Source organism: Aythya marila (assembly GCF_965140915.1).
Source record: "Aythya marila genome assembly, chromosome: 6".
NCBI classification, from domain to species: Eukaryota; Metazoa; Chordata; class Aves; order Anseriformes; family Anatidae; genus Aythya; species Aythya marila.
The window spans coordinates 27,923,456-27,995,544 of record NC_139047.1 but is presented as its reverse complement, the minus strand read 5'-3'; the positions used below and the strand labels follow the sequence as shown (position 1 = coordinate 27,995,544).

The window sequence follows — 72,089 nt, the reverse complement described above, 5'->3', positions numbered from 1 at the left end:
ATTGCCAGAAATAAGTGAGACCCCCTATTTTTACCAGATGAAAATATTTATTCTTCTACAGTAAAATGCTAAGCAATCTCCTGACTTGGGCCGTTAAGACGTAGCCTTTCCCCTCTTTGACAGAAGGAGTGGGATCTGGCAGAACCGTGCCCATCTGCTGGGTGCTATGAACACAAGCTCCCTGTAGTGCAGCCACATCTTCTGTGCTGGTGGCTGTGTGATAGGTTCTCTGCATCCAGGGGGACCTGGCAGGATAAAGGCTCAGCACCAGACCTGCTCCATCCCCATGAGGAGGTGGAGCTCCCAACCAAGGTTAGCATTTTAAGCCCTTATCTGAGCTGAGGCAGAGCAGGATTTTCTTCTAGACATTCCTATTGACAAAAGCTCCTGGATCCTACAGCCCAAAGTGATTCAACCCCAACCTGATCCATACTTGTTGGACTTTGGTCCCATGGGTGATGGGACTGAGATGTGCCCTTTTCTCTGAGTGCTGATCCCTGCCTTACAGAAGTGGGGTATTTTTGGAAGTCATTACAGAGCCACCATTCATTTTTTATTGCCTGTGTTTAAAGTGTTCATTGTATCTTGAGGGAACCTTAGCTTTGAAATTTTCACAGCTTGTACCAGAAGCTGACAAACAAGCCACCTGCACATATTTGTTGACTAGAGTATACATTTTGGTCCCAATTAATGTGAGCATCGCAGTTAGGATTTCTTTGTTTATTTATTTATTAGGGATGCTGAAAAAGATTGGATTGGTACAACCAGGGACAGGATATCAGTGTTGTGCTCCCACTGCCGCTACATTATTCAACAAGATTTTCTGCAAACAGCAGTAGCTGATTCTCAGAGCTGAAGACATTGTGAGCACAAAAACAATAGTATCTTGCCATGTAAATGACAAGTGCATTATAAATAGACATCAGTACCCAACTATTGTGTTTTACTATACGCCACTCCAAAACTCCAGATACTTTAAAAATACGGATAAAGAGTGTAATGCTTTTCAAAAATGTAGAAGTCTGAGGAGACAAGAGCATAGAAAAAACAGCACAACTTCCATTTCACAACCTGCTCCTCAGGCTCCACATTTCCTCAAGTAAGTAATCTGAAGACTGGATTTATTACCCAAAATAACCTCAAATTTAGCAGCCTTCTCACTGCAGGACAAGGAGAGGGAAGGACTTGCCCTGGTCACCTGGAAAATCTGTGGCAGGGTCAGGATAGACTCTGATCTGCTTAGATCTGCCCTTTACTGCACAAAAACTATTTGTGTACAAAAGGCATTTGCATCTTTTTTCTGTCCCTTCCAAGTCCTGCCAATATAATTATTTCAATTACACCTTCTTCCTTGCAGCTGAAAAAGAAACAAAACCAGAGCAAGCTCGTTCCCCTTAGAAATATTCCCCCTGCTTCCAGAAATGCTGACAAACAGCATTCAGTTCTAACAGCTTTGGAAATATACATACACAGGATGTCAGTCATTGAGCTGTGTGTGTTGGAGGCTGTGCTTGGTGTTTAACAAGACAGACCACAGCTTAACAAGTGTGGGTCTTTAGAGTTGCTGGTAACAATGAACACCAGGGTTACTCACTTCCTCTCAGTCTTTTTCTCTTTTCTTTCATCCCTTGAACCACCCATCTACCTATTTCTTGTTCAGCTGACTATTCGATATACCAGACTTTCTGTAATTGGCCCATATATAGGAAGCAAGGGATATTTCTCTTAGAGAATAAATTTGACTTGTAATTCCTTTTCATAATTAAAACCCCTAAAGAGCCCTAATGTGTAAGCAAAATGAATTTTCTCATAACTTCCTAGTGCCTTCTTGCATCACAGTCTCCATTCTGTCTCAACACCTGTCTGTAAAATAGAATGCTTCCATGAGCATTTATTCATTACCAAAATGATAGCTGAAAAGCAAAACCAGAGGTATCATTACAATCTTGATAGCAGAGTATGGGAGCTGTCTGCAGTCTAATGGCTCCTGCAATTGATTGAGTGCAATGACGACGTTGCAGCCCCTTTCTTGAGTACCATGTTGTGGGCACTTACTGATGACTATAGAAGTATTCATCAATACGCCATGATCCAGTCCTGATGAAGGATTAGAGTTTGCATAAGTGAGAAAGTGAAAGCATAAATGGAGGATTATCTGCTTAGATTTTGCTCCTAGTCTTCAGAAAGTGTCTTGTGTTGGACTTGCAGCCAGTCAGTAAGGAGTGAGAAAGTTATCCAACATTTTTCTTTAACCAAATATTACTATTATATGTTATTATCTGTGCTATAATGTTGCCTAGAAACCTCTAACGATGCTGTGTCCTGAGTAAAAAATACTTTCTATATTCCAAAGTCAGAAAAAGTTTTGGTCCTAAAAAGCTGCCAGCCTAAAGAGACCAGATACAAAATCATATTATGAAGGTTCTCTTTGTGGAGGAGAATTGAGGCCCAGGAGCCCAAATGTCACACATCAGATGCTGGGGCAGAGCTGAGAGCAGAACCCATTTCTTCACATTTTAGATGAAAGCTGAGTGCATATTTCAATGCAGCAGGGAGGACATATTTATGCATGTTGCCACCCACCAATGCTAGATCCTAACTCCATTTGCTATCTGTGGACTGGAGCTGCTTTGTTTAACCTTATTTTAGGTGTGTTAAAATTTCCTCTCTCCCATATCTGCAGATGCGGTCAAGTCCTCCCAATGCTAAACAGCATGCATACTAATCTTCTTACTGCCTTTCTTTAGATACCATAGCACAGTTCTTTTTTTGCCATAGGAGACAGTTTGAAAACAGCATGTGGCTACCAGAACCCCTTCCACCTCAGGCCTGAGCCAGAGCTGATGGAATTTACAGATATTTTTATGTTAATACTGATACTCTTTGGATTAAGAGTTTCCATTTCTGTGTTCTTTACTGTCAGCATTACTCTGTCAAACAGGAGGAAATATAGGGTTTTGAAAAATAGATAGTTCTTAGAGAAATAAATTGATGAAGAAAGCCCACTTTATCAGTTTGGAGAGTGGGAGGAAGTATTTAAAGATGTGAAGACATTGACTAACAAATCAGCCCTTCCCTCTGGGCTGGTGTCATTGAGGTCCAGATGGTACCTGAGCAGCTCAGATGCTGGAGCCACAGACTCTCAGTTCAGACAGACCATTCATCATGGTGCAGAGTGGGGACTGGCTGCACAGAGGAGGGTGTCTATAACCTTGTTGCTACAGCTGCTTCCTGATGAAGCCTGCTATGTGCCCGCTGCTTCAGTAAAGGTTAACTCCTGCTGGGGAGTTTTAATCATCTATTATCTACCCAGAGGGAACTAACTACCTTAAATAGACCAAGGCTAAAAGCTTCATTTTCTGGCCTTTTTTGGTGTGTTTTTGAGAGAAATTCATATGTTAGTCAAACTATGGATTAAAAAACAAACAAACAACCCCCCCCCCCAAAAAAAAAAACCACACAATATAATGTCAGCAATATGTTCACATGGGAAGGAGACCCTAGGTCATATGGATCCACCAGCAATGAATCTAAATAAAGTCAGGGAGAATATCACTGACTACTACACTTCAATTATTATTGCAGTGATTGATAATGTGGTCGGTCAGATAATGTGATGACATGTGTGGTCCAAAGGTCAGTGGCACAACTGGTGAGATGGAAAACCACGCTGTTGTGATGTGATGGGCTGATGCCTCATGGCCTGATATGCAGCTCTTGTAAATCAAGATTGATTTGGATTACAGTGCGTGGATCCTGGCCTGTTCTGCATGTGGCAGCTCTGCAGGATTTATCTGCAGGTTGTCCAACTTCAACCTTTTCAAGAAGGGTTGCTAAATTTTACTGACATGGAAACTTCAGTTGGTTCAGGTAACTTCATTTATGTTTAAGCCTTTCCCTTAGTTTTCAATGGAATTTTAATTTCAGAAACAAAACAGAATGGATTTACCTATTTATCTCAGTAAAATAGTAACATAAAACAACCTTTTGTAAGGATGTGACCAGCTTTACACACTTCAGAGGAATAAAACGTAATTTAATAAGTAATTTGGGGAGAGGGAGGGTGTACTGAGATTTCTTGTGGTTCACTTACTGGGGTGTCATGGGCAGAGCAGGAAGAGTTGGAGGACCTGAGTTGAATGTTGGATAGTCTGTAATGATGAAGGAAACAGTGCAGTGTATTAGAACATAACTGCTGCTAAAGACACCTTTCAGCACTGATGAACTTCTGTTTTATTCCAACAGTTAAGCACACTCACAATTACAGATTTAGTCAGTGACTGAGAAGCATAAATTTGGAGTAGTGAGCATAAAACTTAATGGAAGAACAGGAAAGAGGTATTACTATTGAAAGAAAATGCAGGAACTCTATTCCCTTCTATTCCCATAGGCATAGCTATCATATCCAAGTGTTACCCATGTGCTTGGGCTGCAGGAATGATTTTAGTCCTAACTGAGAAGAAAAGCAGAAGAGACTCAGGGTTTTCTTGAAACTGCTTAATGTAGTGCAGAGCAAAACACTTAGAAAAAAATGAAAGGCTGGAAACTTCTACCAAAGTAACAACTGTAATTAGCACCTTCTTCTTATTATATCATAGTCAGTAACAGGGATATAAAGTAAGATTTATCCCAGAATTTTGATCTGTCTTGGTAAAATGTCTGGATGTGCCACCTGCAGTTACACTACACAGCAAAGCCTTCTCTTTTGTTTCTCAAATTTCCCCTCCATATGTTTTGAGATCTCATATGTTTGGGGCAAGATTCTTATGGTACTAAATTATTCAGGCTGAAATCACATAAAAGTGGAAGATTAGGCAGTTTTAAAGGCAGCTAGAAATCTGAATTTCATCTTTATTTATTATCAAATAGGGAACAAATTTGAAGCTGCTTTACTGCTTTGTTCTATAAATATTGACTAAAGAATTGCTGTACAAGGAACCATGTAAATTATTACTCAGCCCTCTAATGACAGAAAGGAAGAATCTTTCATTCATTTCATTGTATTGCCAGTGTCTTAGAAGTCATCTGTTCTAGGAAGAAGAGACATCTTACAGGTAATTTACTGTATTTGTGCCTTCTGTCCTGTGGGCTATAAGTGTCAGCTACTACCCTCAGTCTTCATTTCTCTTAAATTATTCCATCCTCTTTCTTTGAGATGCTCTTCAGTGTAATCATTATATCAATTTGGCTCCCTGCAGAAAGCTTGAATGGTATCACTTGCAATAAAGGCCTTGGTTGTCTCCTTTGCCTGAGGGTCTTTTCTATTCCTGGAAGTGAAAGGAGAAGCCAGGAGGAGATTTTCTGCTGCTGTATCTCTCCACAGTGAACTAAGATCTATTTGTACTCTCAAGCAGGAAAGGGGCAGTGTGATGGGGGGCTTTGGTCATCATACACATTTGCTGGACATGGAAGTGGGCTGATGATAGAAAGACACAATTACTGAATTTGGGCTGTAGAGGATTCTCTTTCTGTCATGTTGAGTAGTACATCTTTGCACCATTCATACACTGGGTTCCCTGGGACTAAAAAGTCTAAAATCTGATATCAATGTCTGATCAGGAAAAAGCCTTCACTTCCTTGGTAAGATATTGTGAATGTCCTAGTTAATGTAGTATTCATTGATTGGGTAGTGACATCTGTTAAAAAAATGGACATAAAACCACATGCAAGCTTGTGACAGTAGATCGTCATGGACCTGTTCATTAAAAGCCAAAGAAGAATATTTTGGTGGAAACAAGAAAATGATATCCAACACCTGCTTAAGTGTCTGCCGCTTGCAGTGATTAATTGCTGTATATTGTACTAACATTCAGCATTTTAGGTATTGAAAATATAAAGGTCATGAAATGATGGTCCTCCATACCCTGAAACACAGACACCTTTGGGGGAAACCCGGCAGCCATTTGAAACAACATAGTGGTGCTGAATGAGAAGAGAGGGATAAAAGTTATCTCTCAATGAAAATTACAGGCAGGATTTTGAGCAGTTAGAAAATAGCAATGGATCTAGCTGGAATTGGTCATTCCATAGAAAAAATCAACACTTACAGGAAAAGAAGGCCAATGCCTTCCCAATGATAATAGACATGGGAGAATCTCTGTGCTATCTTCAATTAAAGCACTGAGAACCTGTGGCCCAAGGGACAAAAATCCTATTCATGGACAGATTCTCAAGTGAGTGTGTGAAACTCAGCTGAAAGGCCATGAATGTCTCCCCTCAGTGAACCTGTCAGCAGGACAGATGGTGCAAGTTCCCTTTAGGTTAAAAAAATAAAGAAAACTGACCCCTCAAGCTCTTTTCATGGACGGATGTTATTTCATGACTGAGTGCTCAAAAATGTGCTGTGTGTTTGCCCATAGATAAAGGTCTTTGTCTCTCAAAGCTGTGAATTCAGAAACAAAATGTGTGTGATGTTTCTGACAGAGTCCACGGCAAAGTGGGGATGTCTCCTTACTGGCCAGGCAGAGCCAGTATTGTGCTTTTCAGTAGTTAGAAGCCTGAGGGAAAAGATGCTGTTCAAGGTAGCCATTTGGTCCCCTGGGAGCTACCGTTTTGGCAGTGCTGGTCACTGACTACTATGGGAAAGATCCTGCCCCTCACGGAGTGCTGTCGGTTTTCTTCTCCCTTGAACAGGAAAGAAGCCACAACACTGCATTGTAAAGATCAGGCTGGGGGATCTTCTGCTCAAGGCTCTCACTTTAACTCTCCTGTGCCATGTTTTTCATGTAAAAAGAGGAGCTTATGGTCATATTATACAGAACAGCAATATGTTCTAAGGCTGAACAAGGATAAAATGCCAGGATAAAATTCCAGGACAGATTTGCATGCCAGTGCATCCCCTGTGCATAAGAGTCTAAGGTGATTGTGCATGATTGTTACCTAATCCCATGCTGTAACAAACCTATCCTTTATTTTGCATTAGAGTCCTCATAGTCAGAAAATATTGTTGACAAAAACCTTCTCGTGGAGTCTTTGCCCAAGGAGTCCTTCTCATCCTGCAAAACTGCATATAATGAAGGGATTCAGCTGGCTTGGAAGAAAGTCAGATCAAAAAGCATACAGAATGATCCCCTTCAGAAACTAGAGACCCTGGGGTCATGGTTTGGAGTGAGGAGATTCGGGCTCCTGCAGTGCAATTAACAGGCTTCTCCTCTCTTTCCTCTGCTGTGAGGAAAACAGAGAGCAAGGGAGCACAGGAGCAAAATACCTTGCATGTTCTTTCTGGATGGAGGGGTAGATGGTGAAGTGCTTTGTATTGAGAACAGACTTTGGTGGGTAGTGCATTTGGCTTAGGGGGCAGATGACATGCACCTTTTAGCTAAAGGCTTGTGTTCTCTTTTGCTCTGAAGGCCAAAGGGGATTGTTCCTGCTGACAAGGGAAAAGGGGAATGCTGACTTGGTGAAGACAAGAAAAAGGGGAAAACACACACAGAGAAACATCTGTGTTTATGTGTAACATGGGTGTAAGGTATTTGCCTCCTCTGTGCTTACTTGTTTATTTACTTATTGTAGTTTCCTTTTGGGAATACAATGATCTATGCTATTCTATTCTATTCTATTCTATTCTATTCTATTCTATTCTATTCTATTCTATTCTATTCTATTCTATTCTATTCTATTCTACTTTGCTCTGCTGTATCTCTTTATGCCATGGTTACCCCTGGAGTTGTTCTGCTCCATCCAGCATTAAATTTATTTCATGCTCTGTCTAAGCTCAGAGGCTGAATTTATACAGAGGGGTATGACACATATCCCACCCCAGCTCAGGGCACTCTTTGTTCCTCCCACTTAGCAGCTTCTCATTCTGTCCTTTCCTCCACAGAAAGGTGCAATATCTGTGTGTTTAATTGAACTCCATGGGTGTGGATCCCTGGAGCCTGAACTTACAGTTAAAGCAGTGCTTTGTTCTCAAGAGCTGTCAGTGTGAGATCAAGCCATGATGCAGAAGGAAGGTTCATGATGGCACCTTATCAGGAGAAAACAAGGTAGCCCTAAGCTGTGTTTCAGGGAATAAAAGGTCTGAAACAACCAGGGAAAAGTCTACCAAATAAGATGAAAGGGAGAAGATATTCTGCAGAACATTGCAAAGGAAAAAAAAAAAAAAAAAAAAGAAAAGAAAAAAAAAAAGAAAAGAAAAAGCTGTGATGTGCTAGGCTATAAAGCACAAAAATAACAATGAAAGTAGTAGGTTTGGAGAATGCTATTGGTGTCTCAGGCCTGTATTTGATCTTTGTTTTTGATTTCCAGTAGGACACTGCCACAGCCCTCCAGCCATGTAACAGCCAGGACAGACCACCCTTCCCATATCATCTACTTCTGCTATGGCATGTTTGCCTCATGTGGCCCCTGAGCTAGCTGCAGCCCCTGTAGCACATACAGAGTGCAGGTACTGGCTGAGCTTCAGAAAGGGGAGTTCTGCTCTTGACCAAAGATGAGGCAGTTTACAAATTGATCTCTCCTTCTCCTTCCAGTGCCTGCAGGGTGGCCTCAGTGTCTCTGTTCAGCATCCCCTGGCCTTCTTTTTCCAGGGCTAGATCATGTACGAGTAATGAAGACAAACATCTCTGTTTCTTTCCCTGCTCTCTGTGTTTCATTTATTGCATATTCCAGATTCATTTTTGTTCCCATAATTTCCATGGGATTTCAACGCTCCTGTCATTAGCTGAGCTGGCACCTGCCCAGATCTGACACTTTGAAATTTGCTCTCTGCTGTGATTGTACAGTGCAATTTTAAAAGACATTGTGCTTGTTCATGGTTTCTCTTTAAGGGTGGTGTCACATCTCACAGACATTGCCAAAAGGAAGCCTTTAACACAACAGCCAGCCTCTTTGGCTGAAGACCTAAACTCTGGTCATTCTTTTCATGGCATCCTCTGAATCCAGCCCACCAGCTATCTCAAAAACATCTGAGGTTGCTCACTGGCCTATCTATATCTAGGGCTTGTAGCACTGCCCCAAAAACTTCCTCCAGTAGGTAGCATATCTCAGCAAATAACAAATACCTCATCTTTTCTCATGCTGCCCTGTGTTGTCTTTTATATTCATTTAGCTCTCCTGAGCCATTTTGCCTGTTATTCATTTAACAGCCTGCCCTGTGTTGTCTTTTATATTCATTTAGCTCTCCTGAGCCATTTTGCCTGTTATTCATTTAACAGCCTGCAAAGGAGAGCATTTAAACACCTTTGCTCTGAGCAAGTAAGGAAGTGAGAGCAGAACCAGGAGCACTCTGCAAAGTCAGTGTTTGATTAATTTCAGCCAACTATAATTAAAAAGTATTCCCTCTTTAGTTCATTATGTGTTTTATGAGAAGTGGATGTGGTTATCTGAAATCAAGCAAGGGGTGGTGTTTCTGTCATCTCATCAATACAGGGTATATCAGGTCTGGAAAGCTTGACAACGTTAGTAAATAACTGGATTCAGAAGCACACCCAAACCAGACACTAATGGGAAACACATTTAAATTAATATGTGAATTTACTCCAGTGTATCATGTATCATGATATACCATCTTTTGTATTACATGCTATCTCTCTTCCTGTTGATTGCATTTTAGTTTTATTGTAATGCTCTGTGCAGAAAAGAGAATTATTCTGAAGTAAGGCATGGCAGTTGTTTGAAAGGTCTGAAACAGGAATGCACTTAGATGTATTATTTTCAAAGCACTAAAGCATTCAGCTTGTGACCTCTAAAAGAAATCTCTCTCTCACTCTCTCTCCTTCTCTCCCCACCTCTTTTTTTTTTTTTTTTTTTTTTTTTTTTAAAGCTGAAGAAGTCTTCTATCTGAGAAGGATAGAAGAAGTCTTCTATCTATCTATCTATCTATGGTGATCAGGAGTTTTTAAAATGGCTCACATTGTTGCTCAGATACCATGTACTCTATATCAACAGTAATTGCTGAAAGTTTGACCATGTTTACGAGAGGATAATAATATATCTGCTCTCCTTCTTTAGCAGATGTATCTGTACCAGCTGATGCTGTAAGTAACTTGTTTATGAGACTAAATCCTCTCTCTGCTGAAGTTGCATCTCTCCTTGCACAGCTCTAATATTCCCATTGCAAAGGCCTGCAGGAACCTGTCTCAAAGATAAGGATCCTGTATGCTTATAGATGTGCAACAAAAGACAAAAAAACTTTCTTGACCCTGTAAGTTTTCAATCTGTTTGGCAAAATGGATGCAACAGGTGGATGACAGACATAAAACAGGACAGGATGGAAGGGGACAGCAAACAAAATGTGACCACCAGGGGAGCAGGAGTCATACGGTTCACTGCCTGTTTATTCTCCACAGACTCTCTAAATATGTCTTTCTGGAACATATGTAGAAAACTACAAATCTCTGCTTTTATAGCTTTGAATCTTAGCTGTGAATTTAATAATTTACAGTGCTGAACAGTGAAATGGCACAAAGCGCTTTCAGTACGAAGGTAAATGCAAGTCTCGTATGAGATAGATGCTTTGCAAAGGAAGGGTGGTAGGTAAGTCAAAATATGTAAGCCAGAGACAGAATAACCTCAACAGTGATGTGCTTAAGCTTCACTGAATACACAACAGAATGATTTAATATCCTTCCCCATAAGCTTTACAAATATTTCTGCACTGTCTGAATGTATTTCATGCTAGCAAGCTAACAGGGTGTCAGGAATGGAAGCAAGAGCTCCATGACTCCTTTCTGCTGTGCTCCCCAGCTAAGTGCAGGGACAGTAAATTTCATGGCACCTTTAATCTTTGTCTCAAATGTAAATAACATCTCATGGGCTTTACAAAAAGTAAAAGGTAAACTCCTTAACTTCTTACAGTTTTAATTTCAGTGCTGATGCCTGCTGATGAATCAAATCCACAGTTCCCAATTTTAATCATTTAACTGGTTAAATAACTGTCTTATCCTTTGCTTTCACAGTTAAATCAATTTTTAGGAGAGAAAATAAGCTTGTCAGTGAATCATACTCATGGTGGCCTACCCCTTTTTAGAGCCAGTTGCCAAAACTACTTTGAACTTTAGTAGAAATCCAAAGGGCAGGCATTACTAACCAGAACCAGTGAGAGGTTGATGTGTTGCTATTGTGGTACCACAGAGAAGACCACTATGGACAGTCATATCTCTCTTGTTTACAAAGAGTGGTTCATATCAGTATCTTTGTAAATAAAGCACAAGTGCATGGAGTAGTTTCAGGCTATACTCATACAAAGTTAAAATGCTTAGAGATTCCTTAGACACAGGCTGGAAATCCTTTCACAAGAGCAACGTCCATAGTTTTGGGTTCCATAAAAGGACCCCAGCACTGGACAATGCACCAGTGTCTTGGGCAACACCATGATGGCCATGAACTTACACTGGGATCTTCTTCATAAGAAACTGGCACGTACTTTACTGATTTCCCCTTTCTATACTGTGGACTCTGTGGGCTTTGGACTTTTCCTAAAAGTCTGAAGTCTGTCATGAGATACCAGGGAGTGTTTCATCAAGAGATGCCTGAAAAATATGATCTGTGGACTAAATTTTTTTTTTTTTTTTTTTTTTTTTTTTTAGGGGATTGGATTTGATAACCTAACTTATAGTGACAAACTGAACTAGGATCAGAATACAGACATGTAGCCCTGTACCTTCCAAAATAAGATGAGTCAGTCATTTCATGCCTGAAGGAGGTCAAGAAAACAGAATAAGATTTAAAAGCACTCATTTTGGTTGTTGTTTTTGCTGCCAGCTACTTAAAGGTTTTGTATCTTTTTTTTTTTTTTTTTTTTTTTTTTTTTTTTTTTTTCAGTTGCAAAATAAAAAGTTTCCCTTTAAAACTTCGGCTTGCCCTGGAAATCTTTTTGATATTCCTTTCTTTTGAGAGAAGGAGATTGAAATAATTTTAATCATTTATTTCTTTCCTTCTGAACTAAATGCACTATAGAGATTTATCTCCAAGGTTGTCTGTCTTGGTCTCTCCAAATTTTTGCAGACTAGCAAAAAAAAAAAAAAAAAGAAAAACAAAGAAACAAACAAACAAAAAAACGATAACCAAGTTTGTGACTTTCTCATGCTGGCAAAGTTTTTAAAAGTTATACAGTGGTGACAGGAAAAAAAAATCCATAGAAAAGAACAGTAGAAAGAAAACACAAGACAGTCTCCACATTCACCTTGCCAAACAAGTGACTTTGAATTTCAAGATGTAGCCTTTCCAGGACTAAGGAGGAAATTTGAATTCTTAATAATATATATATATTTTTTTGGTGTGCATTCTTCTGTACATGCCAGTACATACAAATATGATGTCAGAATTTGGGTCATAATGCTTTTCCTACTGGAACAACCTTTTCCAAAGTGAGTCCTGCCATGGCTTCAGTGGCATTCTCCAGCCCCATGTTATATCTGCACTTGGAAACAGACCACTGTAACAAAAGTAAACATTCCCAGAAGAATCCCCAAGAGTTATATATACACATTAAGCATTTGAGCAGCATTATTTGCTTTTAAATGAAGATGGATTTTAACTTGCTGTTTCCAATTAGAATAATAATAAACATTTCCCCTAATGATAAAACAGGCAATAGTGTTAAAATAGAAATGCAAAAACTTTTTCTGTTGGTACAGTATAAGTTACAGTATCATTAAATATATAATCAGCCATTTATTGCCTGTGTTATTTTTGAGGCATTTAAATGAAAAGTTGATTTGTCTCTTATTAGACCTCAATAAATGTTCCTTTAATAGTCATAGGGTGTTTTAATGCTTTACAGAATCATTGTCATTAAACTGAATACAAGGCATTGGACTTATATTAAAGAGACATGATAAAACTCAATTAATCAGGATAATAAAAACTTTTCTTTGTGTTGTCTGAATTGTGCTGAAATGGATCTGTCTTTAAAACTGCCTTACAGAGGCCAAAGTAGCTTAATCACTTTAGGGCTTGATTATGCCTGCATGAATCAGCTGTGAGACTGTGGCAGTAAAAAGACATACTTCTCCAGAGAAACTTGAGGAAGGATTTTGCTGCTGCATTGGTGGACTTTCCCCTGAAACCATGGCCAGGAAAGAAAAACATAATCTGACTTCTGCATTATGGCAGTCTTTCTCCTGTATGAGGAGCATGCAGAGAATGAAGAAGGCTTGAGTACAAAACCTTGTCCTTCCCTATTTATTTTCTGCACCTCTTATGGTTTAGTTCTGCACCCACTGCCAACATGCACATCAAAAAAATGTGTCTCAGACTCTTCATGAGAGGTGACAGGTATGCCTTAAAATGTACAGATCTTGGAAAAGTTTTGGAAACCATTACTTACAAGCAATGGGAGGTAAAATTGCAGAGAAGATGCAGCTTAGGGCGTTGGGTGCTGTTAAAGCTATCTGAGCAGGAATAGTCCAAAAGCAGTAAGACAATTTCTCCTCTCATAGAATATTAAGAGAAGTATTTAAAGGAGGTAAGAAAAAATGGACAAGATTCAAAAAACACAGAAAAAAATAAACAGGATCTGTAAAAACATGTCTTATGGTAGGACCTAAAGAAGCTCAATCTTCCTAGTTTATCATATGCAGTGACTGTAATATTTTGGGCAGTCTAACTTTTAACATAAAAAGGCTGAATAAAATTCCAATATCATTTCTGTAAGCCAATACAGAATATTGCTATTTTAAAAAATAATTGGCTCTGGGGAAGAGGAAGGAGAGTCCTTCATCTTCCTCCCAAAAGATATCTTCTCCACACATCTACACTTCCTTGGCCATGGAGAACTTCCCCATTGCATCTGTCCTGCTGTGCCTGCCCTTCTTAGATAGGCAGATGGAGGCCCATAGTGTGCATAGTATGCACAGTCACCTGGTTTTGACCAGGGCTGCATATGCTCTAGGCTGTGGCAGCTTCAGGGTAATAAGGAACCTGTCAGTCCACTTGGTCAACATTATAATTCTGAAAAATACATTGATACTAATAGATGTGTCTTAAACATCTCAGAAGTGTTTTTGTTTGAATAAATTTCTTCAGTGTAAATTTATCACTGAATTTGTCCATATATTTGATCAAAAAATGCCAGTTCTTTTAAATGATACTTTTACGGCTGGCTCAGTTCCCCAGGTGAAAGACTTGTTTGATGGTGAAACCGCAAACCATTAATGCTCGGTAGTGTCTCGGTTTGGCAGACAGTGACTCAGCTACACAAGGATACAGAAACCTGATCCATTTTGAAGGGAACTTATTTACATAATGAGCTTGGGTCAGGGAGATGGAGATAGTGAGCAGAATCCATGATTGTCTGAATGCAACAGTTAAAACCTAATTGGAATTGCTGTACCACTCCAGGTACTTTGCCAGTTGCCTCAGATGGTATCGTGCATCAACAAACCCTGCACGTATCCCACTTCTCTGAAATCTCTGTGGTTTCTTTTATTAGTTCAGTTAGAAACCTCTAAACTTGAAAGTCTTCTTCTTCCTGGTAGCTAGTCAGCATTCAAATGAGCAGGATATGAGGATGCATATGAAACCTTTGAGTTTCCACTTTTCCCTGTATTACTCAGTATTTAATTGGTTAGCAGGTATTGTTGCTTGTGGAAGCAAAAGAAAGGAAGAAGAAGAAGAAAAAAAAGGCCCAGTAGCCATGGCAACAGAAAATATTTCATTTAGTCAGGGTGTGTGTATGTAAAGATGGGCACCAGGATTCTTCCTAGAATGGCTGCCAAGTTACTTACCCTGTAAATAAGGAAATAAATACAGAGGCATAAAAATCCCTGAGCAGTGACATGGCCCTTTGCTGACTAATTTAGCTTCAGATCTAAACTGTTTATTATATCTAGTGATTGTTGAATTTCTTCTGACCCACTATGTAAATATTACTCTTACAGGTCTGTTTTTCCCATGTTTCATGATTGACCAAGCTTCCTGATATTGAGAGCTTCATCCCAAAGAAATAGAGCAGATCTGTATATTTGTGCATGAAGTAAAATATTATAGGCAGATAACTGCTGATGTTATGCTCTAGAGGTTTTCCAGACCAGCACTCTGATGTGAAGACTCATGATTGCTTAAAAAACTATCTCAGATTCAAATAAATCCAGGCCGTCCTGATCAGCAAAGTGGTCCTTTACCTGTGCAGAAAAGATTCATTTAACAAAGCCTGGATCTGTTGTACATTTTGGAGCTCAAGGCACTATGATGCATAGCTGAGTGTATATAGACAGTCACACTGTTTAGACAGTATCAGTGCTGGAGAAACCGGGGACAGGAACCTCGCAGAATCAAAAGTCAGAAGGGACTGTCAATGGTCACCGTATTCATCCTTCTGTTCTCTGTGGAGGAATTTCCTATTTAAACTTTTTCTACCATTGCCTCTTCTTAAAGAAGACCTCCAATGCTGCAAACCTAAGTCCCCAGGCAATCAAAGCTACCTCTTCGTTGTTCTTATCACTAGAATATTTCTTCTCACATCTAGCACGATCACCTTGCTGCAATTTAATCTGGTTACTTCCTGCACTATTCTCAATGGCCATGGAGAACAGATTATTACCTCTTTCTTTGGAGCAGCTTTTCAAATGTGTAAACCCATCTTTTCTATCTTACATACATCAGAGTGAGGACAACCAGTTTATTTAGTCTGTCTCCATTGGTTATTGTATGCACATAACTGATTATCATCGTCACTGTGCTGTGTGCCCCTTCACATTGTTCAACATCCTTCTTGATGTGCAGTGCTCAAAACTGGATGTGTTTCTTTAGTCAGGGCCTTGTTAGTATAGAGTAGGACCGATGTAATATGCCAAAGATAATCCTGTTTACATCCTACTATGCCACTTTCCTTTCTAATGAGTACCCAAAATTATTCACTCATGCTGGCTGTGGCTATGGCCACCTGCTTTGTAACAAGTTTGATCTATGAGGCTCAGTGAATTAATTAACCCCCTGCACTTTATAGAAAGACCTTCAGTAACTGAAGTGCAAAACTTCACTGCAGCAGACTCTCCATTTCATGTAGTATCTTTTTTTTTTTTTTTTTTAAATCCCATTTGAAATAGACTACAAGGAGAACTGAGGAACAAAGATGGTATCAGTATCTAATCAGATATAGATAGCTGAGTTTTGACCTCAGTAAGTGTAAAAACTACTTATATTTCTAGATTTATCATGCAAGAAAATAATTAAATTATTAAAATTAAAACAGCTAACTAATATGAACAAATATTTATACTACTCCATCAGTTTTTGGAGGATTACAGAGGTGTCCTGGGAGATAGAATGTAAGTATTTATTCCTGGGGTAGCAGAACAATTTTTTTCCCAGCCATCTGCATCCAACTATTTAGATGTATTATGCTTTTTTTGTTTGTTTGTTTGTTTGTTTGTTTTTTCCCCTTCTATTTTATTGCATTTGAACAATATTATTTTTTCTTCAGTTTGGGTAGTAGCAATCTGTCTCTTCTGAAAATAAAAACAACAAAAGCAAATCACAAAAAAAAAATTAAACAAAATACATGATAGTTTGGAAGATCCTTCTCATGTTGAATGTTGAAGACTATTCAACATTAAAAACTAGAAATTTGCAGAATATTTTATTATCTTTACTTGTCAATGGCAAGTGCAATATGCAAGTTAAAACAGAATTCTTGTGCTTTATAAATTTTCAGTTTTAAGTGCAGAAAAAATATGATAAAAGGAGAAATGAACTAAGGAAAACCTGGAAAGAATTCAGATTAAAAGATAAGTAGATCCTCTACTAAATTATGTCTGACACCCAGGGAAGAAAAGTTTGTTGCTTCACAAATGGTGACATGGCACTGAACAAAACTTTCATGAAGGCATTTTACCTAAATAATTACTTGTTTCCAAATAGTGTGGCAGCTGGGTGATCGGAGGACTTAATGAGATGTTTTTTTTGGTGACTCTCCTTAACTGTTTGTGGCAGTCAAATTGCACAAATCATTTCAGTAATGCACATTGTAGGCTAATAACAGACAGTGTTATTCCCAATTAAGGTCACAATTCCTGCTAAGTTGGCAGGTAATATCAGGGTTGGAAGTCTGATGGGATAAAATTCTGGAGGGGAATGCTCTTGTATATGGATGTTGTGAATCCCCAGTGGATCATCAAGTCACGGAGGAAGATTTAGGGTACACAAATTTAGTAAGTGCAAGACTGACCTTGCTCCCAGAATTAGGTTCATTTACCATCTGTAGTGAACCATCACACTGACACCCTGACATGAAAACAAAATTGATGGACAACACAGCACATTAGCCTTGCCCATAGCCTTATGTATGCAGAAAGGACAGATCAGACATGGCCACAGTCTGTTTCACCCAATGCATGAGGTGTATAAGTGGGCCACGAGCAGGAATGAACATGTGGGTCCCAAAGCTTGTGATAAAGCCTTTCTCTTCACTTTCTTATGTAAATGGCATCTTAATGGCTGAAAGTGTGAAGAGGAGGGCATAACTCTAATCCTTACTGGGGAATGTAGTCCATGACTGTGGGAAACAGATCTAGTCTTTCCTCAGTTTTGCTAAGAAAATATTGTGATTTGATGTCTGAGACTACATGTCCTATCTCATGTCTAGACTTGCACAACACAATAAAATTTGATTAACTGATAACTCAGCATAAATTTTCATTGCTAGGTGATGCAGCTGCTCCCTAGCAGTCCACCTTTTTGTCTGCTCATTCACTTTTTCAGAGAGATCAATAGAGGCCCTGCAACAAACCAGCAGTATTTTTAAGCTGAAAAATGAACATGTGCCTAGACAGGTTTGGTTCTTCTTCCAAGTGTTGCTTATCCTCAAATGTTTCATTAAGTGTTGCTCCTTAGTCTCTTTCTTTGTAGGTGTAGGACCTAGCATCCTCAGGCTGTACCTGAGAGCAACTTGATCTGGCAGACTTCATACTATCTTGCTCCATCAGGTGGTGTTAACAAGTTGCCACCACATTGGGCTTGCATACTCAAACAAGAAATCAGCTTGGTTGGAAAATATTAACTTTGACATTTATTTAAATTGCAGCTTGATTTTTTATCTCCTTTTTGAGGTTCAGTGATTGCATTTGCTGTCAATTTAGGTGTTAAAAATAGAGCTTCATGTGAACTCTCTTCAAGTCTCTCTGTAATGATTATGTTACACACTTGTGCACTGTTCTCACTGTAAATCAACTGGAGCTGAACTGAACTACATCCCTACAACTACATAAGTCATTCAGAGTTTTATTGGAATAAAAATAGAATAAGACAAATGAAGAACCAGACCCAGGTTAATAACAGGAGGACTAACTAGTCTTCAGTAGATGTAACATTTTTTTTTCTGTAAAAACTATTTGAAATGAATTACACTCAATAGAATTTAGTCATCTGAGAAAATTCTTTTCTATAAGTATTTTAAATTAAAATAATGTAAGAACCTAAAATAAAGGATATTTAGAATTTGCTAGTTTGTAAGGAACTGTCTCTACTAACCAGCTGAATTTTACAAGTATTCTTGATGTTCCAGTTTTATTGATTCCAATGGCTTTTCAGGGCAAAAACTTTCCAGTAAATGAGATAAGAATTGATGCTGCCAATGAAAGGCTATTGGCATAGGCGGGGACTGCTTGTCAAGAAATCTTGTAAGACATATTTATGCTGTCATTGTTCCCAACGGAAATTCTGAGTCTTAGTAGACCCATTGAATTTAGAAGTAAATTAGAAAGGGAGACAACATTAAAATAGAGGAAAGAAAGTGTCTGGCTTTATATTACTGCAGTGCTGCAGGTCCTCTGTTTCACTATATGCTATCCATGCACATACCTCTATCATCAGCTTCCATCGAAACCAGCTTCTGACTTTAAACTCATTTGAAAAGCTGCCCACCAAAGACCATAGAGAATCTATCTGTCCCATTATACTCACTCCAGAAGTGTACTTAAGCAGGTGCTTGAAACAGAGTAAGCGTAACACAAACAAGTACGATACTTAAATGATATTCTGCCATCTTTTTCAGAGTTTGGGATTGCCTCAGTCTCCTGTGGTTGGTCTGTTCAGTAACTCTCAATGGATATATCCCTTAAGCACATGTCCAGTCTCCACTTAAACCTGTAGGAACTTGAAGCTTTCTTTGGAAACATGTTCCCCAGGTCTAGAATGCAGTGTGAAAAGAATCTTTTCCAGTTTTATGTATTTTCAGCTGTGAAAGGACAGAACTGCACCACACATTTCAAGGAGTGAAGCACTGAGATGATGTTTTCATGGGACTATTTGTCATACCTTCAAGGTATTGCTCCTGAATGGTAATGATCAGCTCAGGCTTCCATTGATTTTTTTCCCCCGTGCACCATTTAATATTTCTTTTTTATTTATTCACATTAACTTTCACCTATCATTTTATTTCAGTCACTTAATTTCCTAAAGCTCTTCTGTAATTTTTCACAATATGTTTTCTTCCCTGTTACCTTGGATAGCTCATGTCATTAGCAAACTTCTGCTATTTCATGCTTCTCTTTCTCCATAAAATTTATAAATATGTTTAGTAGCATAGATATTAGCACAGACCCTTGTGGAACTTCACTGCTGGTTTCCCATCTTTGTGAGAATCCAGCTTCAACCCCTACCCTTTTGTTTCTCATCTTTTAAATATATGTATATATTTTCCCCTCTCTTTCACTCCTATTTTAGCTAGTTTTCCTGAAAGAGTCCAATATTATCCATCCTATCTAAGGCTCACCAAACTTTTCCAAGAATATCAGTAGAGATGAAGAAACAACTCTATAATATGATTTCTCCTATGCTTCAGAATATTCAGAATATGCTGAATGTTCAGGGAACTATGATGAACACCAATCTAATTGTTAAAAGTTGGTGACTTCAGATGACAAAAAATTCTAAATTCTAGGAAAGTCCAAAAGCCTTTCATTCTACAAACCTTACTGAAATACCCAAGCAAATTTGATTCCACAAAGTAATAAACTAGATTTTTATTTATTTATTTATTAGGCAGGAACTTTCTTTCTGAGACTCTGAAATGAAGATATTTTTTCTTTTAGGGAAAATTTATGTCTTGTATGTTCTTTCTCGTGCTTTTGTCAATACTAGTTGACTTGGTTTGCAGCTGAAACAATTGTGTCTTTTATTTTTTTTCACCAATAGTAAAGGATTTTTCCATATAAATTATGACTGAAATAATTTCTAGTGTTAAAGATGGCAAAGAGATTTTTAATGTTTTCTAAAGGAGAGGAAAACATGAAACAGTTTTCCCAAACCTGTAAGCTAGGGGATTTATATTTGTCAAAGTTCTCTTCGGGTAACAGTGGTCACTCTCACAATTTTCTGCCACTTTTTAAAGATTCAAGGAGATATATTGGCCATTTGTTTGTTACATTAAGTAATGTTAAAAAAAAATTCAAAATTTCAAAAATACATATATATTTCTGAAAAGGAAATTTAAAAATTTAGTTAAGTAAACACTTTTCTACATGGATAGAATTTTTCTATATCATTTGAAAAGCATTTTGTGGTGAAAAGACATATGTTCCATGATTTCAACTTGTTTGAGATGGTAACAAATGGAGAGAGAAAGGAAAAGAGCAGGGAATTCCTAGAAGTCAATGGACTCCAGTGATAATCTGCAAAGCTCTGTGGGGTACTGAGACAACTGGTTCCCATTAATAGTCATAGATGGTGGTCTTTCAGCTTCAAGAGAAAGTTTGGGAAGTCTCAGGCTTGCCATAAAGTATGACACTGTAAATATCTGCCTGAATATATCAGTTGTTCTTTATATTCAAGTCTGTAGAAAGTCCCTGAAGAGAGATTAAAAGCATGGATGATTTTGAGACTTAGAGTTATATCAAAGAATATCAAAGCATCTCTGAGAGCTCTGTGCGGGAGAGCAGAATTGTTGTGTGAGGCCATTCTTATCTCTAGCAGAGTGATTGGTCAAATCTCTGTAGAGAAGGGGAGAACAGGCTCCATTTCAATTATACGCACCAGAGACAGTTTAGATCCTTTACAAAGAGATGACTTTAAAAGATTTCATCAGGGAATTGGTTAGCTCAGAAAATGCTGTTTTACACTTGAGGACAATTAACATGTAAGAAAAGTTTGGAGTTTATGCTTAGTTTATGCTTCTTGATCTGAAGGGTATCTTTTGTACACTCTCTGCCAGTTCCCATTAGTTTTGATTACACTGATCTTAAAGCATTAAAGCTAGCAAAAGGTATTAATCTGAAGAGCAGAAAAACCAATGTAGACTCCGAAGCATGCTCTCATTCTTCATCTGTTGCCTAACAAATGCATTGTGTGTGTTTATCACAGAAATAATGGAGTAACACTCAAGCTATGTTAAGAAATTTAAGTGAATATAAAACTTTTTTAGTTGAAGTGAGTACTCTTACAAAGTATATGTGGGACTTCAACATGATTGCTGTAAAAGAGTGAAAAAACACACTGAGGCCACTGCAAGTTACTCCTGAACTCTCAGGGATTCTGCACCACCAGTGTCTGTCCTCCTTCCTTTCCCAAAATCAGTTAATGTGCCTTCCTGATAAACAAAGAAACACTAAAGTGTAGTAAAAAGGGATGGAAATGCTATGAAGTTCTCATGAAACATCTCTCATTGGTTAAAGTAAAAGGTACACGTGCAGTTTTTAATGTGCTGCTAAAAGCTTTTGGTAATCTCCTTTTTAGTCTCCATACCTGAAAAGCTCTGTATGCATTATCCATGGTCTGGGTTTAGCTGGAGTGTTATGGTAGTTGGAACTGATGCTATTTCTTTCTCACAACTGAAGTGATGAGTCCTTTGCAGTGTCTCTTTCATATCCAGAGAGTGACAGACATTGTCAACAGTCCTGGTTCTTACTTTTTCTTGAGATGCCTTTGCCATGCTGCCTTTTCTTCAGCCAGCTTCAGCACAGATTTCTCCAGGGCCCAAGCACCCACTTCTTGATGGAACAGGAATGGCTGATAGAAAGGGAAATTATTGAGATTACTGGAAATAAAACTGTTTGGGAATATGAGATTTTAAAGGTTAAAGGTCAAATGAGGAAAAAAAATAAAAATGTTCTTTAATGTTCTTACTTTTTCACAAATGAAACCCTCAAAAAATTTTGTTTTTGGTAGTCACAAAGAACAAAATATTGTAGTTTTAGTACCTGGAAAATTCAAGACATTAAAAAAATACATATTTTTAAAGGAAGTCAACATTTTTTCATAAACGGTAAATATTTAACTGAACACAAAATCTTGCCTGATTTTAGTTTTGCTGTTTCTATTCTGCCCATAAGATTGGGGCAGATGATGACTATTTATTTATTTATTTATTTATTTATTTAGTACAGCCTGGCTGGAAAATTAAAATCTGTTTTGGGGAGAGATTTGAAAATGATTGTATATGCCTGTTGATATGTACTGTCTTATGTCAGTATAATCATTTGTGTAATATTCAATTATATGAAAGCTTTAATGGTGCTACTCCTGGGAAAGTAAAAACATGTCCTATAAGAATCATTTGGAACAGTGTTCTTTCCTTACTCTGTTTCCTTTTGGGAAAAAGATGATCAATTGACAACAGAGAGAAGGAGGGAATTTGCAGCTGCAGTTAATGACAGTTGACTAATTATTACTCTTGGAAATGGCACAGAACAGATATACTTAGATGCGTATTCTGATGTGTTTGTCTGACAGATTCCTTCTTCCTGAGATTCATGTTCTTTTTTCCTTTTTTTTTTTTTTCCCTTTATTTTGAAGGAGCTAATTAACACAAAAGTCCCTAAAATGACTTATTGATTTCTTCATTAATAGTTTTTAGATTAAGTTCACTAGTATCTAGACCCTAGATAGCCATTTGAGATAGGAACTGAGCTATATTGCTTAATCCCTTCTCCACTATAAATGTAACAGAAAAGGACAAGAGTTTTTGGAACTGATACTTTTAAAAAGTTCATTTGTGTATTTATTCACTGCTCATAAATTCAGATGTAGCTTTTGAACCAAAATGTATCCTATTCAGAAACAGGAGGGAACTGAAGAGTTCAGTGGTGGGAGTTAAAAGTGTTTCTCCCTTAAAATCTAATCTGATTGGCAATTGCTGAATCTGAACTGACTCAAGGCAATGACTCAGAATTGAATTTTGCTTCTCTGGAGAATAAAGGGAGTGTGGTTGAGCTGGCTTATGAGAAGGGGAAATAGCAAAGATGAGAAAAAAGCAATGTAGGAAAGCACTAGAAATGTGGGTTTACAACTTGTCTTGTCACTGGAGGGGGTGCGTGGGGTGGTATTTTGCTCATCCGAGACCTCCAGGAGCCACAGCTGCACTTGCCTGCTGCTTCCTTAGAGCTATGGCATGGCCGAGCAAGTTTTAGGACTAGTACTGTTTTGTTGTGGTGAACACTTTTTGCAGTGAGTTACATCAAGCACTGACTGTTTGATGTGTTGGTTTCATGATCTATATCCAATTCTCAGAGAAAGTGCCTCCTCCTAATCTCTGACACTCTTTTCATATCTCTTTTACCATTGCACTGACCATATTCTGAGTTTAGAGATGGATGGGCAGGTGTGAAGGAACTAGACCTCCAATTCCCAGAGGATGGAGTTCTCCATATGGGTTACAGCACTTCTGTGCCCAGTCCCAGAATAGCTGAAGGTACTAAACATGAGAAATGGCATAGCTGTTTCTAGAAGCTCAGAAGAACATTGATTTAGACTATTGTAGTCCAGTGAAATCCCTAACAATATTACCAAAAAAAGATGAGACATAAACCTATATGCCTCTGAAAAGAGAAGAAACGCTGTACTGTTTATGCAAATGGTTTATTTTCTAGGAAAGCATTCTTGGGATGGAAACTTCAAAGACAGAAGGAAAGCAGGTTCTTTCTGAACTCACTTTTATCCTCCCTGCAGACTGTGCCCTAGTGCTAATTTTATTGTTAATAGGAAATGTCACAGGCAAACTGAGTGTCCAATCTATCAGAATGCACATCAGAAAGGTTATAACACCTCAGGTGAGACCATTCAGAGAATACACGTGGAAAATAGACAAGTTTGAATGGGTTGTTGAGGGGAAAGGGTTAGCAGGGGCGGTGGCAATGAAGAGGAAGTGCGTCAGTCAGCTAAACACAGCATGACATCCTAAGCAGTCTATTGATCTCCTATTCAGAATTCATGCAGGGCAACTCCTTGTCATAAAACATTCAGCAGCCAAAATCAATAAGAGATGTGGAGCACTGAATCTTGCTGCTTCAAAGTCATACTCAAAAACAACAACAAAAATCACTGCTACTCAAATGTCACCAGGGCACCTGCTTGGTTCAGATCCAGCTCAGCAATATCAATAGCAAAAGTTTGCTTATTGTTTTTTTCCAAAGGGAAGTCCGGTTGGAAAGTGACAGGAACTGGATTCAAGAATTTGACAAAGAATCTATATTTTGTCCCTCTTTGTTTACTAAGGATGTTCAGGAAGAAAGATAAACCTAGATAACATGAAACATTTGCTGGGGTAGAGCTTATCTTCTGCTGTGAATTTGCCAACATTCAGCAGTTTCCTGGCTAAGATCGCATGTGCCAGCTGCATGACAAAATGCAACAGGACTAAGAAACCCATCACAAAAATCTTAGATTACATTTTCTTTAAAGACATACCCTCCCTATTAACATATATGCAAAATTGCTCCTCAATTATTTCTTTGTTAATAAAGTTCAAGTCTAACTTGTAACTTAGGTCTGGCACTAGACCGCAATGTAAATCTATGTCCAAGTCAGTGGAGTTTGGCAGTGGATCTTGTTCTCCAGCTGCACTTGTCCTGTCCATGCAGAGGGAGGAATGACAAGTAGGTACATATATATAGCCTCAGCCTTCTCCATGGGGAACATCTGGAACATATTTCACATGAATACTAAGATGTTACAGATCTGCTATCCTCTCCTTCCTGCCTTTGTACCACATCGTCCTAGAAATCTAGAAGATGGTATTGGAAAAACTTTCTCTTTGCCATCCAGTCTTGTGGGCTGCCCTCAAAAATGAGTGGTTTGACATGAACATTCTTGGGAAATGTTTCTCTGATAGGTTGGGCAGGCAACCTCTGTGAGCAATTTTCCCCAGCTTTCCAATGCTTCCCTATCCTTACACTGAGGAGAACTTTCCTAACATGCAGTCTAAACCTCCCTTGTTGCCCTTTAAGCTCAATATTTCCTGTCATCTCTCAAGTGGCTTATGGAGAACAGATTGCTCACTGAAGTTACTTTTTACATATTTGAATGTTGTTGTCATGTATCTCATTACTCTCTAGATTAAACAGTGCTACCTCTTTCAATCTCTCCTCTGAGGTCATATTTCCCATATGTTGGTGCTTTAATAAAGGTCACTGGCATCTGACATAATCCTGTGGCATAAAAGATTAATTCTGCTCCTGCATGGCTCTGTGCCCAATGGTTACCATCACTTCACTCAGTGTGAGGAGGAGGATTGCTTTTAAAAGTCAATACAAAACATGGGTGTTTGTTCCATTTCTAATCATTTCCAGATCAACTGATGCTGCTATAGATGAATGCCTTAGAAATGCACAAATCAGACAGCTGGATAAAAGCAACAACCAGGGATTCAAGTGGGAATATGCAGCACTAACTGATGAACTCAGAAAACATCTGTTGTCACAACACCATCCCTCTGTGGCATATAAAGTAACACAGAAAACCTGGAAACAAAAGCAATAAACACAGGCATCAATGAAAAATTTGCCTTTGACTTCAATAAGATATGAATGGGATGTTGGTTGTACTGTAGGAGATGTGTCTTGGGATGGTACCACAAGGTAGCTTGTTCTATAGCTATGTCTATGCTGCACAGTGCCTGAGATGGCTATAAACAAAGAGCACAAATTGAAAAGCCAATGAGGAGCAAATCAGCTTGCTCATGAAAATCTCTGTATGATTATGAACAGCCTGTTTCTGACATCAAAACTAACCTGTTCAGAGCTCTGGTGGCTCATTTATTACTTACATGTTGATTTTAGAATGTGTGTTTATTAGGATAAAGGGTTAGTACTGACTGGACAAGCAATGAACCAAACTTCTATAATGCTTTACTAGTTAGGTCTGGAACTTGAGTAAATATTAAATATTTTTACAATTCATTTAAGCTGTTGATTCCCATCTTTATTGATAGGAAACACGGAAACATAGATGAGGTTTGTATTCTGTGTTCTTTTCTACTTTCCACCCCCCCCCCCCCCCCCTTTTTTTTCCTTTTCAGGAACGCTCTCTGTTTCTGGTCGTTTCTGAAGGAAAGTTTCTGAAAGGCGTTCTTGTAGCTGACATTCTAATTTATGCTTCTGAAGAAGGCAGGCGGGAATTAAGTGACGTGATGGAAAGTTTGTTAAGTGTAATCAACGGTGAAGATAAATGCTGTTAGTGATTTCTGCATATTTATCTGGCTTTGCTTCGAGCTTCTACAGCACCTGTGACCAAACCAAAAGTTATGGATTTGGAAGCATAAGTTTTGTCTCTCTGACTATATATGTTTTAGGTACTTAATCAATAAACTGATTGAGCTTAACTTGACTGATCACCTGGACACACAGTACTTAAAATGGGTATTTCTATTCTGCACTGCACAACATTAAGTGATGTTGTGCATAACCCACCTGAGTTGCAGCTGTACTCCAGAATACCATGACTTTTCTATAGGTCCTGAGGTACCTCTGGCAGCCCTATGTGGATGTCTTGGATGTCTCTAGAGACCTATGCTTGAACATCTTAAACTTGCCTCTATAGGATTCAGCTCCAGATTAAGACCACTAGATAAAAGTCTTCAGGGACAGGTTTTTGCATGTGAGACAGGGTACAGTTCATTCCAGTTCCTTAAGCCAGAAACTTAAGTCTATTTTGGGTGATGGTAGGATGCCTGAGATTTCTGTATGGGGTAGGCAGCTGTGGGACAACATCTGGGAGATCTGTGCCTGCCTTGATGCTATGAAGCAATGAGGTTTTAGCACACAAAAATAATTGAACATATATATCTTGAAAGTTTGGTAAAGTTTTTTTTTTTTTTTTTTTTTTTCTGTCTAGCAGAAAAAAGGTGGAAATTGAAGACCCTTAAGCCCAGAAAGTCAGTGCTTCATTCTGGTGACTGGAGAAATCTTAATTTACAGGATCTCATATATCTATATTTATATATTTAAGTAGAAACTTCTACATGTGTCCTGTATCTTTGTCTCTCTTCCATCAAATTCCACCTTTACCCTGTTCTTAGATCTATCTAAACCATCAATTAAAATTCTACTTTATAAATCTTAAGTTATCAAGGAGACAAAGTAAAAATCATGCCTTCATAAAAAAAAAACAAAAAACAAATCAAACTAAACCAAACCAAACCAAACCAAACCAAACCAACCAAATAAAAACAACAATAACAACAACAAAAATATAAAACACAAAAACAAACAAACAAACAAACAAACAAAAAAACAACCCTGCCTATTTCAGGGCTAACCAAAAATCAAAGAATATCACTGAGGGCATTTTCCAAATGTCTCTTGAACACTGACAGTCATGGTGTATCAACCACCTTACTTAGAAGCCTTTTCCACTGTTTGACCACCTCCACTGTAAAGAAATTTTTCCTAACATGCAGTCTGATCCTCCCCTGGCACAGCTTTGTGCCATTCCCACCCATCCTATTCTCAGTTATCAGACCCAGCTCAGGATGGGCCTTGCGAACAGCTGCCAGGTCCGCCCGGCTCCAGGAAAGGCCGCATTTATCGCGGCGAAAGGTACGCCGCTTGTCCCGTCACGGCTCTGGAGCTCTGGAAGGGAGCGCTGCGTTTTTCTGCCTCCCGCTACGTCAAGGTAAACCCCGGCTACTCTTCGCGGCCTGTGCCGGTGCTTGGCTCCGGGGCTCCTAGTTCGGTGTGTGGGCAGTGACATTCCCCTACATTATTAGGAGCAAGCGAGGGCGAAGCTCCGGAGGCAGACAGTGAGTGTGTGGGGACGTGGGGCAGCCCCAGTGTTGGATCTCTGTGGGCAAAGAGTGAACTGTGACTGCCTAAAATGGCTCTGAATGGGGGACGTGCAGCAGCCCCATCGTTGGATCAATGTCGGCAAAAAGTAAACTGTGACTGCCTAAAATGGCTCTGAATGGGGGCTGTGCGGCAGCCCCATCGTTGGATCTCTGTTGGCAAAAAGTAAACTGTGACTGCCTAAAATGGCTCTGAATGGGGGGCGTGCGGCAGCCCCATCGTTGGATCTCTGTTGGCAAAAAGTAAACTGTGACTGCCTAGAATGTCTCTGACTGGGTGTGTGGTAGCCCCATTTTTGGATCTTTTTTGGCAAAAAGTACATTGTGACTGCCTAAAATGTCTGTGACTGGGTGTTAGGGGGTAGGGTTCACCCTTAATGTTCAGACAAAGAAATAAGTTGCTTTCCTGTCATGAAACTAAGTTATTGAAGGTTACACTGTATTTTTCAGTGCTGAGTGTGCTTTTTATTACAACTGAATATTTTTTTTGAGATTTTCAGCATCATATGCACATGAAACTAAGAAAAGCTGTATGTGAAAATGTGCTTGTCTATGAAAATGTGTATGTGTAGTCAGTGAGTGAGTTCAATCTCACTGAATTAACATTTAGGTCTTACCAGTGATGTGAAAGACACATCATTGTCAAACTGCCTGTATGTGTGGAAGATGTGGTTTTCCTGTGGCTGGCCCTTTAGGCTTTCTCCTGCCTCCTACTTATTTTTGTGGGAATGGCTTTGGTGCTTACAATGCTTTACCTGCAAGCTCTGGAAATCAGAGTGGTGGTCTTTGTTCCTTATGTGTTCCTAACCCTAAAATTATCATCCTCCTGCACTCCTGATAATTCCAGTACAAATTCTCTCAAATCTGAATGATCTCCAGATCTTCACTTTGTCTCCTGACATTTTGTCTCCTGACAAAACAGTCTTTGTTTGGGACCTGGTATCTGTGAAGGGAGTTTTTTGTCTTGGGCACCTGCGTAAATGGTGAAACACCATTCACCACTGTTACATAGTGAAAACATTTTGTCATCTTGTGAGAAATGAGGGCCTTTGTTTTAAGATAAAAGATCCTGTTCTGCTACCATAGAAATTATCAGTCTTTTACGCAGTGCAGTAGATTTATCAGTTGTCAAACAATGTGTTCTTCCATCAGTCCCCAAAGGACAAGCAGTGATGGAGAAAAAAAGACTTGCTACTATCAAACTTTTTTTTTTTTTTTTACTCTAATAGTCTTACAGGAAGCACTGCAGTTATTTGTGGGAAGTGTTGACTGTTTTACAGAATAGAGGCTCATTAAATCAAAATAACATTTTCAACTGCTTTGTTGTTATCATTGCTATTGTTGCAAGCAGCTGTTAGAAGTAGGGGGGGGAAGAAAAAAGAGGGAAGTAAAACCAATAAAAAATTAGATACCCCAACGTATTCTGAGCTCAAGATAAAGTGTAGCACAGCTCTTTTATTACCTTAAAGTAGTTGGTAGTCTACCACTGAGTTCATAATCATCCTAAAGGGGTGGTAGTGCTGCTGAGAAGGACAAGGGAGCCAGGATTTATAGAGGCGATGATAAACTGGAACTGACGGGCACAAAGAAAAGAAATGCTATATTGAGGTAATGTTAACAAAAGTCTTGTGTATTGCAAGCAGAAAGAAAGAATTTATTCTACTGCCATCTCTAACTTAACTGGAGACAGTTTGGGAGGAAAAGTGTTTTTTAAAAGAGGAAGGGTCAAATTGTAACAAGGGGGAGGGAAATCAAGCAAAACAGTAAAAAAGGGCTTGGCTGTAAAATGAGTCATGTAGGAAGAAGAGTGGCTGGTGCCCAGATGAGATGGGAGCTGAAGAGTGACCAAATACAAAGCACAGCAGGGAGCTCTTCTGTGTTTGTGGGGAACACAGTGAGAAATCATGAAAGTGGGAGAATTGCTCAGTAGTATGGAAAACTATATGGGGAAAGAAGCAGCATGAGCAGGAAACTGGAGCTTGTTCACAGTATGATTTTGTGATTTTAGGACGTGTGTCAGGGAGAGAATATAAGTAACTGAGGGAAATCCCTTTAGCTCTTTGATTTCCTTAAATAGTAAAAATCTGTGTTTCTCTCTACCATTCCTGGTAGTTGTAATATTAAAAATCATCTCTCTAAAAGTAACCTCAGAGCCTCAAAACAAACAAACAAAAAACACACAAAGGAAATGAAGAAAAAGTTAAATGGGAGTTTCCAAGAAGATTTGAGTTTTGGGTACAAGCTGTGTTTATCTCCTAGGGAGGGTTTCTCCAAGAGAGTTCTGAGAAAGCTGCAAAAAATCTCAAATTGGACAGGAAAAGTTTTGTCAACTGGCTTTTGAAACTCACTCCTGATTTTATACCTTGGCAGGTCAGTGACAATGGTGGCCTGAAGGATGCACCGGGAAGAAGAGAAGCTTCAAGAAAAACATAGAGAAGCTGACATGAATGTGAGTGACAGATATTATTTTCCTGGAACTCTTCTTGAAATTGAAAGTATTACTGCTAGACCTGCATGAAATTTTTGTGTGTGCATTCTATGAGGAGAAGTGGGATTCCTGTTTTTATTTTTTATTTATTTTTTTTAAAATTTTTTTATTTTCATGTAAAATTGGGGGAAAAAAATAAATACTTTAAAACCACCTAATGGAGAAAGAAGGCTGTTATTAGATAAGCACTGGATGTATTCTGCCAAGTTTGATTTATCTGCACTGTAGTGTAGCCTTCAAGTTACTGTGTGAGCTTTTCTCTCTACAGATGCAACTGAGGGGCACTGCTGCCAGCTGTTACCTTGCTTGCCCTCCACACTGGACCTTGAGCAAGTGTTGGTGTGGGGTTTCCTTTGGGTGAGAATTGCCACCTGCAGTCAGGATGTTGCCAAGTAAGTACATTGCCTGTGATCCCTGGGGGCCAGGCAGCAGTCAGGATGTTGTGACACCTGTCAACTGGGTTTTCACTTTTGGGAGGAGTAAAAAGGAAAATCTCTTATATCAATTTTCAGTTGGATTGGGGATTTCTCAGGTTTCAAGGTCAGGAAAAGAGTGATGTTTATCCCCTTCAAGGTTTTAGTATTTTGACTGCTTTTGCACTTTGCAGGGATCTGATGCCCTCTTCTTCCTCATCCTTCAAGAGATTAATTGGGGTTATTCGTGCAGCCTGCTGAAACTGTCAGGAACATGACATGCTGAAATGGGGGACCAGATGTGAACTTGGGTCATCAAGTCCAGTGTTGGGTAAGCATGCATCATATTATTAAACCCTGATATGGAACATACCAAAAAATAGGGAGAAACTAGGAGAAATGTAAGGAGGTTTCCATTGGAGAACTTTGGAAAGGCATTAAATGTCTGCTCATTGGGTTTGGCTGAAGGAGAGTTTAAAAAAAAATCTGTAAAAAAAAAATTATAAATCATGATCGAGAATCACAAGCATTTACCTCACAGCCTTGTCTTCTCCATCCATTTCTTTGATCATTCAAATCCTCTGCTGTTTCTCTGAAAAAGAGCATCTGTCCTTGATTTTTTTCTGGATTTTCTGAGTTGTGGGTATCCTAAAGATTTATTTTCAGGGTGAAATGCTCTTAGAAGGTTTCAGGTTGTTTAATGTGTGAATTCATGAATTCAAATAGGGTGCAGGTCTCCTTGTACAGCAATGTTATCTCTGTGTGTTTCAGCTAAGGAGCAGCATGACGTTCATTCCAGAGCCCTGGAAGCCACTGCTAACGTGTAATTCCTGCCTTGATGGTCTTCCTGCCCTTGTCACATGGTAGGAGAAACTGTAAAGAAATGCTGATAAAAAGCCAAGGTTCCAGCATACTGAGAACCCAAAGCATTTTTGTCCTGAATTTGACAGTGTTGTAGAAATTTCCAGGTTATTTAGTGCAGAAGGGTGAGGCTGTGATGGAGCCAGAGAGAAAAGTGCTGGGATGGATTGACCTTTTTGAGAGTGGGGGGGTAAGATGAAACCTCTTCAGAAGAAGATGAGGCCATATTTTTGAAATCCCACTTGAATGCTCCTTTGGCAGCTGTGTGAGTCAAGCACTTGTGTGACCCAAGGCTGTGTGTGTGTGTGATGGAGTGGAAGTTTTGTTTTTGGTGCTTGGGACATTTGGACCAGTGTGAAGTGTCTGTGTTTCAGGGTTGTCTGTGCAGGTGACACCTCAGATGAAACGATTTTGTGAGAGACCTCCTGAAGTTGAATCCAGGCAGATGTTTTCTGTGCAGCAGAAAGATCCCTGCAGTGCTTTGTCAGTGCTCAGCTAATGAGGGAGAGAGAATGTGTTTCATCTCTGTTACCACGGGAAGTTAACCACAATCCAACCGGTGATTTATAGATAATGAGTCCTGTCACACTCACAATTTGTGCCTCACATGAAAGTCATCAACATACCTACTGCTGATCAGAAATCCAGGTATCTATCTCCATGTTTTATTCACAGGCTAATGATCTGCCAGGGCAAAGGCTGGGTTTGAAACTGATTGCTATCAACATTTACATCTGGGAATGCATCTGAATGTCAAGGAGCGTTTAGGAAATTGGTTATCAGAGGATTGCAGCAGAGATACCTCAGTAGGCTGAAGTGGGAAGGTACTTCAGAGGTTCAGTGGTCACTGGGGAAGGGCTTGGGAGAAGGGCACCAAAAAAGAGAAAGTTTTTTGGTGGTACTTGTGATGAGTAAAAAAAAGTCTGTTGTGGCTTCCGCTTCTCCACAGGAGGAGAGCACAGCTTTAGAGACCCTTTCTTCAAGAAGTGGGATGAAGTACCCATGGCCTTTAAAGAAGGATGTCAGGATTTGGTAACCACGCAAAGGAGGCGTTCCTACACACGAGGGAAGTGTACCCTCGTCAACACATGGCTGAATGCAGCTTCCATGCCCTAGGGGGTAACAGGACCACACGGTGCCAATGGAAAGGTAGGCAGGAGGCAGCTGCTAATGCAAAGTTGTGTTTGTGCATTTATTTACTTTCTGTTACCTGCAGCTTACTCTTTAGAGAACAGCCTTTGGAGAACAGCCTGGAGAATGCACTCTGTGGAGAAGCTGGTGCTTGAAACTATTAACAGCTATCAAAGTCATGGAAAGTTTTGACATTTCAATAGAAGCAGAAACAAGTTTTGCTTTTATTTATTTATTTATTTATTTATTTTTCTGTGTGAGAAAGGAGAGATGGGTTTTGAATTTATCAGCAGAGCTGTGCTCACAGCAGGACATGAGATGTGTGGTTATGAATGGAATATGTTTTTTCGCATGTCAAGTAACAAGTTGTCCCACATAATAAATTATTTTTCACCTGCATAAAACATTATGTGTAATAGAGAAAAACACATGGGTATTTCCAACATGCTGCAGTAAACTTTCCATAAAATTAAACAAATGTGTTTAAACAAGAAATGCAGCAGCAGAGACCAGATATTCCTAATGTTTGTGTCTCTGTGATTGGCTTTTATGTTCATTTAAAAAAAAATACTGGGTCCTAGTCCCCAGTCCTAGTCCCCAGTCCTGGTCCCTTGTGGCATCCCAAGCAAGCTGCTCCAATTGCTATCCAGTGACAGAGGTTAGACTTACTGACCTGTCGTTCCCAGATTTTTTGAAATTTGATTGAAGAGCCAAAATGAGACTTGGCAGATGTAGAAGAAGCTGAAGAAAATCTGGAGCACAAAATCATTTGCAGCATGTGGGGGATCCCAGGAGGGCAGAAGGTCAGAGGGAACATTAAATCAGCATGCTGTCAATTGGGAATGTGTTTTATTGTGGGATATGCATCTTTCCAAAACCAGCATTAATGGGCACCTTTAAAATACTGAAGAGGATGATAACATTCAAGTATGATGTTTTAGTCACAGTTTGGTTCCTGAGTGAAAATAATAATGGTTGAAGCAATAATAGTAATTAAAATAAATATAACTGTGTATCATTCTTGCTATTATTGTTTATGCTTTTCAGAAAGTTTTGTGGCTCAGCAGAAAAGGAAGATTTTTCAGGCCTTCATTAATAGGACTATTACATCCCAGTGACTGTTGCAAACCACTTCACAAATCTAAAGCATTGAAAATAACTTGAGCTTTCTGCAGAACACCCCGTACTTTAGGTCTCTGCTGTCTCCTGCAACTCAAATTTGCATTGTACTCAACAGATAAACACCATTATTAGGCTAGGCATTTAGGCAATGAGATGCAGTCAGTTTCATTTCATGCCAAGTTTCAGTCGGCATCTCACTGTTTCAATAAGTAGCTTCTTAATGTGATGTTAAATCCCTGCTTTTCTCCAAATCTCCCTCTCTGGAATGTGGCTGATTTGGCAGACCTGCATAAACACATGGAAAAACAGCAGCAAGTAAGTAACATGGGTAATCTCTGCACTGCATTTGAACTTTGTGCTAGTTGGCCTATTTTAGCCTTGGATAAAAGCTTTTCTTCCAGCTCTACAGCATGAGGACATCCACTGGGTCTCCTGGAGCTGCAGACTACTCCTTGCCACTGCTGGTGGGGCCAGCCCCTGAGATCTGGGCTCTGCTCTCACACACGCTTTTCACTATCATCTGAGACATATTGGTAAGTCTGTGCCCCTTTTCTCGTGAAGTTATTCCAGCTTCTTGCTTCTCCAGCTGTTCACACCGCCTTGGTAATGGCTCCTACATGGATTCTGCTCCACAGTTTGTCAAGGACCATGTCTCCAGGAGGGGAACACAAGTGTGTGTGAACCTAGGGTTAGGAGAGACCTTACCCTTGTGTCTTCAGTGCAGGCAAAACCAGACTGTCCCAGAGCGCAGAGGATCACCCGGAGCGGAGGCAACCAGGATACGTGCCTTGGTCTGGAAGGTGGAAGGGTGTTCCTGTGCTCCCAGCAAAGACAGGGGCAGGAGAGCCTGCATCTCTGTGACTCTTTCCCTCAGCAGCAGGATGAAGATGAAGATTTCCTTTTACTGTCATGTCAGACAAAGAGGTATGTGCTCTGGGGTCACATTACCACCAGCTGTACTTTGTTAGCATGAGCTTTACCTCCCACCTCTTCTCACGTAGAACCCATTTCTTGGACTGTGCAGCAAATAGACCTTTTGCTCTCCTATCACTCAAGCATTATATTCCCATCAGGAAAAAAAAAAAAAAAAAAGCTGAATAAGCTGAATGTCTTAAAAACTTTTAAATTCTTGCTAAATTCTATTCTCTCCTACTTGTGGCTGTTTTGAATACGTAAAGATCATGTGTTATGTATTATTTTATTTAAATGGTATTAGAGATGATGTTCTAATGAAACATGTTAGGAATTCAGAATGTGGGTGGAGAATAAATTTAACATTAAAGAAACACTTACAGATAATGAGGAAGTGAATGCCCCCCGTGGAAAGACCCAAGCATGACTACTAAGCATAGAACATGAGGTTACCACACTACATTAAAAAACTTTATCTTCTTCAATTTTCAGAAACCTATCTTGCAAATCTTTTGGCAATTTATCATCCTTCTCAGAATTATGTCATGCTTGCCCCTGAATGTCTTGAAGGATAAAACAAATTACCTATTAATACACTTTCATAGGAAATGAGAGCAAACTAGGCCTGAAACATCATTCTTCTTCTATTTTTACACTGCTGTGATTTCAGTACACAGTAAAGTTCAAAAATTGCAGCGGTGGCAAACCAGGCCCCTCCAGATGAGGAGAGTTAATTTGTTTATGAATCTATATTAATGGAACTCCTCCAGCAACAATCTGGAACCGATTTATGCATTTATCTAAGCTTATCCATTGAGCAGAGCGTATCTCTGCATATCTTTGCATGATTTAGGCCCTTTACTCAAGATCAGTGGCATGTCTGGGTGCTGTCTCCACCCCAGAAAGCACAGTGTAGATGCAGTTATATGCAGACTGTTGAGCCACAACACACAATTTCATGACATGAAATTAACTGGAGACTGCAGACTACCCACTGAAAATGCATTCTCTGGCTGTAGTGATCATGTCTGAACAAATGTATCAGCTCTGTGATTCCCAAGCTGGAAACAGATTCTGAGAGCTGAACAAGAACTTTTTCTAGTTGTCTTATTGCTAGAGTATTTGCCAACTTAGAAAATTTCAATATGTATACTTTTCTCAGGAAATTAATCTGGGTACTTTAACATTATAAAATAAATATTTATGTACCTTATGTATTGCAAGAGGTCTAAAAGAAATTATGTTTCTCATATTATTTATTCACATTTTGCAGAAGCAAGCATCAGACTTCTGAAAAAAAGCACAAAAAGAAGAAAAAGAAAGCATGAATCATTCTGTCTTTATTTTGTGGATAGGGATTGTAAATGTCCCTCAGCAAATGAATTCACATCTTTGCCTTTAGTTCCCAGTATGTACATAAAGAGAACTTACAGTTCCATTAAATCTCATCAGAACTTTCCTGTACGTGAAGGCTGAATTATGAGTTTCCTTATAGTGGCTGTAAAGCAGAAAACAGAATGGTTATTCTCTCATCTGCTGGATAGAGATGGGCTGGGACTGTAGTACCCTGCTTACAAATATGTGAAAAATATCTGGGTATTTTGTAAGGAATCAACTAACGTTAAATGGAAGAGGGAAAATGAAGTGAAATATAAGTATGGTATTTCTGTTTGGTCCTTTAGGGGAAGATGGCTGAAGGAGTTTGGTTTCTGGCTTAGATTCTCTAACACCCTTCAGGACAACACACCCTTCCCAGGTATGTGTATTACTGACCCCAGATTAGGGGTGCTCATTCTTTCCATATAAAAGTCTGGATTTTTTCTGTCTGGATTTAACTTGCAGAACAACTTTTGCAAAAGCAACCAACCAACCAAAACGAAGCATCTTCCAAAAATACCATCTTGGGTATGGGAGACACCTGGCCACCTGCTCGGGTTTAGGCCGGGCATTGGTCAGTAAGCAATTGCACTGTGCATCACTTGTTTCGTACACATTATTAGAAGTAGAACTATTATCTTTATTATTATTATTTTCTTTTCTTTTCTGTCCTGGTAAACTGTCTCTATCTCAACCCACAGGCTGCATTTTCTTGTTTCTCTCACCCATCCCAGAGATCGAGGGGGAGGGTGAGTGAACGGCTGTGTGGTGTTTAGCTGCTGGCCGGGTTAAACCACAACAGTCCTTTTGGTGCCCAACGGGGGGCTTGAAGGGTTGAGATAGTGACAGATGTGACCAGAGTGTGTTAAAAGAAGATTCTTATAAGCATTACATCAGTTTAATAGTTGCTAATCACCATGCTGATTTTTGTGATCTCAAGTCTGCTGTGCCTCTTTTCTGAATTGAGTTATATAGCACATTACTTAGTGCATGTGTTCCCTGTCGTGCTTATCACTTCTGGGGGTTGGTACCAGGGTTATTATTTTGCTGTACTGTGTAACACTGGCTTACGATATGATAAAATTACCAGCCTTGAGACTAATCTGGTATTTGTACTCAGCATTGTCATCAACTCCATACTTTGTGAACTCTGCCTCAGAAACTATTAATAATAACACCTTTCATGCTTTTTCTTCAGGGAGCCAACCTATGGAGCGGTCAAGAGGAGATATTTTTTGCCACTTGTTCACTTTCCCTTTCTTCCCCTCCAGGCGAGTTATGGCAGCTTTCCAAAACTTCAAATATCCTTGGGATGTTCATACCACAATGTTCTCATTGTTGTGTCTCCCAAATGCACCTCAGGTTTTGTCTAAGGTTAAACAAATACTTAAGAGTGTCATCCAGATATCTGTGCTGAGGCAGGGTACTTAGAAAGTGGGAGGATATGGGCAGGCATCTAGAGTAGTGGGCACCTCCAGTGCTTTGGAAATTTACCCCCAAACAACTGAAAAAATCCTAAACTGGTAGAGTGCTTGAAAAGTGTCATCGCCCTGGCAGTAGCAGACATACAGAAATCACTGCAACGTGCTGAGGCTTGGCCTATTCTTACCAAGCTGCATTTTATGCCAATGTAACCCCAGTGATAGACCCTGTGGCCACTTCAACCCCTGAGACAGGGCCAGTGGCCACTCCAAACCCTAAAGCAGGCCCCAAGGCTGAGCCAGGGAAACAAACTGTACCAGTGTTGGTTGCACCCGTAACCAAGGTGAAAAAAATGGTATAGAGAGTCAGGTCATTTAGTACGCAGAGAAACTCCTGCTAAGACTGGGTATGGAGAATATGAGGCCAGGACATCAGAGAAACATGAAGATGAAGATAGATGAAGATTGTTGGAAAAGCAACTGTAACTAACCAAAACCTACACCAGCGTGAGCTATGGAGATGTCAGGGGTGACCTTATCGTGCTCTATAGGTACCTTAAAGGAGGCTGTAGCGAGGTGGGGGTCGTTCTGTTCTCCCATATGCCTGGTCACAGGATGAGGGGGAATGGGCTAAAGTTGCGCCAGGGGAGGTTTAGGTTGGGTATTAGGAAAAATTTATTTACTGAAAGGGTGGTTAGGCGTTGGTTAGGGCTGCCCAGGGAAGTGGTGGAGTCACCATCCCTGGAGGTCTTTAAAAGACATTATATGTGTAGAGCTTAGTGATACGGTTTAGTGGAGGACTGGTTAGTGTTAGGTCAGAGTTAAGACTCGGTGATCTTGGAAGACTCTTCCAACCTAGGTTATTCTGTGATTCGGTGTGCAAAAAGATTTTGGTTGCTGTAGAGGTGAGCAGCTTGTCAACTGGCTGCTCCGGTGCTGGGACATCGGAGCCAGTTGTGTGGAATTAGAGGTCAGGGAAGCCAGGTTGCTGGGATCCCCTGCTAAAGACGCAGGCATTGGCAATGCAGTTGGAAATGGAGCACCACCTTACAGCTTCCGGAGGCGTCTTCTGTCAGCTGTGAAGGAAAGGCATCCCTTCAAGGAAGAAATTGTATGTCTACCAGGCAAGTGGACCACTATGGAGAAAGGAATGGTATTTCTGCTTGGTCCTTTAGGGGAAGATGGCTGAAGGAGTTTGGTTTCTGGCTTAGATTCTTTAACACCCTTCAAGACAACACACCCTTCCCAGGTATGTATGTTTTTGATGCCAAATTAGGGGTGCACGCTATGAAGGTGGGTGTCATGCCAGCACTGTCACTTGATGATGGCAGTCAGCAGCACAGGGCTGCGTGTTTTTGTGTTTTCTTTTTGTTTTTTTCTTTTTTTTTTTTTTTTTTCAGTATGCAGAGGGTTCCAAAGCGCAGAGTCCTGCAGTCTTCCTTGCCCAGAGTTGGTGTCTACTGCTGCTGTCCAAGGAGAGCCTGAGACAGGAAGTTCACCATGAGATGAGAGCACCCAGTGGAGCAGTTCAGCAACAGGAATGAAAAGGTAAGGAAAAGCAGACCTTTTACCATCTGTTACAGGTATTAGCAATTAGCTGTGGGTCAAAACCCCCAGACAGTTGAACACATTCCTCCATCCAAGGCTATTAATGCAGAAATAGGCATATAACCTCTGGCTCAGGAAATTTTGACTGAGCAGACTGCATAACCCCTGGCCACATGTCAGGAAAGGGATTACTTGCTTTACCCACTGCTTTTCTACTTCTCTTATGCACTTGTGAAATGAATTCTTCCCCATTAGGCAGGCATGTGGCTTGGGCAACCTCTCTCTGCTCACCTGCACAGTTCACAGGTTCCCTAAGCAGAGGTTAACAAGTATACGTGGGAGATGACTTGCATTACTTCTTAATCCAGGCTTGTCCTGGAATTAACTGGGGCCTAGGCAACAAATGAAACAAACAAGAATTTGCAGCTTAAGAGCTTCCCTATCAGTGAATTCTCCTCCTCCTCCTCCCTCTCCCCCCGCACTCCCCACATTAATTAATTAATTAATTTATTTATTTATTTATTTATTCTTAAAGATTTGCAAAAGACATCATGGGAAGCAGCCAGTATAACTACCCTGTGTCCTTGGCAGGAGACACAGAGAGAAAAGCTGCACAATGTAACTCAAAGCTGCTTTCCCACATCTGGCCTTACTTTCAGTCATCTAGAATGAGCAAGTGCTAAATTTGACTGGCAAAGACAACTTTAAATCAGAGCCAGGAGTAGAAGATATGGGCAGATATCTGTCAGCTAGGAAAAATGCAACAACGAAAAAAGAGCCAGGAAGCTACCCTTGGTACTCAAGATGGCATCATAAATTTGCAACAAAACATCTTAGGCTGAGAGGAGGAGAGCCAGAAGTTGCAGCCTGTGTGCTGAGTATTTATGCTTCTGGAGAGCACGGATCTTTTCTTCCTATTGAGCATCCCCTTGCTGCAATTTTTCCCCATGTCCTGCAGAGTGCAGAGTGGTGTTTTGGAATTGAGGATCTATTAGTCAGGAAAGAGGATAAAGTCTAAGCCTGCTTGAAATTCTCTTTGGTAACAGCGAGGAGGGCAGGCTGCTCTGAGTTATGAAGGTGGCCTTTTAAAAATGGAAATAAACAGACAGAGAAAGCAGATGACTTTAATGAAGAACTACTAGTGTCTTTTTTGCTCTCAGGTTCCATTAGCAAACAGAGACTGAAAAAGCAGTGCAGTTGTGTCAGGAACAACTAGTCACTCATATACACTCTGTTGCTTTCCTCAAACACATGTGCCTGCCTGTTGCTGCAGAGAAAGACTGAAATGTAAATGTCCATCTGCAGCACTCAGCCTAGCAACAGCCTCACTTCTAAGGCCATGAAAACCTTTGGGAAATTCCAGCTAAACTGAGAGGGTTTCTCTGGGGCATCAAATCCAGATGCCTGACTGCACCACCTTTCCTTTTGCCTGTGGGCTCCAGGGGAGTCCAGACATCCCCAAAGCTGCAGTTTTGAGGCACTGGATGCGTCTTGTGAAGTACTAAACACCATCTAGTGACCTTAAGAGTACCACTGCTCTAGACCAGAGATGAACTGCAGCAGGGACAGGTAAGACAGAGTAGGACAGCAAGCCTTGGACATGCAGCAGAGTGGTGGCAGAGGCACCAGCCACAGGACAGTGCTGCTCTTCATGATTTCTTGCATTGCAGTAATACTCAAGGAGACATGCAGGGTGAAAATGTAAACACACAAGCTTGGAATCAGGCAGAAGCACAGGGGAAAATCTGTCTGTGATTCATGATATCCGGCTGTGCCAGGCTGGAACAATCCCCTTTTGCCATTTCAGAACAAGCAGACTTATTCTTCAGTCTATGCCAAGCCATTGCCATCCTGCTCCCAGAAGGTGCTGGCACCACTCACCCCACCCTCACAGTATCCTTAGGTGTTATAAACAGGAGAGCAAAAGAAAACATAAAGGAAGGTTCTGGGGTGGGGTTTTTAATAAGTATCTTAGCATTTCAAGAAGTCTAGCACTGAGTTCAGCACAGTGCCAGTATGTACCAGGATCCTTTCTGCCATTGCTGACCAAGGCAGGCAGCTCTCAAGTTCTCCCGCTACCTCCCTTAATGCTGCAGCACAGAGCGCGTAGGGAAATAAAGCCCATCAATAAACAAGAAGGATGGGGAAAAGGGCAGCCTGGATCTTACTTGAGCAGCAATTCTCTCTTGGAAATGCAATGCCTGGCGATGGAGTTAATTCACACTCGGCAGCCAGACACAGGAGACTTGGAGACCTCTTGCTTCTGCATGGCCATGCGTGCAGAGCTGTGCTTGTCACAGATACTGGATGAGACAGATCCTATATTATTCTTACAGCTTTAGGGCAACTGGAGGGGGAAGGGAGTGAGAAAATCAAATCAAAGCCAGAAAAGGAACACAAACACAAATTTCCCAAATGTCTAGTACTTGATGGGGGCCAACAGTGACATTGTCTGTTCTGGGACCCACTGTCAATTATTTATTAGCAGCTTGAACATAGCAGAGTACCTGGGCAGGTTGTGACCAGGGGTCTTCTCTGTCTTTTTGTGTGTGTATGTGTGTGACTGAAGGTTTTGCAAAGCAGGGCAGAGAACAGTAGAGAGACTTTTTGCTCCTGGAGTGACAGGTACCTTAGCAATTTGGCATATAGTGCAGTAAGAAAAAATTCCTCTCTCCATCCTGCAGTGACTGCTTATGAAGGCTTTGTCAGGTGTACCTTTTTGGCTGCTGGCAGGGAAAGCCATCCACCCCAACAGCAAGGTCCTCCCCTTCCAGCAAGTCACACCTCATGGATGGCATCACGCAGTGAATCGTGGGATGGGATGGGGCAAGGTGTTGCCTGGACCTTCCAGAAAGTCTCCTCTTAGCTGGGAACAGATGATACTTTGATCTTGGTGGCTGTAGACACTTCTATTTCTCTCCTTGCCTCTTGGGCCCTTCAAAGCCAGCCTCCATTCTAATTTCTAGCCTGATATCCATCCCATCAGCTACAGGGAGTAGTGATCTGGACCTCCATTGGTGGTACTCCGAGCAGTCTGGTGGCTTAACAGCCAATATAAAGAACTGATCATCCTACTGCTGTCATTCACTGTGCTTTTGTGTCCTTTTTAATCTCTTGAGTTTCTGACAATGATTGACATGTTTCTGTATGCTCACTGAACTCCTGATAGCTTCAGTGCTGCTTTCTATCACAAATCTTTTGGCCTTCTTTTGCTTTTTAAGGCTGCTGTTTTCATCAGTACTAGATGGCTGACAAACTCAACAGGAGCAATGAAAGGTTTTTTGCAGATCTGGAGCTGTCATTAAGACCTACAAAGAAGGTGTGCCCCATGCTCTTACAAAAATACCATTCCCTGTCTATCCCTTCCCCTTTCCGCCCCCTATCATACTTGTGGGTGAAATGTGAAGTATCTATGTATGGATCATTGATTTTAATGATCATTTCATTGTAGGAAGTGTGACAGAGGAAATACATTGTTATGACTATCTGCTGTTGGGTGGTCTGTTATATCCCTAATTTTCAGGCATTGTTTTCTTTCTTTTCTCTGCTTTACTAAGGAGAGAGGAGGAGTGTGCAACAGGAGGACTGGGCTACACTGGTAGTCATGGGGCTAGGAATGGTGCAGTTAAGAATATGATGTCTCATTAGGAGGACAAGTGTTAGGACAGTGATCAGAAAGCTAGGTTTTAAGCTTTGATGATGGTAGTTTGATGAGATGAAATCTTTTCACAGTGCCAAGTTTAATCTTGAAAATGTGACTTTTTGATCTTATGCTTTGAACTTGTAACACAAAGCAGGGCTACACTCGAACGTGTCTACAGGTGGAGTTTCATTGAAAGGAAGTGGTGTCCAGCTTCCAACTGCCCAAGTCACTTAAAAAATTACTCTAATTTGTCTGAGGAAATGTTTTCCTCTATTTAATGTAGTGTTGCTTGCTGCAAGTCATCATTATTAAGTGTCTTTTAAATTTCTGCTATTGCTGACTGCACATTGTACTGCTCTTTTGGTCACAGTTGCTTCCCTTTGTGGTCAAAGGAGAGATGTGAGTACTCGCAGGAAGACAGTTTCTTTCCAGCTACCTCACAAACACCTTAAGGTTGGTGGGTTGCCTGTGGGAGCTTGCTTTCTATTCGCTGAACTCAGAGGCAGCTCAAGCAGCAAGGCTTGACTCGATGCTGATGCTTGGATGCAGATTTAGTAAATCCTTGCATTTGAGGCTTCTAAGGTTTTCAAAGAAGCTCTAGTGATTGCATCAGGACAAAATGCATCGCAGAAAATGGATCTCAGTGCCTAAAAACTTTTTGAAAATGGTGTTTAGGTTCTTGTGTTTCTTTCCTCTATTTGAAAATACTGCTTAAAACATGCTTTAAAACAAAAGGTAAAATGTCTTATGTCCCTAAATAAAAAAAGATTTTATGTAAAACTAACATAAAAAGGTAGGCTTACAAGTGCTGCAGCATTAAATAGTTGCTAACATTAATAGTAGGTCTTTAATATCTGAAGCTTTAGCTTGGAGACATCCACTTCATCACAAAATGAATGTTGATACCATGCAGTGAGGTCAGAAAGCTCCACGTGAAACAATGATTGAATAGTATTTTTGATCAATTTCTACAAATCTATCAGAATTGAAATGAATTGGGAACCAAGGGACATCTTAATCGATGATTACTGAAAATGTTGGGATGGGCGGTAAACATCACGGTAGCTTTGAGAATCCATAAATTATCAAGACAGTGATATATCAGTGACTGAATGAATAATGTAGAGATCAACGTGGCTTATTTAAATTTAGCTTAACCTTTTCTTCCATGGGAGAGCAAGAGAAGAATAATTGACTCAATTAAACTTTAATCTTGGAAATGTTGATCAGTAGCTGGGTTTGCCATAAACCTGGTTTCCCTTTACCATATAGATGAGCCAAGACTTCTAAGCTTGATGTCTCCATAATGATATTGACTGTAATGTGCCCAGAAATTATGCAGAGTAGATATTTATGTGTAGCAAGATTCTCAGCTTACCCCAGGGATCAATTTTTGTGTTTCTATTTTCTCAAGCATTGTATATGTAAAATTGAGATGATTTTTTTTTTTTTTTCAATAAAGCACATGGACAATCCCCATCTCAGAAGGAGATGTTGAAAGTAAGTATCTCTACATGGAAAGCATTTTGGATCAGCTCTTTACTGTACACAATGAAGGGAATAATGGATGACAACTTTAATTTAAAAAGCAATTAATGTAAATAATGTATATGTTGCAATTGACTGGAAGAAACAAATGTTTCATGAGGTTACCTGAATTGTCAAGAAGTGAGATTCTCTTGGGGCTAGCTGAGCTCTTCCTGAGCATTACAGTTCCTTCTTGTTATTTTGTACAGGTGTAAAACTGAAAAGAAAAAAAAAGTTCATAGGTTTGCATTTTTTTCTCTCTTTTTTTTTTTTTTTAATTTTTGATTTTTAAATGACAGAAACACAAACCCCATTGAGTGACTTAGAGGCCACCTTAAACCAGCAGGGCCAATTGGCCAAAGCTTTATGTGCTGTGACTGATATCCACAGCTGCACGTGGCATTGCCAACAGTGGCAATGAACAACAAATACCTTTTGGCTGAGAGAGGTTCTGCTGTGTTTGATCCTATTCTACTGACATAAGAGGGATAAAATACAACTCCTTTTTTTTTTTTTTTTTTTTTTTTTTTTTTTTTTTTTAAGCTACAGAAAAGCAAAATCTAGAAAAGATAGCTATGAAAGCCTTCCAAAAGCTTTAGGACCAAACCATAACAAAAAGATAAGAAGGCTATTTTGAGATGATAGATGAAGACTGGTGGGAAGTCACTTCATTGCACTGAGTTCTGGCTGAGGCAGTGGGAAAGGGGATTTCCTTAGTCACACAGGCTTGAAAAGAGAGAGGGGATTGCTATGAGATCTCTAGAGGAGCAAAGGGGCAGCTGAATATACAGCTGAATATATGCTTTAGGTTCATCCTGGGTAGCCTGTTCACAACCTTGTGTTGGTGATGACTAAGACTCTGAAGGATGGCTGACAAATTTTACATATCATTTTATAAACTAGGGGACTGAAACATGGCTCACCAAACACTTAAAGATGCTTGAGCAAAAAGTTCACATATGTTTCTGCTTAGGACTCTGTCTATATTTCCAAAATACCAGATGTGGGCACAGGCTTGTTGCCTGGAGAAGGAGGTGTATGGCAGCAAGCATTTAATGCACAGCTTTTGAAGCTGAGATGAAAACACTGGGCATGATAACACCCAGGGAACCAGTGGCAGGTCCCCATACACAGCCCAAACATGGCATATCGGTTATTCTTCATAGAACTCAAAACCTCACCTGAAAATGAATGACAATAATAATGCCACATCATTTGAGACAATGGGTGTATATCTTCTGAAGTCTTTATCAAACTCTTATAGTCCTAATCATCTAATCATTCTTCCAGCACAGAATAATAATTTTCTCTCCCTACTTGGGATCTTATTGCATTAACAAGACTTTAAGAGGTACAGCCTCCCCTTGAAGAGGCATATTTTATTGGCACCAGCAGCACAGGTAATGTAAATTATAGGACAGATAGATAAATGTATTTAGACTGGGGCAGAGGTGAACCTTTATGGCATTTCATATCATTCATCTCTGCTCTTGGCTGGAACTGCAAAGATGACCAGAAATTCACTCATGGAACAGAGAACCTTGGTCAGACATAATTAGGAAAATCTAAAGTGTCATTATTCTTAGACCTTCACCTTAATCACAAGGTCATCCCACCACCCTACAAATATTCTATTGAGTTTCAAAGGTGTTCAATAATTCTCTTCAAAGACAGAAAAAGGAAAAATACAGCAGGGGAAAGAGGAAAGCATGAGAGGGAGGAAAGCAGACCTAAGTGGAAATTTTAAACGAAACATTATTATGTAAGGCCAGTAACAGTTTTTCACTATAATTAAGATGGATTACTTTAATAATCCTTCAGGGCTTGATTCAAAACTGCATTACAAACCATTTATGTGGGGCTTTGGCACTCGCTGCCTCTGTGAGGAAATCACAGGTGTTTAAATAAGAAAAGGGAAATTCAGAGTTTTTATATTTCTTCAAGGAGCCTCCTCAGGTCTGGAGACATGCGCGGCTGCCTCAGATTTATGTGCTGAGGAGAGTGCCCCAGCTTTGATAGCACTCTTGGAAAGTAATTACCTTTTGCAGATTTTACACCTGAACATATATACAGGGCATAGCAATTTGACTAGGGAAAAAAAAAAAAAAAAGCGAAACCTTTTGTGCACAGAAGAGCTGCTGTTTGGATTAATGAACTGCAGAACTAACTTTCTCCCCTCTGCAGATGTCAGATGTGCCTTAGAAATATATTCTTTCCCTTGCAGACACACAAGTATTGGAAAGACTGCTTCACAAGCAAAGCCAGGACTATATGGGAAAGCAGAAGGCAATGCTTCAGGATTCACAAGTACATCTTAATGTGAGAATGAGAAAAATGCTAAAAAATGCTAAAACATAGAAGGAAAGTGTAAGATTATAATATTTCAGTTTAAGGTTATAATCTTCTGCATTTTTGTCTTAGTCATTTGATTGAGCTCACAGGTATTCAAAAATATGCACACTTTTTTGTTGTTGTTGTTGGTGGTTTTTTTCTTCAGAGAACAGTAGGAAGGTCACACCACCTGTAAACTGGTGGGCTGAGTTAGCCATTGTGGTATAAATCTAATGTCCAAGTATTTGGCATCTTAATTATTTCTCAGTTGGAAGTCAAAAACCTCCCTAGTGAATATGTAGGCCTTGTGAAGGTACAAATGTCCATTTCCCAGGCATGGAAGCATTCAAGTTATTCCCATATTGAAGTCAGTGGGAGTTTTACTTCATATTGTTGTAGGCTAAGCACCTCTTGTGACAACTTCCCTGTTGGGGAAATCTGAGGAGAAAACCTTGTTCTGATAAGGCCGATGAGTGCCTCATTCATTGGTATGGGGCAGCAAAGACAGTCAGTAGGACCACCTGTTCTGGAGGGGCTTAGATCCTTAGGCTGGGATTTGGCAGAAGCTAAGGTACCTGCAACGTGGAGTAGTACCAAATAAAGCAGAACCACATGGGAAATCACAAACAACTCCAAAGCTAGCCCCAGGGGAACTGCTTCTGTCCCTTTTCCTAGCAAAGCTTAGGATGGAAGTCTGTCTGACCACAGATGCAAGAATATCTCTCTCTCTGTTTCCTTTTGCTCTTGCCATTTCTCAGCAGCATTGCATTACAAATATTTACTGTCCACCTTCATGGTTTGCTGTATCACTCGTTGGAGAGGTTGTGTGTGGGGAGGAGAGCTGAAGCATCATTTATCAAATTTGTCAGTCTTGAGCTTTCACAGGGTTCACTTGCTTTCTGTTCCTGGAATATTCACTGTTGAAGAGCACAGTGGAATCATCACTTATTAGGATCTGCCCAAGTCTGACAGAACAGCATTGATCTTTCTCAGACAGGTTTATTTATTGCTTTTGCCATTTACCAGACCACTCCTGTGGCTGGTTGGCCACAGCATGTGCTGCAAAGATGAAGCCATATCATCTTCTGCAGATAAGCTGAGCCAAAGTAACTTCTAGATAGCACGTGGAAGAAGTGCTAATTAAGAAACTCCCAGATTATTATACTTAATACTGTGATACTTTTGTTGTTGTTGTTGTTGTTCCCACATAGCTGGTTGTTTATCTAGATTTTCTTTTTTTTTCCTTTACCAGCACTGTCAGGCTGTCAGGTACAAAGGCAGTACCCAGCTACTACTGAGGTCAATAAGATTTTGAAGGCCAAATACTTTTATGGAACTGATCATAAACTATATGGAAAAGGTATTATCCTCTTCATTACTCACTTTTGTGATGTATTTGATTCCTCAAAGCTATTGTGTCTATCATTTTATGTCTATGGCCAAGCACTCCAAAGCAGCTCCATGCCTTGTTTCATTGAAGTGTTTTCCCCCCACCCTGCTGAGGGGCAACATGTAGTTTCATCCTGTACACAGAAAGCTGTCACACAGGGTGGCTGTGTATATAGATAGGCTTTGGTGGGTTCAGTAGTTGTGGAAGAAAGAATGTTTAAGAACAGAGCAAGCTTATATGATACTTACATTGAATATTCTTTGATCATTTATAGATCAATGACTTTTGTAATGGTAATCTTCAATCATCTTCTTTTTTTTTTTTCTTTCTTTTTTTTTTTTTTTCTTTGTTTTTGGTCTCCCCTTGAACCCATTTAAACTGTTTGTGCCCTATGTTTCTTGTTTTGAGCTTTCCCCTCCTTCCAGTTTCATTTGAAGCTCCTTAATTCTTATACTAGAATATATATGCCTGCCTATGATACACTTATTCAGCATCCATAAAAATGTACTAGAAGAATTTTTGAGCTGTGGAATTGAGCTGATCATCAGGATCAATAGCTCCTGATGGGCCTCTTCTCCCTGAATTTGTCTATTTTCTTTTTGAACCTATTTACATGCTTTAAAGATATCCTCACAACAAGTACTTACTGAGTGAGAAAGCTCTTCTGTTTGCTCTAAAAGTGCTGATTGTTTCCTTAGTTGTTTTGTGCTGGAAAATACCAAATACATTATTTCTATATCTGATTTCTTTGTACCACTTATGATTTTATGGACCTTATAGACCTCTACTGTGTTCTCCTCAGTCTTCTTATCCCAGACTGAAGCGTCCCAGATTATTAATTTTGCTTCCTGAAGAAGCTACTTTTTTGAGACACATGGTACACTCTCCAGTTGTACCTTTCTGAACTGTTACAGTTTTAAACCTGCATTTCAATTTAAAGTGGCCAAGGAAGTCCAAGAGAACATAAGGAATTTAGATACTCAGTTCAAAGGCACATCAGTCTTTGAAAAAATCAGTTCTTGATGATTTGGTGAATTGAATATGGATTCTGATGAATTTCCCTACTATGATTCAGCTATACCCCTGGCTAGTAGCAAGGGAAAATTATCACTTCCTAGTTCTTCTGAGGCATCCATGGTTCATTTTCCACCAGATGAATATTCACATTACAAAATCAGTTTTTCAATTACAGAATTCTTCCAGATTCTCAGAGCCTCTTTAGGGAGAGAAACTCCAGTGTATATTCACTGCACCTTGGGGTGGCACATAAAACGTGAACTCATATTGTGCAATGTCCACAACTTGCTATTATTTTCCTCGAGGTCCCCAGACTACACCCCAGTGAGAGGAGATTGTGATTTACCCAATAAATTATCATGACAAATCTACAGCCTTATGAATAATACACAGGAAGGATGGGATGGGGATATCTGTTGCCATTTCTGTGGATGTTACTAATAACCCATAAAGTCACTCCTCTGGGGATGCTGTTCTGAAGAAGCACAATGCTAAAGCTGCAGAGCATCTTGCTTGGCATGTAGAATTGCTGTTTATAATGCAGGTTGAATTTGCCAGCACATACACAGAGAAAAAAGAAGAGAAACAAAAAAGGAAAAAGAGAAAAGAAATTGGAGCCAGCAGTTCCCTGATTGCTGAGAAACAGAACAGCCTTTGCTCAGGGAGGTAGAAGAAAAAATGATGATCCCATAATATACTTCTTGGCAAATAATCATTTAGGAGATATTAGAGAAATAAGTACAGTATGAAATGGAAGTGGCATTTTTTTTTGCCCTAAAGGGGATGTCTCTTATTTGGCAATGCTATTGAATAAAATATGAACCCACAGTTTTGTTTTGTACTTCTGTATTTTTATTAAAATGTTTATGGTTTAAAGTTTAAAAATTGACAAAATAAAAATTAAAAAAAAATAAATCTATAGATGACCTGGTTTACATCCAATCTGTACTACAGCAACTATAACACCTTGTCTGCAGAAATAAATTCATTTAAGCTCATACCACTATAACAGAGAGGTTCCACTCAAAAAATTTATGACTCCACCCCATGCAGAGATCAGTTCCCCCAGATTTACTGCATGCTCTTATTTCAGTATTATCTGTATCTTGTTGCTTAGGACCTTTGTCTTATTCAAACTGGGCTGTCTGCAAAACTGAATGTGATTGCTGTAACCTATAGGGAGCTTCTTAAACAAAGTACATGAGAGTTTCTTCTTAGAATAGGTAAAAGTTGCTGATTTTAACTCTCTTTAATAAAGCAGTGTTAGACACAAGGGAAAGAGGGGTGAATTAAACTCCTGTGTAAATTCTGGGAACCTGGGACCAAGCTAGCTTGATACTGAGTTTAGGTTTTTCTCTCTAGCTTTTTCACTCTGAATACTTCATTTGCCCAGACTTGAGCAAGGTATCAGATGCCTTTTTTTTTTTTTTTTATTATTAACCACAGCATGCAAAGTCAGTTTTTCTGATGGGTTTTAACTAAAAAAGCCTTCTAGGCTCCCAGGTATGCTCACCCTGGCAACCTAACCTGCAACTTATATACTGCTTTCTGGACAGCTCCCCTTAATATTTTATTTTATTTTATTTTATTTTATTTTATTTTATTTTATTTTATTTTATTTTATTTTATTTTATTTTATTTTATTTTATTTTATTTTATTTTATTTTATTTTATTTTATTTTATTTTATTTAGGTGAAAACACACCAGATTTAAACATGCATGGAGCTAGTGAAAAATGAAGGAACAGCTATTAACATTTTGGGCTGGACCATTAAAACTTGATTTCTCCTTGTGCCTGTTGAATACAAAATTGACAGGTGGGCACAAGACGGCCTCCCAGCCAGTACCCTGGTTGATCTGGATGTGGGTGGAGACAATTCACAGTGCACTGGAAAAATATGCCTGATACAAAAATGGAGATGGACTTGCAGGTGTTGTACTCTTGATACCACTTTATCCAGGCCAATATTCCCTGTCAGTCTAAACAAATGCAAGGGAAGCAACAAATAGAAATGAATTCTTGAGAAGCCACAGAAAGTTTTGCTTTATTTCCTAAGCCATGAATTCATAAATGCCTGTCCAGAACAGGCTTCCCTGTAGGCAAAAAAGGGAAAGAAGACCTGTTTTAAATGGAAGAGAAGCTATAATTATGACTATAAGAAATTCTGAAACTCTAATACACTTGAACAGACACATTAACCTCTCAGTTAGGTGGAGCAATTTCTGTTGCTCCAGCACAGGTGAACACAAAATAGCTTCAATATTATTCTGTTGCAACCTCTCCTAATTTCTTTCAACCTCCTCCCATAATCTTGCCCTCCTGCCACTTGTGAGTCTAGAATCCCATGTGCTTTACCACAACCTCCCTTTCACAGTGATTTTGCTTTATCTTTTGTTCCCTCCTGTGCCATTATGCTTGCGTACTCAACAAGTTTCATTCTAGATGTTTGCTATAACAGTACAAATCAGAAGATGTCCTGCATGTGTCTGTATACATGTAATAAAAAAATGCATATTTAAAAATTAAGATAGAATTCCATAATCGTCAAAATATAAGTGCTCAAAAATTCTTAGTTAATCCCTTTCCCTTTCTTTCCTCCAACAAAAGGAATGAGATTGTCTTTAGTATTAAAGAATAATTCAGGTTAAAAAGGACCTCAGTGGGTCATCCAGTCCAACCTCCTGCTCAAAACAAGATCAGCCCTAATGCTACAAAATTTCATCCTTGTTGAGGTTTATTTAACTGAACTGGTATGACTGGTAAATTCATTCTGACTGCAGAATGAATTTAAGAAAAGAAAAAGCCTTGATACCTTCTCTGGTATCTCATGATTGCCAGACACACTGAGTGCTAGAATTCACCTGCTGACCCCTTGCCATTTTAGGCTAGGCTGGCACCACTGAGCTCACAGATGCCCTATTTTAAGATAGCATGTGTCAATGTCTCTGAAAGATGCTTTGAAAAGTAGTAGCCAGTCAGCTCTTCTGTGTTTACAAATACTTTATTTTGTGAAAATTTAAAGCCCCTGCAACCATAGAATAAATATGGCACCCTTCATCCCACACTCTTTGGACAATTTCAGCATCTCTGCAGGTTGCTTTGTAGGGAAGAGGGACAAATAGTTGAACCTATGACATCAAGTGGCCTAACAAAGCCTAAGAACATAATTAGCCCAAGCAAAAGTATGGGAGGCAGGCATTACATTCTAATACGTATGAGCAAGCTCATGATCAGATTCAAAATCAGAATCAAAATGATAAGCAGACCCAACCAGATATCCACATCACTTCTTTCTGCCCAACACCAGCTGCTAAGAATAACTTAATTCTATTTGCAGTCTAATCACCAGCATGTGTACTAAAGGAGGACAGTATTTTTAAGTATCTAGAGAGTAAATTTATCAGAGACAAATGTAAGTCCAGAAACAGAATCTGCTCACACCCAGGTTGAGCAAACAGGGTCAGGTGCGTTAAAGGTATTAGAAGGATTAAATGTGCTAGCAGACAGAAAGCCTAGTAGAGTTTTATTAAGATAGAGATGCGTATTATTAAGCCTGGTGATCATACATGTCATTTTGGGAGAGAGGGTATTAGAAATGGAAGCAAACATCATTAACAGCAACTAAAGGAACAGTTTCATCTGCATACATAAATATTTTAGCCCTTGCTCTTCCTCTGGGTAGGTCATTAAAGAATTGCTCAAGAAAAAAATAGTAATAAAAAAGAGGATTAAGCATTCACCCTGAAGGCATTCAGTTGAAGACATTCAACTGAAGACATGAGTACAAGGTTAAGAAATGTAGGGAGAAATGAGAGTAAAGGGCCATCCTATGTGCACTTTGAAAGCAGTGTAACATTATTTCTGATGTTTGTACAAACAAGACTAGGAACCTGGCTGTGGCCATCTCAAGACTGAAGGTTCTGAACAGCAACATGTAGGTGGGATTTCTTACTGTCTTGGGAACTTGGAATACTCAAAATCAGCTTGCAGTCACATTTGAAGCACTGACTTTAATAGGTGACTGGGAGAAAATGCTTGAGGATATAGTTTCCATAGGCAGTTGCCCAGGGATAACCTCATCAGGACTTTTGCCTTTGTGAAGCATCAAGAAGGTGTTTAAAGGCGAATGGAGACACAATATGGAAACGTTGGGCTCCATATCACTTAACACATGAGAAAAACGCACTGCTGAGATTTGCATGGGTTGTATCATGCCGTAGCATTTCTCATGCCCAAATCCTCACTCTGTCATGGTCAGGCTCTTTCCAGAACTGGTAACAGAGACATCTCCCGTTAGTCTCCTTGATGTGTCAGTAAAAAGTCCCTGTCTTGTCACTATTCCAAAGCTTGAAATGGAGGGTTGTCTTTGCTATAGTGAAATGCAAATCAGCTTTCCCAGGCTTCCATCCATAGCAAGGTGTCTTTTGGAAGTGGCAATAAAATGTTTCCTAAGAACCACTTTCTCTTTTCCCTGTCATGAATGAATATCAGTTCAGAGTGATGCCGCTCTATCTGTAGAGTTAAAGTTGGCAGGTAATTCATCATCCTACACTATGTTGACTCATTAGAAACTCCAGAAACTTAGATATTCATATCTTTACCATTATTCTTATTTCACAAAGTTTCCTGTCCCTCCGTTTTGTCCTTTGTTGCTAAATTGCAATTATCATGGATCTTTGATCTCTTCACCTGTGGATGACCCACTCATCCATCACCACAGAGATTTTTTTAGACAGTAAAAATCCAAGACTTTCTGTAGATCAAAATAACCTTTAAAGATAGCACCTACCTGTAGAACAGCCATACAGGTTGCATCCAAATGGAGGTGTGTATGTGTGTGGAGGGGTGGCATTTCCTACTCAAAGCTGTAAACGATCATTAGTGATTTAAAAATCAGATTTTATTTCAAGAAGAGATATGTTTGTGCCTTTAAAAAAAATAAATCCCGTCCTTTTCCAAGCTTTTAGTTAACATCTTCCTTGTACTTCCTGATAAATGGCATCATCTCCATGTCCAGAAACTAGGATTCTACAGAAAATCGCAAGTAGCTTTGACCTTGAGTAAGTAGGTAGGTAGGTAGAACTGGACATGTGAGTGGGCAATTTCTGTTGTTTTTGTCCTGGTCAGCTGGAACATGTGCAATCTATTCAGATCTTTCAGCTGGATTTGGTGTGTGTGAACTCATTAGTTCAACGGTATGAATATTGTACGTCCGTTCAGCATTTCCTGACAGCATGATCTATATTAGATATCTATGGTACAGCTAATTTGCAAAGTTACGATGAACCTGCCTAGATTATTCTAAATGTGAAACTGACCTGTTAAAACTATCAGGCAGGTTGGATATACAGAAGTCTCAGAGAAAAGTAGAGAAGGACCAGAATCTACTTGGGCTCATTTCTATAGCGAACAAATTGAACTTGCCTGGAATAATGGATGTTTTTCCCTCGATATATAAGCTTCAACACTTCTATTTCAAGACCACTTTCATTTCTCAGGACTCATTTTTACCTGCAGTGAGTGGTGTTTGGATCTGCAACTTATAAAAGATTCAGTTTAAAAAAGAATAACATAAAACCCAACACTGAATTGTGCCCTATTCCAAATACTAAAATGAATTGAGGGTACATTTCTATCCTTATGAGAGGTTTTTTTAAATTTATTTTTTTCTTCATGTTTTTTACTTTTCAGCTAAAACTTCATTTTTGCACAAGCAATACCCAATGGTATCTCTTTAAAATTTTAATTGAACATGAGAGTTGCTATTCGTTCACACTTCACCATTGAAAGGGGCAAAAGGGAGGCAGATTGGAAATTACCATATTTATGACACATTGATAATGAATGTGGAATGCCATCCTCTAACAATTTTCTTAAGCTCTGTGCTCTGTCTTCTAAGTTCTTCCATGCGATTGGTCCTGCACTTCTGCAGTGCCAGCCCCAGCCAGATACCTTCTGTGGTTCACCCTGGGGTATCTCAGGCATTTGGAAATTCAGAATTTACGATTGCAAACATTTTGAGCATAGATCTGGTATGTTGTAACATTTGTATTTGTTGAGGAAAAATGGGAAATATTACAACAGCAACAGTTTTCTCTTGCTATTGTATGGGAATCTGTACCCAAAGTTGTGCACTGGATTATTGACAAGGAAAATCCAGCCCTGATGTGCCCACTGGATTTAGTGAGGGATAATATGATCCAAGCACACACAAACAATTCTTATTATCAGGCTGGGCAGTAGGGCTCATAGCTCTAGGAGTTTTCTAAGACAGCATGCTTGGGAGAGACGGCTTTTAAAATAACACTGCAGAAATCTAGGCCCAATAACTAACGCTTCAGTGAGTCCTAAGCACTACCATCTCACTTTAAAACCCCTAAAGCTGAAGAGTTCATAATACTTACGTAGTACATAACAGGAGTAGGGTACCATTATGAGGGATGCGGTGCCATTGCAGCTGACTCCTGTCTACACTGGAGTCATTGATGTGCTGCTTTTGGTTCTCGAGGCTCAGGCCATCCTTCTGCTTTAGGGATCATTGATACTCATGCAACTGGGCGGTTACCAGCCCAAACCAGGGCACATTTCCCCCCTCCTCCCCCCCCCCCCTTAGTTTTCCATCAACTCCTTCAGCTGTCCCACTGTACAAACACGTATGTGAGTACCATTGGCAGCACAGGGCTGGGGGTTAGGACCATGCAGTTTGAGGAGGAAGACAAAATTAAAAAGATAGCAGTTGTATTCTAGATTGTGCCGCCCTCGATGTTCTTTTCATTACAGTGCTGAGTTTGAAGTAGTGTAGCACTCCTTACCCCCACACTCCAGAGCATTGTCGCTGTTCTCATCTCTGGAAACAAGTGTGGATGTGAAGCTGGGGAAGATTGGTTTGGCTCCAGGAGTTGCCTGCAAATGCTGTTCAAGAAGCACAAAAATCTATTGGGCTCTTGTGGTGATGGTGTCTGACAGAAATAGCCATCAGAGGGGACAATGAAAATTTCACACTTTGCTTGGCAATGCATCTCATAGCTATTACCCTTTTGGAAAAGTGGACAGGTACAAGAATGAGGCAGATGGTTTTTGTTCTGAAGTAGATATTGTAAGGCACTCACCATCAGCAATGCTATTTGGGCCATTTTTGCTGAGCTGCACTGTCTGCACAATAATACTTTGGGCTTGATGACTGCGAAGCCTCGTATGGCAAGGGCTGCAATAAGGTGTGAAATAAAGATTTGGTAGCATAGTATTCCAAATGCAGTCTCACAAAGGAGTTCATTACAGTTCCATTAAAACTGTACAGCTATCATTAAAAACAGGTAAGAAATGAAATAAACAAACAAGCAAGCAAATAAAACCCACAAAGTTTCTGCACCAGCAGTCACACTGCACAACTAACAGGCACTGTTTCTTGCTCTGGGACAGATTGCACAACTGTCACTGTTAGCACAGTTGTCTGATTATAGACATAGTACCTGGAGGTCTCAGAAACTGTCAGCCCATAGGATAAGGAGTTCTTGCAGAAGAGACTTTGTTCATGTTGGTGAATACCCATCCATCTTTCACAGTCTCCCAGCTCACAGTATGGCTGGGAGGTATTGAGCACAAGAAACTTAATTGGGTCAAACATTTCAATACGTATCAGAAACCCATTTAAAAAGGAAATGGCTGCTCATGCATCTCTGAGGGCAACCACGTTGCTCCCTATTGATTTCTAAATGGTTTTAGTCTTGGTTTCCAACAGATCTTCAGAAACTTTTTTTTCAGGGAGCTGTGATTTTTTTTTCCACACAAACTTCTGGATTTGTCTGAAGGTGGTGAGGGGTTTTAGTAATTATTCCCTCTTGAAATATTGTAGAGAAGATGGTTTGAAATGGTGAAAGCATTTGTTTTGTATATTTTCTGAGCTGAGACACATTTCAGGGCCAAAACACAGAAATGTCATCAGTTCAGGGTAAAGATAGGTTGAAAAAGATGTTGATGGAATAGAAGTAAAGAATTTTATGAATCCATTCATGGATTTCTTCCTATATATGTAGATGTTTTGAAATGTCAAATTTTCATTCAAAACTGGAACAGAAAACATTTTTCCTTTCGCAACAGATTTCACAGTCTGGGAAATCTGCACACCATCAAGTTTTTTGCTTGTTTGTTTGTTTGCTCTTCCCCAGTAAAAATAATACTCTGTGTTAAATTTCAAGAAACATCTGGAAATTTGTCTATTAAGCTATGTATCACTCCTTTCTATTCTATTCTTTTGTCTGTGTTTCTGTCTGCCTTTGCCACCCCATAAATCTGTAAGGTGAAGTCATTTAAATGTTCAAATAAGCGTACAAATACATTTAGGCAATTTTATTCACCTAGGTGGCAACTTTTCATTAGTAATCTGTCTTCTTTGTCCTTCTATAAGATATCTCACAGGAGTAATAATAAAACTGATCCCCATATATGAGAGACTAAAAGCAGTTGTATCAAAACTTCTCGTGCAGAAGGCACAGGCATACTCCAGGAGAGTTTAGCTGATATCTGGTTCTGCCACAGATCCTGCGTTCGTCTTTGGGTAACATCTTTGATCTCTGCTTCCTGCTGTCTTAGGGAAGAGTTATGTAACTTTTGTGCTGGCTATTGAGGTTTAGTTCTGTGACAGAGGAACTGGGTAAACGTTATGGTGTTAGTTTTTTGATTTTAAGGGGCTAGGGGTGTCCCTAAGTCCCGTGTGAATATGAGCTGTAATTACAAATATTGATTTTTAAGGGACATATGTGCAACCCAGTTGAAAGCTACCAAACTGAGGCTATAGAAACTTAACGTATTCAAACGGTGCAGTGCTGTGTGTAAGAGGATATGATTTAAAGTAACGCGTTTTAACACAGCATCATACACTTGCCAAAATGATTTTCCTTAGTTAAAGTCCTGGTTTTAAATGACAGTGCATCAAGACACATCTCAAATTAACTTGGCCAAAAGCTTCTTGTGATAAATAGCTGGTGCAGTAGTACAGGGTACAACTGACCCACACTCTTCAGAGATACCTTTTCCTGCCTTTTATTTTGGTCATTTCTGTGGGGTGGTAAAGATGAAGGCTTGACTTATGAATGATGTTTTGAGCTGGACATTGCTTCTCTATGTGCAGGTGAACAAGAGGGAAAAAGTATCCAGCTTCCCTGTCTGCACTGGTAGTGTATAGAAGTACATGGGGGAGAGAGATGGTAACTGCAGAGTTGAAGACTTTGTAAGGGCAGTAGAATGCAACTGTCCTATGCAGAAACAGTTGCTCCAGTAATGTGAGAAGGTGTGAGACACATACCTGGGTCACCACCTACCACCAAACTCCTGACTCTGAGCCAGAGGGGTAGAATTTGGGCAGGAGAATGGCCAAGGGGCTGAGGAGTCCCTGGCCAGGCAGTGCCAGGTGATCAGTTTGAGCTACCCCAGGGAGCCCCATTTTGGGGGAAAACTTGAAGCAGTGCTCAACCAGGATGTTCCTTTTGGTTGTAACATCAGGGCTGGGACCTTGGTGTCCAGGTGTCCCCCTCTAAAAGCTACAAAAGTTTGCTTTTTGCACAGAGCATGACAACCCCCTCAATACCACAGTCATTCTCAAATCAACAGTCCTTACAGATTACATCCAAATCCAAGGAAATGTTAATTATGACCAAAAATACAAATGTAGCAGAAAAGTCTTTTGGGGAAAGTGATTTATCTGACTAAGCAGAATTATTAATTATCAGTTTATCAGTAGGTTGACATAAAACACATAATTATATAGGCAAATCATTTAGTAATTAGGGCACAAGTTAATTGCTGTCGTTCACCAGCTGCATAAAATCTCCATGAGGCAAACAATGGGACCCCAGTGGGGTAGAGGCAATTTTAGCACACTTCTTCAATTAATAAAGTTGAAACTATAAAATCAACATAATTGCAGTGGTTGACAAGAGAGTGTGTGTATGAGTATGGGGAGAAATGAGGAATAAGAGTTTTGACAAACTAATGGCAGTAAATTATCAAGATTTAATGATTTCCTAAAATACTTCTGTTCTGAGGAAAACCATAGTCTAAAAAGAAAAAGAAAGGAGAGTCAAAAATTGTACTGGAATAGAAATGAGTAGGTGTCTCTGGATTATTCTGAACAAATCTGTGGAAAAATGAATGCCTGCTATTTATGGACTTCACATAGAGCCAAAAAGAATTTATGTGATCTAAACAAAAAAAAAAAAGAAGTATCTTCCTACCTGCCTGTGTTAGAGTTTTGCTTGCTTGTTTGTTTGTTTGTTTTTGTTTTTGTTTGGTTTGTTAGTTTGTTTGACTTGCTGCTATTGCAAAGCATAATCTGGCTGGGGAGTTTGGGCACTGAACCGCTCCACAACCTGACCGTACTTGGCCAACAAGAATTCTGAAATAATGAATTAACTGTTTCTTGCCACTCAGCACTACCTTCAGATATAACAGTTTCTAAAAACTTAAAACATAGGAGATACTTTTCCTCATAGGTTTTGTATCTTGAAATTGATTTCAGATCATGATTACCATTTTTTTTACATTTATTCAAATTAGAACAGTACTTCAAAAAGCAGTAGCTGAGACACCAAATATTTATGAGACTCCAAGAGCTGGGAATAAGCAAACAACCAACATATGTTGCCAGCTTGGCAGTAGCTGCAGGGACTGCAAAACAGAGCACACAAGGAAGCAGTGCTCCTCCAATCATGGCTCTACGTCACATCTAATTTCCTACATCACCATTGCCCTTGGTTCTAAGTGACATTAGGTGCCGATGCAGCTCAGTTGCATTGGCTATTCAGAAGAGATTAACAGAGCATTCAGTTTGTTTTCTTTCCACTGGTTACACCCCTATTCTGAACAGGTGGCAAAGAAAAGAAAATGATTTAGATTAATTCAATTTATCTTTTGGTATTTAACATGAGAGTGAAACCACCTTCATGCCTGCACATGGAGAAACAGTCAACCACAGAGAAAGCCTGTGGGTTTATGGTAGTCCTCTGGAGGAATCTATCTTTATGTTGATTGCAGAATATGGCCAGGCTGCTTATAAAGCTCAGTCAAGTGTCAGGCTAGCTGGACTCAGCTAGCTGGACTCAGCCTGAGCAGGAAGATCTAGATCTGGTTAAAGGAAATGGATTTGTCAGGGCATTGTTGATATCTGTTTGGAAAGGTAGGAGTTGTATATCTATCAGTAACCTAGAGTTTTGCTTCAGTATCTCCGTTGAATCACTGGTAACTGTATTGTATCTCCTCCTCCTCCTGTTTATCATTTGCACTTCTATCCTGAGCCAAAGAAGTGCTGTGCAAACACAGAATGGGAGATTACACAGACAGGCAAAGCAAATGATCAGGGTACCCGCCTTTGAAATGACTTGTCTGGGTACTCTGTCAGAGTGCAGGGACAAGCACACACTTTTGTCCTGTTCAAGGTGCCTTCAGGTACTTATGCAATGTGAAAAGCTTCTCAGTATGCATGGAAGTAGGAGAATCCATCACTATTAATTGGACTGTTCTCGGATAATCTGCTAATTTTCCTCAGCTTTGTGCAAAGGTATTGAAAGGGAGAGACAGAAAAAAAGAGACCATAGCAGTTTTAGAATTTCACTCCAATTAGACTATTTCCTGATATTTTAGATAGCAGAGATAAATGTGAAATGTAGATGGAATATTAATAATCTAAAATTGGCCTTAACATTTAAATCAAAGTACTGAAAACGAGGCTGGGTCAACTGGTTTCAGGCAAGAATTTTCCTTGTAAGAATCCTCACCCATCTGCAAAGGAGACCATTTGCAGAGGTGATGGCACATATTCAGCTGTGAGAACTGGAAATCAAAGAACCACAGGTGTTGGCTAGCTAGTAGCTGTTAAATCACCCCCTCCTCAGCTGAATCTTGTCTTGTTGTCATTAGGTTTAATAACAGTAGCAGTCATACTGATACCAGTGATTAATTAACAGCTAAAGTGTCTGAAACGGTGGTATTGGAAGATATCTCCACTTGGTGATGACAAAAAAAAAATAATAAAAAAAAAAATCAGTCTGACTGTCCTGGATTGCTCACTCTTAAATGAGATAGCTGAACAGTGATGATGCCTCAACAAGTATGTGGAGCAGTGGGTTAGGTTCCGTTGGTTCACTCAAGGAAATCTTGAGCACAGCATGGAAAAAGGCAACAAAGAATCGGTCCCTAGGTGGCAGCATGGGCGAATAGTCTAGGTGAAAGTGCTGCACTGTGAATGAAAAATGGCTGGAAAACCATATGGGGAGAATAGTTTTCTGTAGTTAAACTGGAAGGATGTATTGAGAGGCATCCCACAAGCTGCTGTCCTGAAACTATTCTTAACAGTTTGAATGATGGAATAATAATATGATTATTAAGCTGAGGCTGATGTTGAATGAGGTGATACTGTAAATGTGCTGGAGAATGAAATTGGAGACGTGATTTGGAAAAGGATAATAGCATGCAATTCAACAAGGTGAGTGTAAGTTTCTCTATTTGGCAGGAATAATGTGCTGTGCAAACACAAAGAAGAAAACAGTTAGCCAGGTACTTATTTCTAGGACAGTGGGAGTAGAGAGGATAAAAAATGAGGCAGTTTCAGATCATGAAAATAATGCAGATCTCATTCTGGGATATAGACCAGGGAGGTTTCCTGCAGCATGTATGGTATAACCATCCCTGGGATCCAGTAAGGCCTTACTGGGATGCCAGGTTTAAGTTTGGTCACCATATTTCAGGTGGTGCAGATGAGCCTAGAAAGCATTGGGAACTTGAAAGCTGCCGCCAGGAAATTTGAAGAAGCAGAGTGTGATTAGTCCAGGGAAGTGATAACCAAATTCAGCGTGAAAAGGGCTTAAATTATAGTGAACAATTTATGTTAGATGCCAAGAAAAGATTTATAACAGCAAGGTAGTTATGCACTGGAAGTAATTATCAAGGGAGTGTGGTGATTTGCCATCACTGTGGTCCTGAAGTGCACTTAGGTGTGAAAGCACACTTAGGGCAGTGCTGAGGCATCAACAGGGCTGGGAGAGGTTTATGAAGCTCTCTCAGACTCCCTCTCTCCCTCTTTCTCTGTGATTCGTTGATCCAGCAGACATACGAATTCTGAAGATGGTGAGGGAAATTTTTTCCTACAACGTTTGTGGTCCCTGTTTTGCATATCTAAAGGCTACAGCTCAGCTCTTAGATGTTTATTCCAAACAAAGTTAACTCCTGAAGCTTTCTTAGCGTGGCAAAGCTGCATCAAGCACCAATGCGTGTAGGTGGGAAAATTAACTAGCTAATTAACTGACATTCGCAAATGGGTTGAAGAGAACACAGAAATCAGCCACTTTGGAAAAGCAGAGAGATTTAGGCTCATACATTAAAACCTCTACTGAGACCATTTCATTAGTGTTGGCACAGGGCAGAGTGAGTCAGTCAGAGGCATCCTGTGCAGCACACTCAGATTTGCTACTCCAAAGCAGAAGATCTAGATGACTGCCCAGAGAAGCCAAAATGTCCACATCCAACATGCAGAAGATTAAAATCTTCTTGTCTGAAAACCAAGCACAGATTAATTCATTCAGAGAAGAGTATCCATACCCTACCAAGCCCCCATTCAGCTACGTGTGATATCCCTAGGAGGGCAGACATAGGGAGGAGACAAAACTATAGATCTGGGGTGATCATATCAACTCCTTGTCAATCTGAAATATAATTAGGATTATTCCTAAAGGCATACTCATCTGTCATTCAGGTTTTGTGTTCAGAGGATGGCAATTAAGTGCTATTAATATGAGAAACTCATTGATCCAGTCACTGCTTGTGCATGATTTGCACAGACATTAACCTAGTCTAGCTTGGTCCATGAACATGATTCAGTTATGCATATAATAATGATGATGATAATGACAGTAAAAATAATATAGTGATCACTTATTTCTTGAGCAATGCTCCTATCTATTTATAAAAGCACATTTCACTATGCTAAAAATGTCTGAAAAATTGCATTTTTTTCTTTGTGGAATTCTGAATTAGTTTTCATTCCACAGAGATAAGCAAGTCATTTTATTTATTTTTATTTATTTATTTTTATCCTGCTTTCTATACTGCTCTCAATTCTTCCATCTCCTTTTTATACTTTGGCAGGCTTAAAGTAAAAAATAAATCCTTTTTCATTTATCTCTGTTTTTCAAGCTCCTCTTCTTCCAGCTACTTCTTAGCGGAAATGATCTTGACAAATATTACAATTAAAATGAAGCAAACCAATACAAAATTATTGCAGAAAAAATACAAAGAAAAAAAAGGAATACAAATATTTTTTAAAGGAAGGCAAAAACATGACAAGCTATGATAAATGCATGTGTTAGAAGAGTCAATTAAAAAAAATTCCTAGGAAAAATATGACTAGTTCTACACCTCCCAGATATGAGTTCTCCTTTATATGCTCAGGGATTTGAAGAACTGTGTCTTATGGTATTGGATAGCAACCTCCAACTGTTTGTTATTCTACCCTGATTTAAGATTAGAAGATGAAACCAAACCCAGCTGAAATTGCAAGACTAAGCAGGAAGCATACTAAAACATTATTTGTGATAACACAACACCTGATCTGTAAAAATGTCAGAAGCAAAGACCCCCATGCCCCAACTACTTTAATCACTGCTTAAGTGTTCACCTGCTTTCTCTCCATCCCTCAAAAAACTCTTACTCTAAACTCATAACCTGTGATTACTCCCCAGGCTTAAAATTTTGCAGGTGCTTCTGTGCTTTACTGAACTGAAGCCATAATGAACATTTGACATCTAGGACTATTTCTGCAGTTAATAACAATATGTGATATGCTATAGGAACATTCATATCCATCTTGCTTGGATAGAAGACAAAGCAAGCTCAGGGGAAAGAAATCTTAATGCAGTAATATCTTAGACAGTGGCAGAGAAAAGCAATGAAAAATACTGGCACAGCTAATGCCTCTTTGTGCAATTATTCCCACTTTTATAAGTTTGCCCCTGTGTGAAAGTTTTCTCCTTTAAAATGGGCTGGCAAAGATAATCCATTAATTCAACAGCACTGGAAAGTTAACATTTTTTCCCTTCATTAGCAAGTTCAAAATTGCATTTTATTTCCATTTTGATGAGATTTTTATGAGTTAGAAGAGATGAAGTTGAACCCCAGGAGCTTAATGGACCCAGAAAGATCGCAGATACAGGATTGAATTCAATGAACCGTGAGGAGTTTAGTAAATTAATTAAATTTAAGAAAATAATGATTTTTTTGTCTGCTGGATTAAAAATGCTAAAATGCAATGAAAAGTTAATTTAATGCTAAAACTTTTCCCCCAAATTTATTTTGCATTGGTATTAAATAACTTCTGCAAATCTTAAAAAGAGGGAGAGGACTTGTAGAAAAATAATTATTAAACTGTTTCCTGATTCCCTACTGTATTCTGAAATAATTTCAGTCTAAAGACTGTCATTTAGAATTGTGAGTAGACTACTTTGGGGTGTCTGTAGGGCTTTCCAGACCCACACCTCCTCTGCAGCTCTTTGATGGTTTGTGCTGCAGGAGCAGCCGAACTGATGAGAAGTGGGGCTGATCTCCTGAAGTTTGTAGCCCAATATGTTCATGTGTCTGTGATGCAAAGACATGAGGTTATGAGCTACAAGACTTTCTAGTGACAGAAACTCTCCTCATCTCCCCTTCCAAATGAAAAGGATGAAGGATTGAAGTTTGTTTATTAAGCTGTTTGTGTCCCAACAGTAGGGTGTTTTGTTACATCTGGTATAAGTTGCTTCTTTATTTGGTTCCACCCAGTTAGCACTTGGTAGCATTTCTTACATTGTATTTCAGACAAAAGAAAAATCCAATCTCCAAGACTGTCTTCATGCTCTTTTTAGAGATGAAAACAAACAAAAAAGCAACTCCCTAAAATAAGCATTGAACTGCTAAATAAAACTTCCACCTTCCTCAACCCAATCAGATGCACGAACCTAGCAGATCAGTGAATATGTTGGGACAAAATCTACTTTAATTCTCAGTAGCTTAGTGGTTCTATTGTTGTTTTTCTTTTATTCTCTTTTCACACATGATGTCAGACATTGCAGAGCCAGCTCCTGCCATGTCAGCAGCCTGTGTGATACTAAAGCAAACAACACAGATAATTTCAGCAATTAGCAGGGGATGTTAGTGTCAGTGTGGAAACAGTGACAAGAAAACCTGCCACAAAGAAAGGTAAAAAAATATGATTAGAAAAGCAGAATCAACTCAACTGATCTTCCTTCTTTTCTTCATCATGGGAAAACCATTGCAAAGAGTGGCATTTCAGAAGCCTGTCATTATTGATGATGTGACAGATTCAGATGTAACCATTGGAGGAATATGACTTTATTCTGCATCCCAAGACAATCCATGAATTTCTTTTAAAAGAATGATTGGCTTTGTCCCTTGATTAATGACCTGCCACTCAACAGCAGCTAACCAATCTTCAAGGCATGGCTTCCAACAAAAAATTAGTCAGTGACTGAGAAATAGTGTGACCAAAACCAGAGAGGTAATCTCCTAAATTCTATCTGCAGAAGAATGAGTTGAAATTAGTCAAATAGTATCTTCTGCTCCAGTTGATGATCTCCACAGAGCATTGCTCTTTAGTGGAGCTCAGACAGAGAGATGGTCTCCAAGGTCATTTGGTGTTGCTGAGATCATATGGGAACCACCTAGGAATTGTAGTATTTGACCAGGACTACCAGATACCACTGAACTCAAAATGCCCAAGGGCTGTGTGTTCATATGGCATAAGCTGCTGTTGATCATAAGCTGTGCTTATGCTGCATGGTTAGATAAAATGATGGCTTGGTTTAAAATGCATGCAAAACACGGTAGAAGATGACAGTCTATATAGTAAAATGAATGATGCAAGGCATAAAGAATTGACTATGTATGTAGAGAACGGGGACACTATTTGGATCCGTTGGAAAGTGGACTTCTGGATACCTTGTTTCACTGTGCATTGCTGGCCACTGGTGTACCACATCAAGCTCAGTTCCTGTCATTCTGCAAGAGTGGCAAAACCGGGACTGAATATGTTGGTGGTTAAAAACAAGCGAAAGGTTTAAGATTTTAGTCCATGCAATTTTGTAGAAATTGCTTCTTATGAAGTCCATTGTGGGATATTTGAACATGAGTCAAAGTCACTGGGTTTCTATCTGTAGCCAGTGAGAAGGGCAGAAACAGGAAGAAGAAGGTGCTTACAGTTGTAATTTTTGTTAGTCCTTGTTGAGTTAAAAAAATAAAAAAAAATCTCATGAAAATGAACTGTTTGATATTTGGCATTTTCTCACTACAGGTGCTTTGCAGAGCATGGTCAAGACACCTTTTGGTCCTTTGTAACAGAAAGCCGTCAAAAGCAGGCCTAAGGACTGGATCTGACCTGGAGACCAATTTTACCCCCTTTGTGAACAGCTAACTTCTGTACATGCAGGAGCATGGGTGTTTGTGATCTCTCAGTGTGGGTTGTGCAGGCAGGCACTAACTTTCATTAGTCCCCCTCAGTCTACTAGGGAAGGAGGAGGAATGAGAAGGCCCACCGCAATTGAGAGACTCAGTTGAGAAGATGAAAATGTCCCTCTTTATAACTGCATTCAATGAAATGTTCTCTGCCAGATGAGGAATGGCTTACTTTAAATTCACTGTTTTTCTTATTTTAAATTACTCCAAATGCACAGAGTGCATTAGGACTGTTTTCTCATTGACTCCTACTTCAAGGCATTTAAAGCTCATGCCCTCCCAACCCAAAATCTTTATTTCATATATAGCTGTTATTTTGAGCAGAAAGATGAGCTGCAAAATTAACAGCCACCTAAGATTGTATTTGGACAAGACAATGTCAGTTTTTGTTTATCACCTCAGTCTGTTGCACCACATTAAGTCAAGTTCAGCAATGTGAGTTGTCTCAGCTGCACAGTGTTGGGTTGCAGCAAAGCTTAGGTTGGAGCCAGGCAGGTCTGAGCTTCTTGTAGTTTATTTTAAGTGAAAGTCACCTATCTGCAATTCACTGACCTTTACCTAAGGTCTGTTACAATAAAATGTATTCCAGTCCAACATCTTGAAGTGTGCAGAGCTTCATTCCAGAGGCTGGTGACTTAGACAACCTCACAGAAGCACTGGCTTCCTCTGTTCTTGCCATTTCTTATGAGCATGAGGTACGTGACCTCTCATATGAGGGAGGGATTGAAGAACACAAGGGCACGTGTAACTTGTGAATTTTTGGGTGGGAATGTGCTCTTTAAAAGTATCAGACCAATGATGAAAAAAAAAAAAAAAGTACCTCAAAGACCAGCATTTTTTCAATCCTTATCATAGCTCAGAAGATCCTGTTTCCATGCTGGTGTTGTTGTAAGCCATGGAACTATTCCTCAGAATGAGTATATTAAAACAACTCATCTAATATCTTGCATAGAATCATTACTTTAATTGTTTTAAAGAGCTTTGAAGCACTGTGTGGCAATTTGGATAATATTTCTGGGCTCAGTTTATGAATTCTCTTGGATAGTAGGAAATTGCTACATGGATTCCTGTTCTTCTGAAAACTCTGTAAGGGAAGGTGGAGTTTTTGCTGTATTTATTTTTTCTTTCATGTGCTTCCCAGTTGAGCCAGAATTGGAGAGAAAGGAAATATTCGTACATTGCTAGAATAGGGCTAATGCAAGGCTTGCAATGGGAATGATAAAAGTTGATAGTCATCCATTAAAATGAAGCCTTCTTGACAACAAAATACCTCAGCTCAAGATGAACCTTTCTTTCAAGTCTAGCCTCTCCGGCAAGGTAGAAGAAACTAAATAATGAATCAGATACTCGGAAATTTGACCACTCATTAAGGCTTGTCAGGGAATGCCCTGACTACAGAGATTAGAGGTTAAAAATGTTCCTTCTCTGGCCATGTCTGAGGAGGTTTTAGCAGGGAAGGTCAGTCAGAAGAACAGTCATACACTTCTATTCAGAATGGAGTAATTTCCTTGATCCCTCATAGAAATCTAATCTAATATCCAAAAATAAAATAAATGCTCATGGCATACCTCCTTGCTAGGAAAGCGAGCAAGTTAAATGTGTGGAAACACATATTAGTCTCATAAAAGGTCTGTTTTCTTGTACTATCTAAAGCTAGTCTTGAGGTCTTGAAGAAACAGGTCTTGAGGTCTAAAACAGGTCTTGAGGTGCCTGTATATTTGTAATAATGTGTGTCATCCAAATAGTTCAACTCAGAAATGTTGTGAATAGAGTCTGGAAAAGGATTGCTTTTAAGGTTTGAGGAGCCCCAATGAGACTACTTGGTTATCAAGGTTCCATTTACATAAAGGAGTAAAGAAGTCCAGAAAATAAATGAAGACGACAAGGAAAGAACCATTATTACTTTCAACTCATGACAAATGGAGCTTAAATGGTCTTGGGATCAAATGAATAGGTGCCTTGGCTGTGGAACATTATGGGGGCTATAACACAATTGTAGTAAGTCCTGCTATTACATGCTCCCACAAAAGTGGTTTGAAGTCATCTCACAAAATTAATAGGAGTGTTCCTTCCTGCCTTGATACTTGCCTGGCTTCCTCAGTCTTTGCAGATTAAGCATGTCTGTCTTCTTGGTGTGTAAAGATTTCTAAAGGATGTTCCCTCAGCTGCAATATTACCACAAGATATTTACTTCTTATCAGCCACATGATAGATTGTATTAATTCCCATTCAGGTAAATCTGGAACAGGAGCTGAGATGTGGGTTTCACATACCACTTTAATTTACCTTCTGCTGCCTTCCGAGCATTTACGAGCAATTCTATATATACTGCAGTCATAGAGGTTGTGCTCTGTTTCTTGTTCTGCTTTTATTTTCCAGGTGAAGAATAAGAAAGGAGTTTTTTGAAGCCTTTTACCTATTTTCAAATGCATCACTATCTTCCTACAAAGTTATAAGTAATGGTTAGAAACTCCAATAGGCTATTATCAGACTGATGCTGAGAATAAAATAGGTAGGATAAAGCTTTGATGGAGTCCTGCAAACAATTGTAACTACTTGTAGCTTAGAATTATACCTGCAGATTACCCAGATCTCTCTGAGTGTGTTACAGTACCTGCCTTGACCTCTGCCACTTACTATCAGGTTTCCATACCAGTAAGCATGATTTTGCAGTGAAGAAACAAGCCTGGCTCTCATTAGAGTCACTGGGAACTTGTCTAGTCTGTGGCCACTGGGGTTTGGTTTAAAGTCTCCGTATAAAGAAAGCAATGGATCTGACATCACCTCGTGCTGGTGGTCCAGGGGGTGAGAGAAGGAATCCCTACAAAGATCTCTAGCACAACACGATTTTTCCAAGACATAAGCAGCAGAGACGAGCCATAGCCAGAGCTCATGATACTGACCTTATTTATTGTTTTTCTTATCATTAGGCTAATCACTCAAAGGAGACAGTTGCTGTACTCTCGGGTTAGGCCTTACTGCCCTTGCTGGGAAGGCAACACAGCCATATCTTTTTTAGCAAAGGAGAGGGAGTCACAACACATATGCTCTGTGTGTGGTAGTGGCTCCCTAGCCTGAGGTTTGTCTTGGGACAGAGCAGAGGTTTATGGATACAGAGAAACCCTTGTGATAGAGAGCTAGGCAGGGGTCACAAGTAGTTTAGTTACCCATAAAGGGAGAAAAAGAGATGTCACATGTCAGTAGAACATGGTTTCCAGTGGCACCACTGCCAGTACTGCTTGGTGCATGCAGTAACCAGAATTGGGGTAAGAAGATACTTTTTAGAGGACAATAAAGCAGGACAGGCCTGTTCCTCTCCCTCTCTTCCCCAACTCCCACCGATGGCATTTTCAGAGAACAGCATGCAGCTGGAAACTGTTCTGGAGTTGGAAGGACTGTGTCTGTCCTTGGGCAGTGAGGAACTAAACCCTGAGGAGAGAGAAATGAGCTGTTATGTTACATGCAACACACTTGCTGCTGCTCTTTATATTCCATACCCCGGTGCTTTAACCAAAGTAATTTAAACGTCTCAAGCTCTGGTGCCCCCATCACTATCCCAGGCATATTATTTTGCAAGCTAACTTATCTCACTATTTGCAGTTTTCCATGTGAAATTCATGAGCAATTCCCCCTCTCTCCCTCCCAATACTTTAATTTCACTGAACTTATTTTTTTGCTACATATTCTCTTTTCCTTTCCATGTCTCCTGTCTCTTACACCAGCTCCTCTCCTTTTCCTTTGTATAAACAGGGCATGGCATCTAGGATTTTTAAAATGCATAATCAAAGGGAGCTTTGATCACTTGCTTAAAACTAGGTGTTGGTAGTATATTCATTGCTAGGACACTAACATAGGTTAGAAAGCCACCAGTTGCCTGCAGCTGGCTTCCTGAATCCCTCTATTCGTACTCCTACTCCTTACCACCTTCATAATCTATTTTAGAAGGGAACTGAGAACAAAATTCAGAAGACTTTTTTTCAGTCTCCATTCTCTAGAAGGATCTGTAATGACCAAGCATTTTTTTCTTGACCTTTACATTGCTTGATAAGACAAGCCAAATTTCTCAAAAGATGTAGACTTCATAGATCTTACCATCTCAAAAACCTTTGTGATTTTAGATATTTCTGTGTCATTGCTTTGAGTATGCTCAGGAGACATAGCAACCATGTTTTTCTTTTCAGTCATCTCCCTATTACTTTTGGCTATTAAAATCCAACTCTAACTCTATTGTATTTAGTAATCATAAAGGAAAGGGATCTAATTATTGCACAATGAGAAAGCACATGTTTAACAACTTGCTTTGGCTATTAGGCCCTCCTGGTGTAGCTAGTGAAATGGCATACAAGCATGTATTATGCCAGGCTGAAGAAAGTACAGAAGCAAATGCAAGGTTGCTGGAAAGTTTATAAATGCTTACTTGCTCTTGGTAAATCAAACAAGTAAAATCATCCTGATATAATCATCTTAAAAAAAAAATATCATATTGATCTGCACAGTTAAAGATTTGGATACACTGGGGTTAGTAATGATGCGCTGTGATGGGATAGATGCAAACAGGATCACTTCAGGAAATGTGGAAAGGGAAATGTTTATCCTATACATTTCTATTTTCCACCTTGGCATGTGTTTTAGCTGCTACCATGACTCAGAGAACTGTATCATCTGAGTGGTGGATGGCAGTTAGGGTGAATATGGGAAACGTTGAAGACAAAGCTCAAGAATAAACCATCATGGAGAAAGCAATGGATTCCCTGCATGGTTTGCAAGATACCTTTCTGGGGGACAAATAACAGGAACTGATGTCCAATGAAGAATGCCCATGGTGGCCCCAACAAATAAATCTGTGTGTAGCAGTGATCTGTAAGAAGATGTCGGGGTCAAGTCTATGAGGAACTTCTTCTTCACTCAGGGAAGAAGCTTCCTGTCCCACAGAGGCTATGAAGGTGTGGCAGCACATCTCCACTTAAATCCATAACGCTGTGAGGAATTTTCAAGCTTCTGGAATTATACCCTGACATAAACTGTTAAACTGCAGGTGAATTGAACTGCAGGCTACCAGGCAGACAGTTCAGACTGTGCACTGCTGTATGGGTTTTAAGAACAGCCTGTTAGAACTGTGTAGGGCCCAAGGAAAGTCTTGAAAAATAAATGTCATGGTGGTGATGGTGGTAGTGAATAGGATATGTCTCACTTGGACAAGAATGAAAATAGTGTTTTGCCATGCTTGCTGGCACAGAATAGAAAGAAGACTGAGGAAGTGACAGTTAACTAAACATCTTGGGTGGTGTGGAGAAAAGTCATAACAGGATGAAAGCACCTGTCAGGATGGAGAAGAGCAAACTAACTTCTTACTGCACAGTGTTCCAGCCACTTGCTAGATGGCACCTGCTACCTATTCACAAGCTCATCAATGTGATCATTAGTAGATCGAGGGAGAGAATTTAGTGCTCAATACTTTTGTATTGTCGGTTTTTGCTGCTGG

At 39.6% G+C, this 72,089-nt stretch overlaps 2 long non-coding RNA genes across 2 annotated transcripts; both read left to right on the top strand.

Moving 5' to 3' along the window:
• Nucleotides 1-34,812: 34,812 nt before the first annotated feature.
• LOC309879816 lies at nt 34,813-37,613 on the top strand. The gene is made up of 3 exons (XR_014317849.1): nt 34,813-34,873; nt 36,544-36,617; nt 37,437-37,613. It is a non-coding gene; the product is annotated as an uncharacterized lncRNA (long non-coding RNA).
• A 1,344-nt stretch (nt 37,614-38,957) lies between these two features.
• On the top strand, nt 38,958-44,350 carry LOC309879761. Its single transcript, XR_014317841.1, has 3 exons — nt 38,958-39,207; nt 43,221-43,303; nt 44,313-44,350. It is a non-coding gene; the product is annotated as an uncharacterized lncRNA (long non-coding RNA).
• The last annotated feature ends 27,739 nt before the right edge of the window (nt 44,351-72,089 follow it).